The sequence below is a fragment of the Coptis chinensis genome, chromosome 2, assembly GCF_015680905.1.
Source record: "Coptis chinensis isolate HL-2020 chromosome 2, ASM1568090v1, whole genome shotgun sequence".
NCBI lineage: Eukaryota > Viridiplantae > Streptophyta > Magnoliopsida > Ranunculales > Ranunculaceae > Coptis > Coptis chinensis.
The window spans coordinates 82097440-82168552 of record NC_141457.1 but is presented as its reverse complement, the minus strand read 5'-3'; the positions used below and the strand labels follow the sequence as shown (position 1 = coordinate 82168552).

At 38.3% G+C, this 71113-nt stretch overlaps 4 protein-coding genes, 2 long non-coding RNA genes and 1 pseudogene across 10 annotated transcripts; 3 read left to right on the top strand and 4 right to left on the bottom strand.

Moving 5' to 3' along the window:
* Positions 1-12017: 12017 nt before the first annotated feature.
* Positions 12018-14290, top strand: LOC147518274 (F-box protein At3g07870-like). The gene is made up of 4 exons (XM_086593874.1): positions 12018-12099; positions 12404-12903; positions 13114-13185; positions 14285-14290. The coding sequence occupies exons 1-4, from the start codon at positions 12018-12020 to the stop codon at positions 14288-14290; spliced, it is 660 nt and encodes a 219-aa protein (XP_086450000.1).
* Positions 14291-14787: 497 nt separating this feature from the next.
* On the top strand, positions 14788-17341 carry LOC147518273 (uncharacterized). Its single transcript, XR_015211745.1, has 2 exons — positions 14788-15627; positions 17088-17341. It is a non-coding gene; the product is annotated as an uncharacterized LOC147518273 (long non-coding RNA).
* A 668-nt stretch (positions 17342-18009) lies between these two features.
* Positions 18010-25427, bottom strand: LOC147518272 (uncharacterized). Its single transcript, XM_086590166.1, has 2 exons — positions 25267-25427; positions 18010-18684 (listed from the first exon to the last, which is right to left on the bottom strand). Exons 1-2 carry the CDS (start codon positions 25349-25351, stop codon positions 18257-18259), a joined length of 513 nt encoding a protein of 170 aa, XP_086446292.1. The 5' UTR covers positions 25352-25427; the 3' UTR covers positions 18010-18256.
* Positions 25428-25586: 159 nt separating this feature from the next.
* ATSUV3 (ATP-dependent RNA helicase) lies at positions 25587-43446 on the bottom strand. 4 transcript variants are annotated; one of them, XR_015211744.1, is made up of 16 exons: positions 43177-43446; positions 42951-43072; positions 42678-42868; positions 35780-35920; positions 34313-34435; positions 33587-33664; positions 32762-32930; positions 28731-28843; positions 28469-28549; positions 27378-27443; positions 27132-27196; positions 26903-26948; positions 26703-26819; positions 26361-26540; positions 25975-26066; positions 25587-25893 (listed from the first exon to the last, which is right to left on the bottom strand). XR_015211744.1 is itself a non-coding variant. In XM_086590163.1 (15 exons), exons 1-15 carry the CDS (start codon positions 43251-43253, stop codon positions 25785-25787), a joined length of 1590 nt encoding a protein of 529 aa, XP_086446289.1. In that variant the 5' UTR covers positions 43254-43384; the 3' UTR covers positions 25587-25784. The 4 variants fall into 4 exon arrangements, 3 of the variants coding, with proteins under 3 accessions (XP_086446289.1, XP_086446290.1, XP_086446291.1); XM_086590163.1 differs by lacking the exon at positions 26361-26540 and having other exon boundaries at positions 43177-43384; XM_086590164.1 differs by lacking the exons at positions 26361-26540; positions 27378-27443 and having other exon boundaries at positions 43177-43385.
* On the bottom strand, positions 38136-39388 carry LOC147518271 (putative pectin methyltransferase QUA2 pseudogene; annotated as a pseudogene).
* A 1514-nt stretch (positions 43447-44960) lies between the features above and the next one.
* Positions 44961-48723, bottom strand: LOC147518269 (FRIGIDA-like protein). Of its 2 annotated transcripts, none has more exons than XM_086590161.1 (4): positions 48502-48723; positions 46852-47904; positions 46199-46371; positions 44961-45566 (listed from the first exon to the last, which is right to left on the bottom strand). In XM_086590161.1, the coding sequence occupies exons 2-4, from the start codon at positions 47891-47893 to the stop codon at positions 45150-45152; spliced, it is 1632 nt and encodes a 543-aa protein (XP_086446287.1). In that variant the 5' UTR covers positions 47894-47904; positions 48502-48723; the 3' UTR covers positions 44961-45149. The 2 variants fall into 2 exon arrangements, with proteins under 2 accessions (XP_086446287.1, XP_086446288.1); XM_086590162.1 differs by having other exon boundaries at positions 46852-47833; positions 48502-48712.
* Positions 48724-61923: 13200 nt separating this feature from the next.
* Positions 61924-64445, top strand: LOC147518268 (uncharacterized). The gene is made up of 2 exons (XR_015214027.1): positions 61924-62022; positions 64224-64445. It is a non-coding gene; the product is annotated as an uncharacterized LOC147518268 (long non-coding RNA).
* The last annotated feature ends 6668 nt before the right edge of the window (positions 64446-71113 follow it).

Here is a 71113-nt window from a genome sequence, read left to right as displayed (position 1 = left end):
GTAACCTCCTTTTAACAAATATATCTCCTTCAGATATTCAACAACCAAAAGGAGTCGCAGGATTCTCCCAGAATTAGAAAATATATGGACCACCAGTTGTTGCTATAATAATTTAAGAAATTCAACTCTATGAAAAAGAAGTTGAAACTAACCTGAACTAAAGCATCTTTAGGGCCAAAACTGAATCCCCATTTATGGCTATCTATCTTTACTACAGACAACATCTTTATACTATTGGTTGGGAGGTCCCGAGCTTCTCATTTGCGACCTTTCTCCATCAAACAGACCTTAATCCCTGCCATCGACATTCAACGGGCAGCAACAGAACCACCATATCCCGACCCAATAACAACAACATCATACCCTGCAAGTTCATCTCCATGACCAAACATTTCTTGTCTTGCATTTGTTTCTCTTTACATGTTCCAATTAAAGAGAGCATAATGTGGGATTTTTCTTACTTATAATCTGTTTGGGTGCATGAGTTACCACAAATACTATGAACTTGGTATCTTTCGAAAACCTGCAATAGACCCATGGTTTGTGTATCAGCATAATAAAGTAAGAAAACCATTATGGCTCGAAAAAGTACGTGCAATCTTAGCATGCAGAAAATTTCCATCTCCACATCATATCACGGATTGGTTGCATTTGATTGCCAGCCATGCTTTTGAACTTTATAAATCCTAGTCTGACAAAGCTTACTGCCTCATTAGTAAATTAGTAATTAGAAGTCACAAAACTGTGGAAATAAAATATGCATAACAAAATTGCTTTGTAAGGGAGAAGAACGTAAAACTCGACCTCTGAGGCTACGAACAATTCTCACCTTCAAGAAACTAGCAAGAGATTTAGTGTTCGTTGGAAGAAAAAGATAGATAACTATCAAAGGAACACAACTACATGCAATAACTAACTACATGCAATAACTTACCAAACACTTGAATTGCAAACACTATTTTATTTAACTCGGGAACTAAATTAACATACTCCTATGCTTCAAGGGACAACTGAGGTTGCTCTCACACTAAAAGCCTCAACCAAATTATGGGAGCATTTTGACTGCGTAAAAGTCTTGGTCATAGGGGCCATTATGCAATCACGCAGACACCAAGTAACTTTTTTGCAGACTCCATGTACTTACCATGCAATCAAGAAGACTCCCAGAATCTATTTGTGTATAACATCAACTCACGTCTACCAGGTAATGTTTTATTTAGTAAATCCTCTTTTAATTGCAGGCCAAAGAAGAAGCTTCCTTCAGTAGATGGAGCAATTGATTGTGTATGTAACACCCTTATTGTTACAAAGGAAGAAGAAGATAAGATGAAGAAAATGAAGGAGAAAAGGGCGACTTACCCCAGTTGGAAATACTGGAAGCGGTGGCAGCAACGACAGCTGCGGTTTTCTCTGTGCTTATCTCTTCATTTTTATTTTTGTTATTGAAAGGGGTGAGAGATGAACGCGAGAAAGAAGACATTCCCCCCAAAGTCTTAACCCACTTTCATTTGTTTTCATTTTGTTCTTTTATTTTGTTTTTTCAATAGGTAACACTTCTCCATCCGTCACATAATATTGATCAAATGTGACAAAATAAATCAGGTATTTTGCCTATAGAATATGTAACGGTTAGTAACATTTATAACTGACAACAATTGTAACGGATGAAGATGTGTTAGTAATTAATTTTCCTAAATGTTGCAATTTCAGTGTTATGGTGTAGTGGAAGGTGCAACTATAGTCCTTCATCAAATTGGCAATGGTAGAGGCACAAGTTTCTAGAATGAACCGTGGCATCCTTATGGTATTCCGAGAGATAAGTTTCCACAACATTTTTTTATATAACTCTAGGTGCAACCTACAAGCTTAAGTCTCATACTTCATAATAGAAAGCAAATGGGAGTTTCTGCAGAATGTTAAGAATCATTTAGGTGATGTTGTTGATGCAATAGAAGATGAAGTGGAGATAATGGGTAATGAGGACAACATAGTGTGGACTGCAACAATAGATGGAGGATACAGCATGAAGGAAACTTATGAGAGCCTAAGGGGCATAAGGCAAGATTTTTAGTGGCACAAGCTAGTGTGGTTCTCGAATAAAATACCCAGACACTCATTTATAAGCTAGATGGCGGTAAGAGGAGGCTTGAAAACATTGAAGTAACTAAAAGAACAAAAAGTGATTTCTTCTGATGTATGCGTCTTCTGCTGGAGAGTAGTCGAGACAGAGGAGCATCTATTCCACTCTTGCTCGATTCCACAAGCTGTATGGAGCGTGCTACTGCAGAAAATGGGTTTTCATAGAATGAGAGATGCTACTTAGCAACAAGAGATCAAGTGGGTTGAAGCAACTGTTAGGAATATACAACTTAATTATACTTACTCTTTACCAATTACTAAACTATACAAACCTTTTGTCTTGTAAGTGTACTTCTTAGTTAAATCCGAGCCTAGTGTAGATACACTATGTCCTTAAGACATATTTTCCCCCTCATGGTGCTTGAAGTTTGATAGAAAACTGTCTCCCAAGTTAGAACGGATTTCCTTCTATAGAAGGCTAGCACTTTAACTATATAGAATCAGCGAACACAACATACTATTTGACTAAGAACAAAAGGAGAAGATAAAGATCAGAACTCTGTGTGATCTGGTGTGTCTTTCTTTCCAAATTTATCCACTATTTATAGGTGAGTGGTGCCTTTTCGAAACAACATAGTGACTTTTAGGAAAAAGTAAGCAACTCTTTGAAAAGTCACATGTTTCGAAAGGACACACTATTTCAGCATAAAGCACTATTTCGAACCAGTGCCTATTTCGAAAGGTCACACCTTTTTGGCATGATGTACTATTTCGAACCAGTGCACATTTCGAAAGGTCATACATTTTTGGCATAATACACTATTTCGAACCAGTATACCCTTCCGAAAAGGTTTTTCTCACTTTACCTACTGTTTCAAGAGAAATTTATTTCATCTCAAGTGTGGTAACTTAGGAGACAAATTACTCATTCATATCTCAATAGATTTGTATAAATCCATTTTTCTAACAATCCCCTACATGAATAAAAATTTGGCTTCTTCTATTATAAATATCGGATTTATGTTCTTTTACAAATGAAAAGATACTGCATCAGGTCAAATAGCATGGGAGGCCTTGAACTTGCCTTAGTGAAAGACGATTAGATTTAATTGGACGATCAGTAGACTTCAATTAATGTCCTTGAACTGTCAGCTGTTTGTATAAACCTAGACAATCATCTTCATGCAGTACCTTTTTGAATACTGTTGGTTCTCACGTTTGTGTTCATTTTGGCTTTGAACACTTCTTGGTTTCAAAGAGTGCTTTTGAGACATTTGCCTTTAAAATTCTCATAGAAGCGGCCCCACTTCATACTCACATAGGTGATTTCTATAAAGAGTATCCTGCAATACTCCACTTGGATAACATAACTTTCCAAGATATAGTAAATCATTAAAAGCTGGACTTATCCTGGGTCTCGCGACAGATATGCACTGTCTTATATAGGAATGGGTTATAGTATATTATTACTCTCTAGTGCTAACTGAGTCACAAACATAATTCAGTTGGCCCTTTGAACCTAGATCTTGGGATCTCCAATCAACTAGGTTGGTTTTTCCATTATGAGGACTCTTGGTTGATTATCTCAAAGGCTTTAAGCCCATTCCCCTTGATAATCTTTCCACTTGCTCTCTTGTTAAACCTTTTGTAAGCGGATCCGCAATGTTATATTTTGACCTTACATAGTCGATTGAGATAACTCCATTTGAGAGCAATTGTCTAACGGTGTTATGTCTACGATGTATGTGTCGAGACTTCCCATTATACATGCTACTCTATGCTCTACCAATAGCAGATTGGCTGTCACAGTGTATACACACTACTGGCACAGGTTTAGCCCAGTTTGGAATATCCTCTAAGAAATTTCGAAGCCACTCTGCTTCTTCTCCAACCGTGTCCAATGCTATGAATTCTGATTCCATAGTGGACCTCACTATGCACGTTTGTTTTGAGGATTTCCAAGAAATAGCTGCACCTCTAAGTGTAAAGACATATCCACTTGTGGACTTTGAGTCTTTATTAGTGTCAGATATCCAATTAGCATCGTAGTACCCTGCTGGAACGGCTAGATATCTTGTATAGTGCAGACAAAAATTCTGAGTATATTTTAAGTATCCTAAAACTCTCAGTATGGCAGTCCAATGATCTCTGCCAGGATTACTCGTATATCAACTTAGCTTGCTCACAGAGTATGCTATGTCAGGCCTTATACAGTTCATGACATACATTAAACTACCAAGTATACGAGAATACTCTAGTTGAGATATGCTATCTCTAGTATTTTTAGCTAAATGAATATTTACGTCAACTGGTGACCTTTTTGGTGTGATGTTATATTTTTTGAACTTTTCAAGAATCGTCTCAATGTAATGAGATTGTGATAGAACAAGTCCATCCTCTGTCATAGAAATCTTAATTCCTAGGATAACATCAGCGACACTTAAATCTTTCATGTCAAACTTACTAGACAACATTTGTTTGGTAGATTTTATGACATCCATATTACTACCCAAAATTAGCATATCGTCTACATAGAAACAAATAATGACACATCCTTTTTGAGTGCAGACACACTTGTCACACTCATTTATTTTGAAACCATTTGACAACATTGTATTGTCAAATTTCTCATGCCATTGCTTATGTGCTTGCTTTAATCCATATAAGGATTTAGCAAGCTTGCAAACTTTCCTTTCTTGTCCAAGAGCAATAAACCCTTTGGGCCATGTATATTTCTTCATCTAACTCACCATTCAAGAATGCCATCTTTACATCCATTTGATGTATCTCAAATCCATGTATTGATGATATTGTTATTAGCATCCTTATGAAAGTTATTCTTGTAACTGGAGAATAAGTGTCAAAATAATCCAATCCTTCCTTTTGTCTAAAGCCTTTGACCACAAGTCTAGTTTTATACTTGTCAATTGATCCATCAGTCTTAAATTTCTTTGTGAATATCCACTTATATCCCAAAGTCTTGGAACTTTGTGGTAAATCCACCAATTCCCATGTATGATTTTGCATTATGGATTCAATCTCGCTATTTATTGCTTCTTTCCAATAAGTAGCTTCTGGAGATGACATTGCCTTCTTGAATGTTTGAGGATTATTTTCCAACAAGTATGTTAGAAAATTAGGTCCAAAAGATGTTGACATCCTTGACCTTTTGCTACGTCTAGGTTCCTCCTCAATTTCGCTTTATGTAGGATAGCTACTAGTTGTAGAATCTAAAGTTCTCTTTGTTGAACTTACCTCTATACACATGTTATACGGAAACGTATTTTCAAAGAATGAAGCATTCCTTAACTCAATAATCGTATTAACATGTATATCTTGAATCTTTGATTTATGAACCAGAAAATGATATGCACTACTATTGTTTGCATATCCAATTAATACACAATCAATAGTTTTGGGTCCTATCTTCACCTTCTTAGGTTTAGGGACTTCCACTTTAGCAAGACACCCCCACACTTTTAAGAATTCGTAGGAAGTCGATCTGATGACCTTTCCACAATTCGTATGGTGTTTTAAGCGTCTTCTTGTTAGGAATCTTGTTGAGAATGTAATTGGCGGAAAACAAAGATTCCCCCCACAAATTCTGGGGTAAATTAGAACTTAACAACATAACATTCATCACCTCTTTTAGAGTTTGGTTTTTGCGTTCCGCAATACCGTTTGATTGAGGTGAATAAGCCCTAGTTTGATTAATGATTCCATGTTCAGAACAGAAACCTTCAAAAGGTAATTCATATTCACCTCCTTTATCACTCCTTATAGCCTTAATCTTTTTGCTTAGTTGATTTTCAACTTCATTTTTTTTATAGTGTTTGAACACTTCAATTGCCTCATCTTTACTTCTCAACAAGTAAACATAACTATATCTAGTGCTATTGTCAATAAAAGTAATGAAATATTTTTTACCACCTCTAGTTTGCACGTACTTAAAATCACATATATCTATGTGTATTAAGTCTAAATCGAGGTTCAGTACTTCTTTCAATGGAATGAAAGGATGATCTGGTCAACTTGGATTCTACACAAATTTCACATTTATGGTGTGGGTATATTTTTATCATTGGTATATAGTCCAAATTAATTCATCTATGCAAAGTATCCTAATTAACATGTCCTAATCTACCATGCCATACATGTGAAGACTCAATCAAGTAAACAAAATATTCAAATTTATTGGCACTCTTTGACGCAATAGTAAAACAAGACATCCTAAAGAGCCCATCCTAAAGATAGCCCTTACCCACGAATACATCATTCTTAGTTAGTACAAATTTATCAGAAACAAAGACTAACTTAAAGCCATTCTTACTCAGCAGCGACCCAAAAACCAAGTTCTTGCGAATGTCAATAGAGCACCTCATTCAAAGTTAGTTCCTTCCTAAAAGTCAACCTTATCACCACCTTTCCTTTGCCTTCAACCTTGGACGTAGAAGAGTTTCCCATAAAGAGTTGTTCTTCTTTTACCACAGCATGATAAGTGGTGAACATTGACTTGTTGGAGCATATGTGGCGAGTAGCACCAGTATCCATCCACCATTCCCTTTCATTTCCAATTATGAGACATTCAGAAACCACAGCAGATAGGTTCATGTTATTAAGATTGTCAAAAAGTGTGTCCATTGTCACATTTGCTTCAGTCTTTTGCTTCTTGTATTTCTTTGGCTTGTGACATTCACTTGCCTTATGTCCATCCTTCCCACAGTTGTAGCACTTGCCCTTGAACTTAATTAGCAGGCGTACTACTCTCTTCGCCTTGAGATTTGTCTTGGTGCTTCCTCTTTCCCTTAGCACTTGGTCCTTCCACAACATTGGCCTTTTCCACCATAGGATCCTTGCCCTTCTTCTCAGATAGACGGTTATCTTCCTCTATCCTTAGACGGACAATCAGTTCTTCAAGATTCATATCTTTGCATTTATGCTTCAGATAGTTCTTAAAATCCTTCCAAGATAGTGGTAATTTCTCAATCGTAGCAGCCACTTGGAAAGATTCTCCTAGGGTCATTCCTTCAGCAATGACATCATGGAGGATTACTTGAAATTCTTGGACTTGGCTTATGATGGTCTTACTATCCGTCATTTTGAAATAAAGAAATCTACCAACTGTGAATTTCTTCATGCCAGCATCTTCACTCTTGTATTTCTTGTCCAACAAATCCCAAAGTTCCTTAACAGTCTTGAACACACTATACACATTGTATAATGAGTCAACCAACCCCACTAAGGACATAATTTCTACACAAGAAACCAGCATGAAAACAAGCATCCTTGGCCAAAACCTTCTCCTTATTGGTTTCATCAGGGCTTACATCAGGAGCCTTATCCCACAGAAACCTTGCCAAGTTAAGGGTGGTTAGATAGAAGAGCATCTTCTATTGCCAGCGCTTGAAATAAGTTCCAATGAACTTTTCAGGCTTCTCCCTATGAGGAACATAATGGGAAACAACAGTAGGAATAGGAACAACAGGAGTAATTACTGGTGGTGTTGCCATATTCTGAAATACAACTGCACTTTGTTATTCCTTTAAACCAAAACAAAAAAGAAAATAGAAACAAATTATGTTCGGTAAAGAAGAAGAAGAAAAAGAAATCTGCCTTAAGTTGTTAGGAATATACAACTTAATTGTACTTACTCTTTACCAATTACCAAACTATACAAACCTTTTGTTTTGTAAGTGTCTTGTACTTCTTAGTTAAATCTGAGCCTAGTGTAGATACACTATGTCCTTAAGACAGATTTTCTCCCTCACGATGCTTGAAGGTTGATGGGAAACTGTCTCCCAAGATAGAACGGATTTCCTTCTATAGAAAGCTAGCACTTCAATTATATAGAATCAACAAACACAACATAGTATTTGACTAAGAACAGAGGGAGAAGAGAAATATCAGAACTCTGTGTGATCTGGTGTGTCTTTCTCTCCAAATTCATCCACTATTTATAGGTGAGTAGTGTATCTTCGAAACAACACAGTGGCTCTTGGGAAAAAGTAAGCAACTCTTCCAAAAGCCACATGTTTCGAAAGGACACACCATTTTGGCATAAAGCAAATCGCTTTTGAACCGCCCTATTTCGAAGGTCACACTTTTTTCGGTATGATGCATTGTTTGAATCGACCCCAAAGGCATTTTCGAAGGTCGCACCTTTTCGGCATAATGCACTGTTTCGAACCAATGCACCCTTTCGAAAAGGTTTTTCTCACTTTACGTACTGTTTCAAGATAAACCCATTTCATCTCAAGTGGGGTAACTTGGGAGACAAATTACTCATTCATATCCCAATGGATTTGTGCAAATCCATTTTTCTAACAACAGCATCAAGGGGGAAGGGAATCTAGCAAGATGTAATACAACTTGTATGGAATGGGTTTAACTACTGGACATGGAAAGCAAGGAATGATCAAATTTTTGAAAACAAACAAGTATGTGCACAGTATGTGATTGGGGATGTCAGAATAAAGCTAATGGCGGTTGAGATAAAGATGTCGTAAGGACCAGAAGTACAAAGATTCAGTGAAAACTGGAACATTGAGGTAAAGATCAAGCAAAAGGAGCAGAAATTTGTCCGATGGCAGAAGGCAGAACTGGATACTCACAATCTCAACACAGACGGTTCACAAACTCAAAGGGCTGTTATGGGGATCAGTAGCAGTTATATGAGACAATGATGGAGAGGTGATTACGGCTAGCCATGGGAAACACTCAATAGATCTAATTGAGTTGCAGGCAGTAGAGTAGAGGATGGAGATGGCAACACACCATGGGATAAGAAGACTTAAAGTGCAAACTGACTCAAGGAGTGTAATAACATTCTTATCCGACAGGTATCAGCATCCGTGGCAAGCAGAAAGCATGATAAAGAATATTGAGCCCATGAAGGGGCTGTTTGAACATTTTAGTATTTATCATGTATACAAGGAATCAAATAATGTATACAAGGAATCAAATAAGCTGACAGATGCAATAGCATCAAATATCCCCACATCTAGCTATCTAGAATTAGTACCAAGTTCATTTGCAGAAGATATAAAAAAAATTATACATGATGATGTGAGAGGCAAATTGTATGTGAGAGACATGTGAGAATGTAACAAACTTAATCTTTATTTTTAATAAAAAGGGGTAGGGGACCCTTTAAAAACCTCCTTGCTTACCCGACCAAAAAAAAATTTAAAAAAAAAAAAAAAAAAAAAAAAATATATATATATATATATATATATATATATATATATATAAGTAGCTAGCACTTTATAAATCAAATCTACTATCTATATACTAAAGTAGAGACCTCCAATGGAAGATTTTCTCTCTCCTAGGTGACACTCTAATATGAGAGTTAGCCTTTTTTAATAGCCCCTACAATACCATGTAGACTTCTCTCTCAATTAAAACTCTTGACTTCGATCTCTCTCAATTAAAACTCTACAAAAAAGTTCAAAAATAGTCTAGACACTATGTTCTCTGCATTAATTCCAACCAACCCTGAAGTCTGAATAGTACGTCCATCAAACATAGAAGTCATTGATTACATTTTTTTAAGAGGCAATGTTTATGAGCGGGAAACTTTTTGATATATATAAACTTTTACATAGGAGAGTATGCATAAACGTCTATTGGGATCCTCAGAAATATAATTGTTGACCTTAAATCTTCACCACTGGTAATGCATAACCGACGACAAAGAAGAATTCATCAATTATTTGCATTGTTTCAATTATTAGTTTGTTTGTTTACTTAAATTTACACAAAACAAGAGTCAATTAAAGAAATTATATTGTACATTCAAAAATAGTCTAGACACTATGTTCTTTGCATTAATTTTGTTTAACATGTTATTGTTCCACTCAGTCCGACATTACATGAATCACACATTATAAAAGTAATACTTGAGGAGAGAGATCGTGCAGATGAAGCAAATTGTTAGTAATGTTAGTAGTGAGTCACTGGGTTTAGTAGCTTATACTCATAGGAGACTTCCGTGAAATAGCCATATAACTTAAATTTTTTCCATCAAAAAGTGCTAGACCAAAACCACAACTAGAAAAAAAATGGATGCCTTACCTAGACTGCATAGGACACGTAGATTGATAGAGTACGCATTGGAGCATAGAACACATTTGATCTTAATAGTGTTTTAGTACATAAACAATGTTCGAATATTGCGATTTATATACGCATAATACCTAAAAGATCTCGGGTAGGTTGGTGGTGAGTTAAACTCTATATTTGACAATATTTTGACCCTCAAAATAGAAAATAGAATAGATGGTGGTGAGTTGTCCACAAGTGTAGGTTGGTGTGAGCTGCCCACTCAACAACACATAAGGATTATACAACACCCCCAAAATATTGTCACCAAGTACGGTACGGGTTTAAAACGGTGTATTTGAAAAAAACTTAGTTCGTGTTTTAAACGGAATGTCTCGGGAAAAAAACGGAAAAAAAGCGTAAAAAAACGTGGGGCATAAAAAACGGGTTTAAAACGGTAAAACGGGTTTAAAATGTATAATACGTACAATACGTAAAAGAAACGGTAAAAACCGATGATAAAGAATATAATAGATAAAGAATTTGATTTTTTTTATAAGAGTGGAAAAAAGAATTGACACATAAACTAAAAATAAAAATAATACAAATGAAAGAAAATTCAAATACATAAAAGTATCAAATTATCATTACTCATCCAAATACTAAAAGTTTTAGGGGTTGTTTGTTTTTCTGAGCCTATGAATGCTGAATGGCTCATCCTCTGAATGCTAAATGCTGATTGCTGAATTCTAAAAAACATGTTTGTTTTCTGTTAGAATAACCCTGCGGCTCAAGGTTGAATATAAATCATTCGGACAATTTTACTCATACTATCTATTTTAAACACTAACTTGATTTCTTGTTAAACAAAATATATATTATATTTGAGGAGAAGAGATGGATTATCGAAAAAAAATAAATGATAAATAAATTTATTTAAAATATGCTTTCACAAATATATTTTAACGGTTTATTTTCATATTTTGTTTATTTTCAAAATATATATATGTAATTCTATTTTTAACAAAGTGGATATCATTCACCCAAAAAAAATGAAAAAACCTGTGACGCCAACATCAAATTTTGAAGAACCTATTTTGAAACCATAAAAGTCAAGGTAAGAAAGTAGATGGGTTCTTAAGATTGGGTTCTTAAGAAAGGGCAAGAAGGGACTTTTTTGTTTTAAGTATTAGAATTCAGCATTCAGAAGAAATTTTGGTGCTGAATGCTGAATGCTAAAAGTACCACTTAATGCTTAAACTACTTAAAAAAAATAAACAAGTTTTGAGCCTCTGAATACTTAAAACTTAAGTTTAAGAGGCTCTGAATGCTGAATTCAAAAAAAACAAACAACCCCTTAGATTCAGTACCAAAACACGACTCTAAATAAGATTCTACTAATTATCAACCATAATGGCATAATCAAGTTCTACAAATAAGTTAATAACTTTAAAATTTATAATTAATTATTAATAGTCCAAAACAAAATAAAATTGTCTCAATAAATCAATCTAACGCCCACTCTTCAAAAAGGTAAACTCCAAAACTCTTTTTCTTCTTCGTGTTTTCTTTTAGATTAAAAAAAAAAAAAAAGGTTTTAAACAGAAGATTTTCAAAATCTCGAGTTTTAAACGTTTTTTTAAGTTTAAAATGCGTTTAAAACGTTTAAAATGAACCAGACGCCTTGCCAATATCTCGGGTTTTAAACGTTTTTTTAAGTTTTAAACGCGTTTTTAAAAAAAAAAAACGCCGAACTTGTTGGTGACAGCCCCAATATGTAGGATTATAAAGCTCCATTGAAGATAATTCGCCGAGTTGGTAGACCACACTTTTTTCACCAACTACGTACTCTAAAGAGAGTGAGAGAGAGAGAGTAGTAGTTCATATTCTAAATGATGGAACTACCACTAACTGACGAGGGTGGTGGAAACTTGATTTCTTCTTCCGACGGCTGCATTACGAAGAAGAGCGTTCCAAGTGAATTGGTAATTGAGTTACTTTCGTTTCTACCCATTAAATCTGTATGTAAATTCAGGTGCATCAGTAAATCTTGGCTTAAATTATTTACTAATGACCCTTTTTTTGCCAAACTCCACCTCTTACTGGTATTCTAGCAAACGAACATCCTGAAAGAGGAATCAACAAATTTCACTTGGCAGAAACCAGCGATAATTCAAAACTTTTTGAACTGCCATTTTGGCCAGAGAGTCCCAACTATTTTGTTCATGGAATTTGTAATGGAATGGATTGGGAGACATCTATATCTGGAATCCTCTCACAGAGTCTACTATTCATATCAGTAGTCCAGAGTCTACCAATTTTGGGTTTGGTTTAAATCAAGCTACTAATGAATATAAGGTGGTAAGATATGATGGTTATGGAGATAAAAGTGACAATAACAAATTTCGCTCTTTTGTCAGTGTATGCACTTTAAGCAGAGAGCCGTCATGGAGGACTATAGAACCATTTGACCAGTACTATACTATTCTTAAAGATCGTACCGCACCACATGTCAATGGAGCTCTTCATTGGCTTGCATTTAGGATTCCGCTACTGCAATCAAGAGTTATCCTTTCCTTTGACCTGAAAGAGGATATTTTTAAAGAGATACCACATCCACATCTGACCGAGTTGATCTCCAATGATGTTCATTTTGACGCTGTGGAACTGGGTGGATTACTTTGTCTGTTCGGCATTCAACTTAGAGTGGAGCTTCAGATTTGGGTGATGAAACAGCGTGTTTGGCCTTGGACAAAACAATTTAAGATTGGACTACTTGGAGTATGTGGGTCATTTGAGTATTTGCGACCAGTTGGCATTGCAAACAGCGAGAGATTATACTAATAAAATGTTATGCCCACTCTATGGAAAATGGTGTTTTTTATAATTCAAAACATGCCAAAAATGTTGTTTTGTATAATGCAGAAACCGACTCGGTTCGTGATGTTAAGATATTTAACTCTGGTCATTGGCAAGCGTACGCTTATACAGGAAGCCTCATCTCACCCAAATTTATCAGTGGACTCAATCATAACAGGACATAGTGGAAGCTGGACGGCAAAGGTAAGCTAACAAGGCCCTACTGAAATATTCAATTTTTCAGTATGCTCTTTTGCTTTTTCTTGATTGAAATATTGTTAAGTTGTTATGTGTTATAATTTACTTTGGCTAAGTTATAGAGAGAGTGACTCATTCCACAAGCCAAATCACACAACGTAAACACATTAGGTGGACAAACGCATCCAATTAAACAACGGATTATCCAGACATGTGTCGTGTATCCTCTACTACCTAAAAAAATAAATAAAAAGAAAGGATTAAAAAGAGAAGAAGAATAGGAAGAGGAGAAAAGAAGAACACGTTGGCTCGCCATAACTACCTCTATTTTCGGTTGTTTTCGTTCTTGCTTTAAAAAGGTGAGTTAGAATTTATGTTCTTAGTAGAAACATGATATGTTGTGCTTTTGTGTTGTTCATATGATGATAAGTAGAGACTAGATGTTAAAGAGATTTGAATTATGACGATTTATGCGTAGGTTTATGTACTAAGTTATTAGATTAAGTTAACATGCTTTGGCAATTCAAACTGAAATATTCAATTTTTCAGTATGTTCTTTTGCATTTTCATGATTGAAATATTGTTAAGTTGTTATGTGTTATAATTTACTTTGGCTAAGTTATAAAGAGAGTGACTCATTCCACAAGCCAAATCACACAACGTAAACACATTAGGTGCACAAACGCATCCAATTAAACAACGGATTATCCAGACATGTGTCGTGTATCCCTTACATTTGGCAGGTCTGAAACCCATTAAGGCTGATTTGTGTTCTGAAATAACTAAAGAAGCAGTTCAAAATGTGTTTAATATATTACACAACACTCAGTTGATACCAGCTACAAGGAGAAGGGTTGTCTAGGGAGACGTACAGTTTCCCATCCAACCTTGAAACACCGTGAGAGGGAAAATCTATCATAAGGACATAGTGAATCCTCACTAGGCTTGGATTAACATTTTCGTACTTGGTACATTTGAGAGAAAGGTTTGTACAGTTGTGGTAATTGGTAAAGAGTAAGTATATTCAAGTTGTAGTTCCTAACATTATCTAGACGTGTGTCTTACATGTAGCTTACATTTACCAAGTATCTCTTACATTTGGCAGGTGTGAAACCCATTAAGACTGATTTGTGTTCTAAAATAACTAAAGAAGCAGCTCCGTATATGTTTAGTAACACAACACTCAGTTGATACTAGCCACAAGGAGAAGGGTTGTCCTTCAAATTGTTATATTTTTAAAGATTGATATTGCAATTAGGAGGAGTCACCCAGAAGGGTTTTTTTTTTTTTTTTTTTTTTTTTTTTGGCTAACCATTAACATTGGCTTTAAGGTCGGGTGGTGCATTGTTGAACTAGAGACCTGAATTTCAGTAGGGCTTAAATTATTTACTAATGACCCTTTTTTTGCCAAACTTCACCTCACTCATAACTCAAATGAATCCAAACTCCACATTACTAGTTTTCTAGCAAAAGATTATCCTGAAAGGGGGATCAACAAATTTCACTTGGCAGAAACCAGCGATATTTCAAAACTTTTTGAACTGCCATTTTGTCTAGATACTCCTTCCTACTATTTTGTTCATGGAATTTGTAATGGAATGGTATTGCTGCGCTCATTGGACAACCTCTATATCTGGAATCCTCTCACCAGAGACTACATTCATTTCCGTTGTTGTCCACCGGAGTCTACCATTCCTCTTGGTCATAGTATGTGTCTCAATTTTGGGTTTGGTTTAAATCAAGCTACTAATGAATATAAGGTGGTAAGATATGTTGGTTATAGAGATAAAAGTGACAATAACAAATTTCGCTCTTATGTCAGTGTATGCACTTTAACCAGTTTAAGCAGAGAGCCGTCATGGAGGACTATAGAACCATTTGACCAGTACCATACTCGTCTTAAAGATTGTACCCCACCACTTGTCAATGGCGCTCTTCACTGGCTTGCAATTAGGATTCTGCTACCGCAATCAAGAGTTATCCTTTCCTTTGACCTGAAAGAGGAGGTTTTTAAAGAAATACCACATCCACATCCGACCGAGTTGATCTTCAAAGATGTTTATCTTGAGCTTGTGGAACTGGGTGGATTACTTTGTATGTTCGGCATTCAATTTGGAGTGGAGCTTCAGATTTGGGTGATGAAACAGTATGGTGTTAATGGCTCTTGGACAAAACAATTTAAGATTGGACTACTTGGAGTATGTGGGTCACTTGAGTATTTGCGACCAGTTGGTGTTGCAAACAGCGGAGAGATTATACTAATACAAAGTTCTGTAAGCTCTACCAAAAAAATTGTTTTCTATAATGCAGAAACCGACTCGGTTCGTGATGTTAAGATATTTGACTCTGGTCATTGGAAAGTGTTCGCTTATACAGGAAGCCTCATCTCACCCAAATTTATCAGTGGACTCAATCATAACAGGACATAGTGGAAGCTGGACGGCAAAGGTAAGCTAATAAGGCCCTACTGAATATTCAATTTTTCAGTATGTTCTTTTGCATTTTCATGATTGAAATATTGTTAAGTTATGTGTTATAATTTACTTTGGCTAAGTTATAGAGAGATGACTCATTCCACAAGCCAAATCACACAAGGTAAACACATTAGGTGCACAAACGCATCCAATTAAACAACGGATTATCTTGACGTGTGTCGTGTATCCCTTACATTTGGCAGGTCTGAAACCCATTAAGGCTGATTTGTGTTCTGAAATAACTAAAGAAGCAGTTCAAAATGTGTTTAATAACACAACACTCAGTTGATACCAGCTACAAGGAGAAGGGTTGTCTGGGGAGACGTACAGTTTCCCATCCAACCTTGAAACACCGTGAGGGGGAAAATCTGTCTTAAGGAGATAGTGAATCTTCACTAGGCTTGGATTCACATTTTCGTACTTGGTACATTTGAGAGAAAAGTTTGTACAGTTGTGGTAATTGGTAAAGAGTAAGTATATTCAAGTTGTGGTTCCTAACATTATCCAGACGTGTGTCGTATATCCCTTACATTTGGCAGGTGTGAAACCCATTAAGATTGGTTTGCGTTCTAAAATAACTAAAGAAGCAGCTCCGAATGTATATATACCTTCTCGGTGACTCCGAATGAGTAACACAACACTCAGTTGATACTAGCCACAGGGAGAAGGCTTGTCTTTCAGATTGTTATATTTTTAAAGATTGATATTGCAATTAGGAGGAGTCACCGAGAAGTATATATACCTTCTCGGTGACTCCTCCTAATTGCAATATCAATCTCTAAAAATATAACAATCTGAAAGACAAGCCTTCTCCCTGTGGCTAGTATCAACTGAGTGTTGTGTTACTAAACACATTCGGAGCTGCTTCAATATATATATATATATATATTTTGTAAATGGCTAACCATTAACATTGGCTTTAAGGTTGGGTGGTGCATTGTTGAACTAGAGACCTGAATTTCAAAACAAACAGTTTGATACTGGTCTGGGTTTCCTTTCCACTCAACAAGCTTGTCTTCCGTTTTCATTAGGCAGTCAGAAAAAGACAGAAAGGCAGACGATGAGAGATGGGAGAATTTTCGCTTTCTCCAGTAATCTGTACCAGTTTAAATGATCTTATAGATATTAAAGTCGTCTTTTTCTTACTTTTTGTGGATCATCTCTCTACCTATCAATTTGAGGAGTCGCTAGCTAGCAATCGTCAAAATGAAAACATACATTAAGCTACTAAGATCATAAACAGATACGAAGTAAAACTCACATTGTATTTATCATTCTTAATATATTACTAGTTCGTCAATGGAATGTGTGTTAATGTCGCCTATATTGTTATATTAGTCTCTGCTCTCTAGATGTCTCTGAAAAGCTTGTACAATATATTCCATGCTATACATCAGATTGTTTACATATATATTTGTTTTCAACATGTTACAGGTTTGCTCCAAGATGACAGACAAGCCAGCTGGAGGCGCTTTGCATGCCAGTTCAGGGAGCTTGTCTTTTCATTTGGTTTGTGGAGATGAAAGTAGCATAATTTTCCTTTTTATCAGTCGGTTAGCTTCAATAGTCTCTTTCTATTTGGTTTGTAATAAACGCAGCAGATGTTTGTTTTGCCCAAAGCATTTCTTTTTATCTAATTGTCAGTTGGAGAATTATACTTGGTTCTATAGTACACGGATTTTGAAATACTTTTGGATCTATAGTAGGGTTTAGTTATAGACTTGTAGTAGAGAAGGTTACCATTATACTCTAATATGTTAAGGATACACATGTCGATATATTATTCCACGAGCATCCTTAACAGCCTTGATAAATATATCTGTATGGAATTTACAAGTCATCCACAGCGTGTGATACGAGCAAGGGTTGTGACGCGTGGACTGAACCATTCCGGCCTTGCTCAGAAACAGATGTAGTAATTTGGCATTTTACAACCCTCCCAGATGATGTAATCAGTAATTTGGCATTGGAAAATTGACGTTGAAGACTCTAGAATCCGATTACAAAGTGAACCCACTTGGCCGGTAAACTATGGAACCGCTTTTATTTAAATGGATAACATGTACAACAACTGAATTGAGAGCCAAGGACGTATCTGAAGCAATCTCAATCCTGAACTTGAATCCCAAACGAAGAGCCGAAACTGGTTTTCAGATGAAGAATTCAAAACTCTCATGAGTTTGGCCTGTACTAATGAAAGTAATTTACATGGATATGTATTTCTTGAGGGGGAAAAAAAAGGTATCAAGGTGTTACGAATCTTTTTTAAGATAGACGTCAATATATACATAACATCCAAATAGAAGCATTCCAGCCCGAGCCAGTGTTGCACACCGACATGCATAGATAATTGATATAATTGAAAATTATGCATCCCATTTCTAAAGCAATGTTACAAGAAGTGTTGATTGAGAACAGGGGCTTTAAAACAATGAAGAAAACACAAGCTTGGAGTAAAATGCCATGGAATAAGAGAAGAATGGTACAAAGCTTTGCAATCTGCTCAGGATCATGGAGATGATTAATATGACGCGGACGCTTTTAAGATTCTCTCATGCCATAATAAGAATATTTGTCATTTGACGAAGATTCGGTGTGGTAGATCAAGAATCAAAGCCAGAGTAAACACCACTTTCCCTCAAAAGTCTCTTTTCTTCCTCAACATAACTCTTTCCCCTACTGGCCTGACCAAGATCTCTCTTTCTCTTCTCCTTCTGCGAGAAAGAAAGATTCTTCTTCTCTTTCTCCTTCTCCCAGTCTCTCTCCCTCTCCATCTCTCTCTCGCTCCTAGTTTTTACATTCATTAGCTTCTCCCCCTCGGTTAGAGCAGCTCTTGTTCTCTGTCGCTCTTCAAATGATTCATCTGTCTCCTTATCTGTACCACTGTCCTTTCCAGTGGACCATGACCAGTTTGGTTCTTGCTCCACCTTTGGCGGGGGGACCCTCAAGACTGACAGTCCACCTCTGTAGCCATGACGATTCAAAGCTTCGAAATCAATAACAGCGCCCCCCTTTCGTTTTACACCCTTAACTGTATTAATATACAGCAACAAATGTCAATAAATTGGCTATAATGCCTACATGTATAGGCTTTGCAAGCTCATAGAGTCATAGATTTAAAAAGTTCCACTAAATATGTCTTCTTCATCGAGATTAGAATTATAAGATGCTTCAGATTTTATATCAAAATTTTCCTAAATATAATGCCTACATGTAAAGAAACATTTGACAATGTCTTCGGTATTAGTGAGGGAAGAGGAGTGGGTGGTATTAAAAAGGGTTAAGAGACTCAATCTACATCAAGAACATCAAATGTACATACAAAAACAACATATCTCCAAACACAAGTTCATCATCCTTTACCAAATTAACAACACAAAGTAGAGCAAAAGAAGAAATTTAATCCTCCGAAACTTTCTCCAAACAATGGCCGCAACTAAAGGGTGATTTCCCTTTAGGGGCAAGACTGGAAAATTTACGAAAACAACATGGAAACACACAAACAAACACAACCAAATACAACTGAAGATGAGATAGATGAAATAGATCAACAGACACCTTACAAAGATGAGAATGAACAGGTTGAGCTCATGAAGAAAGAAATAGTCAAAAAATTTGGAGAGGGCTCCATAGAAAAGCTCTTGCGGAATAGAATGATGCAGATTCAGAATGACCTGCTACATGATGATGAGCAAGCTGTTAGAACTGAAGAGGTACAGGAAAAGGGGGATGTGGTGGAAGAAACTCCTAAAGCTGCAACCTTTACCCCAACTCTGGAAAATGTGGCAATTGTTGTCCATGAATCTAAGGAAACAGAAAATAACGACACTAAGAAATAGTGGGCTGAGGTACTTGGAAGAACATCAATTGGTAAGAAAACACTCACATTTATAGAGCCAAACATGGAGGATGGAAAGCCAGTTCTACATGTTGAATCCAAAAAGTTCCAACATGTCCACCAGAAGTTTGACAAAATGATTGTGGGCAGCTTTGTTGGGAAGAGGCCTGGCTATATGTTTGTCAAAGAGATGGTAACTAGAACATGGAGATTGAAGAGTCAGTTTACCATGAAAAACTACGGTGAGACAGGATACTCATTCGAGTTCAACAATGATGAGGATAGGAATACGGTGCTAGATAAAGGCTCATTCCATATTGCTAGTCAGTTATTCATTGTGAGACCATGGAAACTATTCTTAGAATCTGAGATTGATGAGCTGAGAACTATACCCATATGGGTAATCATGAAGAAGTATCCTATCGAGATGTGGGATTCAGAGGGATTCAGAGCAGTTGCAAGTGCCATAGGAAACCCTTTGTTTGTTGACAAGTTAACTGAGGATATGGTGAGAACAGACTATGCTAGGGTGTGTGTTGAAGTGAGCACTAAATGCACTTACCCAGAAGGACTTCCAGTGGTGATTGATGGCAAGAGGAAAATCTTCATTCAGTTCGAATACAACTGGAAACCGCCTAAATGCAGGCATTGCGACATTTTTGGCCACTCTGACACAAACTGCCCTAAGGTGGAGACTCAGCAAGGAACAAGGAAGAAGCCTAACAAAGAGAATAAGGGAATAAAAACAGCATGGGTGCAGAAAGAGAGTAATGGTACAGATGTGAATGAAAATAGAGAGAATGAGGTTCAAGAAGTACATACAGTTGCAGAAGAAAGAGGATGGGAAACACCGAGCAAGAAACATACATGTAGGGCTAGGGAGGAAGGGAGCCCTAAAACAGGGTCAGTTGAGGTGAACTCAAATGCACCAGTTGCTGCAGGAGAAGCTAGGAGATCAGATAAGGAAAAAAATGATAAGGAGGATGGCAGCAAGAGGAAATAAAAAGATGATGGAACTAGAAACAGTTCTAGCTCCCAGCTCAAAGAAGGAAAACTTTCTACTGTACCAGGGAACAAGATTACTCTTAACAGTAGTGGTAGCAACAAACCTAGTTCAGCTAGGCATGGTACAGTGGCCCCTAACCCAAAATCTAAATGATAAATGTCGGATGTTGGAATGTTAGAGGATTTAATAAGAGCTTTCAGCAAGCAGAAGTGAGGGAACTTATAAGAAAGAATAACCTGAGTATTATGGGCATAGTAGAGACTAAAGTAAAGGAAGCGAAGCTGAATTTTGTTATAAATAAGGTTTGTCCGGGATGGAAAGTAGCTCACAATTACGCTAATAGTGAGCTAGGAAGGATTTGGGTGTGTTGGGATGGCAAAGTTTGTGTAGTCAGTAATGTACGAGCTGAATTACAATGTATCACTATGGATGTCTGTCTGCTGAATGGTGAGTCCTTTGTTTTGACTGTTGTATATGGGTGTAATGAGATATGGATCAGAAAGGAGCTGTGGGATAGAATCAGCAACTTATCATACGCTATCCAGATCCCATGGTTAGTACTAGGAGATTACAACTCTATCCTTAACTCACAAGAAAGAGTAGGGGGGCCACCAACAAGACCTGTGCATTTCCAGGACCTGCTGAACTGTGTTAACTCACCTGGGTTGGTGAATTTACAGTATAAAGGGGATTTCCTTACTTGGAGCAATAGACAAGAAACAAGGTCATGGAGAAAACTTGATAGAATCATGGTGAATGCAGAGTGGATTAATAAGTACAATGATTATGAAGCAGAATTTATAAGTCCTGGAGCTACATCAGACCACTCTTCAATGGTTGTGTACTCTAGGCAATGAAGCATCGGTCTGCAAGAAATCCTTGATTTTTCAATTTTTGGGTACAAGAGGAAGGATTTATGAATATAGTGAGTGGTGCATGGAACACACCGTTGTTAGGAACCCCATGTATACATTCATGAAGAAACTCAAGCACGCCAAAGCGGCTCTTATTCATTGGAAATGCAGAGACAAGGTGGGTAATGTGGACTCGAGTTACGATTACAAGGAAAGAGTTGGAACAGATTCGGATAAGGCTACGGGAAGAACCACTCAATCAAGAACTCATCGCCAAGGAAAGGGTAACTATAAGAACATATGTGACAAAGAAGCAAAATTCATGGGAATCCACTTACAAGCAAAAGTCCGAGACAGTGTGATAACTCTCTGACAACAACACAACCTACTTCTTCAATTCCATTAAAGCAAGAAGAGGACTTAATAGGATAACCCTGCTCGAGGATGGTAATGCGAAATATGCTTGATGATGTCAATGATATAGGTGAAGAATGTGTTCAGTACTACAAGGAATTATACTGTCCAGATAACTTGGAGGAGCTTGATTTTACAATGTTCATGAACATGCAAGTGCCACAGATCGGGGATCTACAGAGTCAAGAGTTGGTTAAAGATGTTACAAGAGATGAAATCATTGAATGTCTAGCACATATTGACAGTGATAAGGCTCCAGGGGAAGATGGCTTCACCTCTTTATTCTTTAAGACCGCATGGAGAGTGGTAGGGGATGAATTTGTGAAAGCAATCCAGAATTTCTTCAAATCTGGCATGATGTTACAAGAAGTAAATGCTACATGTGTAACATTAGTCCCAAAGGTTAAGAGCCCTACTTCCTTGAGTGACTATAGACCAATTGCATGCTGCACTGTGGTCTATAAGTGCATTACAAAAATCATAACAAGCAGAATGAAGGCTTTTATACCACAGGTGATATCCCCTAATCAATCAGCATTTGTGTTTGGTAGAAGCATTCAGGATAACATCCTTTTGTCACATGAGCTCTTGCACAACTATCACAGAGATTCTGGACCACCAAGATGTGCAGCAAAGATCGACCTAAGGAAGGCATATGACTCTATCGACGATGGGAGGCGATGGAGTTTGCTTTAACCAGAGTGGGAGTTCCTATGAAGTTCATTAGATGGATTCAAACATGTATTCAAACCCCGAGGTATTCTATCATGCTTAATGGATCACCTTTTGGATATTTTAAAGGCAGAAGAGGCATTAGACAAGGAGACCCTATGTTTCCGTACCTGTTCGTCCTTGTTATGGAGCTCTTTCACAGCTGATTATGGAGAAAGTGGATGATGGATCTTTCAAATTGCATTATAAGTGTGACAATCCCATTATCACACACCTTTCCTTTTGCCGCGACCTCATAGCCTTTATGAGCGGGGATATCGACCGCAGAAGAAGCTTGAAGAATACTTTGAACGACTTTAAGATGTGTAATTGGGTTGCAAAGTAAACTTGGACAAGAGTAACATGTTCTATCTTGCAGGATAGATACTACCACATGCAATCGATTCAAAGTGTGATCCAATTCCAAAAGGTACACTTCTGTAAAGTACTTGGGACTCCCATTGATCACAACAAGGCTAACATTTTCTCGATTGTGCACCACTTCTTGAAAAGGTTTCTAACAAGATCTGAGTTGGAAGGGCAAATCTTTATCTTATCTTTGTGACTTCAACTCATAAAGGCGGTTCTCAATAACCTAAGCATCTATTGGCTATCATCCTTTGTTCTTCCGCAAAAAATAGTTGATGATATTGATAGATTGCTCAGAAACTTCCTTTGGAATGGACCTAATGGAGCTACGTCTCATGCATTGCTTGGGTGGGAACAGTTGTGTTATCCATATGAGGAGGGTGGACTGGGCATCAGAAAGTTGAGTATACTCAATCATGCGACCAATCTCAAGCACATATGACATATTGTGAGTGGAAAGGAAACTCTATGGGTGAACTGGGTGAACAAGAAATTGATAAAGAACAGGAACTTCTGGCACTTAAAGGTCCCAAATGACTGCTTGTGGGTTTGGAGGAACATTCTTCATGACCGTAAGCTTGCTTCTCCAATTGCACTTCACCAGATAGGAAATGGAGACAATACCAAGTTCTGGCTAGACCCTTGGCATCCTGTAGGTATCCTTAAGAAATTCTTTCCACAAGCATTAATTTTTTATTCTACATGTAGAATGAATGCAAATGTATCTAACATGCTTGAGAATGGTAGGTGGAATATTCCACATCATATTAGGGTAATTTTACCGGATATTATTATGCAAATGGAAGAGGTTGTTAGCATAGGCGAGGCGAGGATAAAATTATGCAGTCGATTCCCCGGAGGTGAGTTTAAGCTCAAAGACACTTATCATAGCCTGAGGGACTCAAAACAAACCATTAATTGGCATGGTATTGTGTGGTTCTCAAACATTATACCTCGACATTCATTTATCACTTGGTTAGCACTCAATGAGGGTTTGAAGACCTTGAGTAAATTAAGAGAATGGAAGGTGGTCCACTCGAAGTTGTGTGTTCTCTGGGAGGAGGGAAAAGAGAGAAAAACACTTATTTTTCCATTGTACTTACTCACAATTTGTATGGAAGAAACTACTTCAAAGTGCAGGCTATAATAGACAAAGGGAACAAACTTGGTCAAAAGAGGTTGAATGGGTCTTTGGAAAAAGGACTTGGCAAAGGATGTGAACAGGATGCATTGAGGCTCTTATTCAATGGATTTGTATCACGGAGTGGGCAAGAAAGGAACAACAGAATCTTCAAGAACGTTCACACCATGGCTGAACAAACCTCTTTTCTAATTACGAGTGATACAAAAACAAAACTTGCGGCATGTCAATTCAAAATGGATGAAGGACCTAAGAGAAGTCGACTCATGGCATTATGGAACATTGATATAGAGCTGAACATGAAACAGATAAAGAAATGTAAGTGGGAGAGAGGTGAAGAAGGCATAGACAATTTGAACACGATGGTACCTTGCAAGGCACTCAAGGAGGATGGGCTGCTGCCATCAGGGACCATAAGGGGGAAGTCATTGCTGCAGCAAAAGGGAAGACAGAATACAATACCATTGCACTTATCGAACTCTACGGGCTCAAGCAAGGACTCAAATTGGCGAAGAAGCATAACATTAGAAGAATTGCAGCACAGTCAGACTCGAGTAATGTGGTGTCTTTCATGAAGAACAGAGGACACCCATGGCAAGCAAACCACTTAATGGAGGAGATACAAGACTACATAGGACACTTAGACCATTTTACTATTACACATGCCTATAGAGAGGCTAACAAATTAGCAGATGCCTTAGCTGCTAATATTCCTACTATAAGTTTTATTGAGATTGTACCTAGCTCGTTCTCTGAGGATGTTAAGAAAATTGTCTATGAGGATGCTATAGGCAAAGTATATGCAAGAATGTAATTGGTTTTTCTCCTTTAATGCAAAGGGGTAAGGGACCTCTATAACAACCCTGCTTACCTACCAAAAAAAAAAAAAAAAGTTCTTCTCCATCTTCTTATCATGTACAATGTTCCTCAAATCCTTTATTTTCTCCTTCAGATCCCGTGCTAAAGAGATTAAGAAGACTGTTAACATCTTTGAACACATACATACAGTGGAGGCTTCTAAAAATTATAAATATTAGAAGTAGTTAAATGCATTGTTTAGTTACGGAACCAAAGGTACACTTCTATACAACCAACCAACCATGTAAATTTTGTACCTTCAAATATGTAATTAATAAAAACCGGTGTCAGAAAGCAAGAGTACTGAGAAAAGGTCAGCATACAAATGTGAACAACACTACTTTGTATCCAATTCTCATCATCAACAGCTACTTATAATAATAGTAATCATCATATACAAAAAAAAAAGATAGAATGATTACCTTCTGAGTCAGAATCGGAGTCAGAGGAAGAAGAAGAAGATGCAACCACATCATTGCTCTTACTTATTAGCCTGGCTTTCTTCATTCTCTTTTAATTAATTATTAAAACTACATTCAAAGAAGAAAAACTTGACTTCTGAAATAAAGGAATGGGGGCTTTTACCAATATTTGGGCCAGGCTTACCAATATTAGGCCCAAACGTTAGAACTATTAGAAAATTAGACCGTAAGAATCGATTTTGTTATTGGCAAAAAGGTCTAGCAAATTATGTCCAATCCATAGTCTTATTATGGTTTTGAGAGTCGAACCATTGAAATCATTTGCACCAAAAATTTGGAATTCATACGAAATTGGGCCACTTAATCAAAACTAATGAAAATTTACACAAAACTGAGCCACTATAATTAAGCGTATCAGAAAGCAAGAATAAATAACACTGAGAAGCTTCCCAGTTCCCACTCAGGTAAAAAACATGGACACTCTAAGAACACTAAAAAAGGACGACGGTAGTTTATTGTCATCGCCTTGCCTGCTGCTCAAGTACGGATCTTCTCCCTGATCGAGGGGATAGCCTTCTTTTGTTTGGCCTTTGCCATCCAAGTCTTTCCAAGAACTCCTCAATCAACCTAGGATACGAAACATATCAAAAAATAAATCAGGCATAATGAATTTGAAAATAATTAGTAGGTACTTGATTTTTCACTCACAGACTGCACATTGACTTCTGCGAAGCTGCAAGCTCACGGTCAGGGAAAGAGTCTTCCAGTCGATAACTTAGCCAGACATAGAGATCCAAAACCTTCAATTGTAAAACCAAAGGCAATTAACATTTTAGAGCAAGCCCTGTCTTACAACTATGACAATCAATAACCATACTAACATTTTGGGTACTATTCACTTGTATTTTTGCCCTATTTGAACTTTGATTAATAACTAGTTCGCACAAGTTAATGCACGAATCAACAAGTTCATATATTATGTATGTAAATCATGACCACACCATGTTGAACAAATGGTCATGTTATTCAATTTAACATATACGGTTAATAAGGAACCTTAAAACTTCTGTTCTAACTCCCAAGTCCCAAGTCACCTTGATCTAAACTTCCATCTACTCAATTATGCGCTAATAACTGTTTTCGTGAGGGAGCTTCAAGACTTCAGTTCCTACTTAAACAGATTGATTTTGCTCTTTCCAACAACTTCTGGTCCACCTTCGACTCCTTCCCCGAGTGAGAAAGATTGACCCAAGGAGTTCCTCGAGTGAGAAGGCCTGTAAACAAACACCCTAGATATTTGGACAAACCCCAACCAGCTTTTTCCTACCATATGATGATTGATGAGCTGAGTAACTAACTCTGAATTTGTTGAGATCTAGAAGTTTTAGCAATTTTCAAAAGAAATGCTACAGAGATAGAAATAACAGAAATCTTACCTTGTGAATGGATTCAAGCTCCTGAAGTCCTATCTGTGTTTTGGGTACTTGGAGTGTGCCGGGTGTAAATATTTCCCTAAGTCGAACAAGGCCTTTTTTCGCATAGTTTTCAGCAAACTGCTCCGCCATGGCAGCATACTAGTATCAGTTTTTCATTCAGTAACATTACCATTGAGCATTTCAGTAAGAATAAAGTATACCTGTGTAAGACCTTGAGATGAAATGTCATCACTCATATCCACTGGACTGTAGACCACAACAAAGTCAAAGAGTTAAATTTTTTTTTATACTATTCAATTCTGGTAAAGTGATCAAATAGACAGGTGATCTCCTATCTCCAACAAAGAAAGATAACAAACCTAACCGAACATACTATAGCACAAAGTTCTGGAAAACCTTCTAGATACAGTATACAAGAAGGAACAATACCTTATACAGAAAAGATACTTATCATGCAATTGGAGGGGAAGCTCATCAATTACAGCAGCAACTTTCTGTGTATAGATAATGGGAATTTAGTACTTCAATAATAGTGCCAAAAAGATTAACTTAGTAGGAGAACTCTCCGTTTTGAATCAAACTGTAACAAACAGAAAACTAGGAGAGTCGCCTATTTTCATCTTTGTTTAAATGATGCATGGGAACCAACTTAAAAAAGTATAGGAATAGGCATACCAACATTTCTTCGCAATCAGCAATGAAATAATTTGGTGATAGTTTTGCTTTCTCCAGAAAGCGTGCCTACATAGAAATGCAAAGAAGAAAGCATATCTTCAAACACTGACAAACAAGGTTGAAAAGAAACAGGTTTGACACTTTGACCGTTTGACCAATATAAATAGTATGGCGCCATTATAGACGTACACAGTACAATGGGCATGTACAGAAAAACAATCACAAAGAACATCAACTTAAAGGAAAAGAACTTTGCATTTTACTCTTTTAGGAACTTGAGAAATTCTCAACGAATGACAAATTACTATGAGACCAATACGGATGACAAACAGGGAGATGCTACCCTACACGTCCTTCTTGTTTTACACATCAGAGTCCTAGGTGGTTGGCAGCTACCATTTGACACACATTGTTTACTTTGATCAGGGAACAATAACTTGATAATTCAAACGATTCAAAGCATCAGATCTGCAGATTTCTTCCAGATGCAAATAAGGCTTAAGAGGAGTTTTAATTATACAACAAGAGCATTTGACCCTTATAGCTTGATCTCTCCCCCTGGATGAACCATGCGGCCCAAATAAACCAGACTAGAAGAGCTTAAAACAATCTATCTTTATTTTCGGGTTTTTTTTTATTTTTGAAATGAAAGTATAGGTTTTCTTCACCTCTCCAACCATCTCTCGGTTAAGTAACATTTTATTGACCCAAGGCCCCAAGCACTCAGCCCACAAGTAGGGCCAGCTAATATCTGTCATATGGTAAATCCCTGCTGAACTTGTATCCAGAAAAACAAAATAAGGTAGGGAAACTAGCTCCATGTTGTCGTTATGCACAACGATTGTTCTTCATCCTTAATACAAACACGCCATAGTTTTCTTTCCATTTATTCGTAGGGAGTGGCTCCATCCCTCCCCAAATATATATAAAATCATGAAACAAACGCAAAAAATACAGCTTTACAAAACGGACTAAGGTTAATCATAAGGGATATGAAGCAGGAGACACTCCATGTAAGAACAGCTATTAGTCCCCACAGATGGAACATTTCACAAATTTTGCAGTCTAGAGAATATGAAGCTAATACCTACCAGTATAGGATGTAAACCTGTTCTTGGATGCAAACGTGAATACAGAAGCAAGAGATCAAAGGTAGGAAATAATCCAGCGCTCTGCATACAAGTCAAATGTTAGATTATGAAAATATTTCAGTGCACTGAAATAGCAGAACTCCTCTTAAAGTGTTTGCATTAATATGAGGAATAGTTGCCAAAGATGTTCACCGCAAGGTTCTAACTAAAATGACCAGTACACCTACATTAAGACGAAATTCAAAGGGAAAACAGAAACCACCTGCAAAGTAGGGGATGGGGACTTCAGTGAAGAATGAAGAAAAGGTATATCTTCCGCATCTAAGCAGGTCACTTCACCAATAGGAAATTTGGACCCGTATCTACCAGCCCTCCCTACAAAAAAAAAACAAGTACGACATCTGAAGCAACAATAGGAGTCCATATTTGCTAGTCAATACATAGATATATGAGGAGATAGTGTAATCTGACAAATTGAACAAAAAAGTATACACTAAACGAGGCCTTCTAACAAAAACGTGTCACGAAATAACAGATTTACAAAAGAAATAGTGAAAACATAAAATGTGCACCCTCATTTCTTCCAGATTGGGGGGGGGGGGGTGGGTGGGGGTGGGTGGGTGGGTTAGCGGTTAGCTCCAACGGTTACACCCTCCTACAGCGACAAACATCTTTTAACGTAGCTTGCAAAAACTAGGATTGAGAGATGAGGAAGTTGTCGAGTGGTGGCAGTGCATCTGAGAAGTGTGAGTGGAAGGAAGCTTATGTGATAAGGTTGATAAAAGACACAGCACGGCTGGGAAGGGCTGCAGTTTTAAAACAATAGAGAAAAGTTGTAAAATGAAAAGAACTATAACAGTCACTGTGAGAGGAGAGGAGAGTGGAGATCTTTTCATGCTTAAATGAAGTTAGACAAAATATAAGGAAATCTACTCATTAAAAGCATAACCAAAGTTCTAGTTAGAGCATTCCCAATGCAAGTAACAACTTGTTACCTCCACATAGGACTATTTCCCCTCATAGTTACTTTATTGGCGAGAAGCTACTAGGGTTGCCCAATGCAAATGTGACTTTAAAATTCGGACGGAATGTTTTATTCCGTTTGAATGTAAAAAATGAAAAAATATCGAAAAAACACGCCGGACGGAATGAAACATCCCGTTCAGAAGAAAAAAAAAAGTCGAAAAAAATCGCGGGATGGAATAAAACATCCTGTCCGGAAAAAAAATCGAAAAAACACACAAGATGGAATAAAAGGTTCCGTCCGAAGATCACAAGTCGGCAAGTGCTACCCTCATTGTAACTTAGTGAAAAGCTACTCTCATTGTCACCCTTGCATGGTGCCATTGTTTTTGGCTCATAAGGGTGACAAGTTGTTATTTCCCCTCAAAGCTGCTTGCATTAGGAATACTCTTAAAGTTGCATTATAGAGGAGCTTCTTTTTCAACTAAAGTGTTTATCTAACTCCTGGCCTTCAATGACAAATAGAAAATACTCTAATTTCACTCAAAAAGTTTTTTTCCCCTGTCTTGTTAAGAAAAATTGTGTCTTGCCATCGCAAGGCATCATGTATCACTACATACAAGAGAAAATGAAATACATTATGAATCATACTTTACTTGGGGAAAAAAATCCATCTTTGTCTCGAATTCTAAAAATCTAAGTTTTGATGTCTAAAAATGTAGGACCAAGATCACCAAACAAAACCAGAATCCAGAAATTTCTTTACATCTACAGGATTGTACAACAAATGAATAGGACAAATGCAGAAACCAAAGAGTAAACTAAATGAGCTTTCTTAAAGGAAAGAGCAATTATACAATACAATAAAGGCAATTTTTTGGAAACTAAATAATCTAGGTTTCAAGCACTGGCAAATTTTTCAGAAAATGTATTTGAACTGGTAGGACCAAAGAACTAACCAGTTTGACCAGCCTGCTCCACTTTATGACCTAGTTTCAGCCTAAAGTCTCAGCCATGTGGATGAAATATACAAATTTATACGGATCAAAATAATATTAAAATATTGATGTAGATTGTTAGTTCGTTGTTTTGAAGACATAGGCATGCGCCCATGTTTTCTTCTCATATTATAGTCGTGCGTCTATAGCTCAAGTCCAAGCCCAATGGGTCGAGAGTCCACTAGTTAGTTATTCTATTTTGGTTGTTGCCCACGTAACGTGTTACTATTGGTCTATTGTTTTTAGGGTTGTTATAAATAAGGACTTATGGTTAGGGTTTCAATCAATTGTTTAGTTGTGTTTGTGTTTATGAACTATTGAGTGATTATCTATAAATGTGAGACTTTTAGGGTTCTATAAAGTGTAGATTTCGATTAAGTGTTGCTTCTGCCACTTCAATTTACATTATTTGGTATCGGAGCAAGTTGATTTTTGGGAGATTTGTGCAGAAAACACTGTTCACCCTAGTTACTGTTCACCACGAATCGTTCCTAAGGAAAAAAAAATCCAATTTTTATTCTTGTAGATCAAGATATGTGTACAGAGTTAGAGATGAGGAATTCATGGAGAACTCATGGACTCATGTTAGCCCCTAGAGTTTGGATTGCTCGATTAGAAGAGTGGAAATGAGCTTTAATGCAAAACAGGTTGGATCAATTAGAAAAAACGGCTAGTCGATTTAGGGAGGCGTTAGTGGAGCTTTCGCAACCCAAACCCCCCATTGTTGGTGGAGCTTCTATAGCCCAACGTAAAGCACCGGTTGTTGTCAATGACAACAAGGAGAAGGAATGAACTTATAAAATCGTTGTGTCATGTCCTGAGCGCAGTATTCTAAAAAACGCTAGGCGGTAGTCGGGCGGTGGGAGAGCGCCTAGGCCTTTTAGGCAGTGCCTAGACGGGCTAGGCACTAGGCGGTTTTTTTTTCATAATATATCTTATAATATATATAGTAATACACACCTATACTATAAGAAATGAAGAAAATCATTTACCATAACTCAAAAAATAAATACAAACAAAGATACTTATTACAAAAATGCGTAATAGTTGAAGAATATTGACTTCATATAAAAACATACAATTTCTTATAGTAACATATAATTTACATTAGACTTTAGTCTTTTAAACTCATTCAAATCTTAAGCCTACACAGGTCTTTAGTTTTCAATATTTAATTATTCATATAAAAAAAAAAAAAGACTGGACTGCCTAATCGGAGTGCCTAGACCCACCTAATCGGTCAACCGATTTCTTAAACGACTTGGACCTAGGCGAGTTGGTTAGGCACCGCCTAGTGCCTAGAGACCACCTAGGCAGCCGCCTAAACCGATTTTTAGAACAGTGCCTGAGCGTAATCACAAAAGCATAATGTAGGTTCATCTCTTTCTTTTGCAAGTTGCAACAAAGACATCCTACTAGCCAGATCTATGAAGGTCTTACCCATCCAATTCAGCAAGCACAAAGTGGTGATTATATTGATCCTTTTCTATCCAATTTTGAGAAAGATTTTGCTCATAGCCACAAAGCGCTTCAACGCCTACTTCGTGACTTCACTTCTAGTATTCATTGTGTTTCAAGAAAGGAGTACTAGTAGCATTGTGGTCCCATGTTATTCATTTGAGCCGATATTTGGGTAAAATTCAAGGTCGAATTCTTAAGAACCACGAGCGAGTGATGTATACGACTATGAAGAGCTTTTGTATACTGGTAGATTTGATTTTCACAAGCTTGTGGACAAGTTTCTTCAACCTGGAGAAAGTGATGTAGATTGTTAGCTGGTTGTTTTGAAGACATAGGCGTGCGCCCATGTTTTCTTCTCATATTATAGCCATGCGCTTGTATCTTCAACCCAAGCCCAATGGGTCGAGAGTCCACTAGTTTAGTTATTCTATATTGGTTGTTGCTCACGTGGCGTGTTACTATTGTTCTATTGTTTTTAGGGTTGTTATAAATAAGAGTTTATGGTTAGGGTTTCAATTGGTTATTTAGTTGTGTTTGTGTTTATGAATTATTGAGTGATTATCAATAAAGGTAAGACTTTTAGGGTTCTATAAAGTATAGATTTCGATTAAGTGTTTCTTCCGCCACTTCAATCTACATTAAATATAGAGAGGTTTTTCATTATCTTCAACTAACAAAATGCAAAACATATAAAGTTTCAACTTATCAGCGTGTTGTCAACTAAGAATACCATCCATGTAACCCATCCAAAAAATGATCTATCAGATGGATTCTAGATGTTACCTCTGCACTAAAGAATTTTCGACTATGCAGGTATAATACTATAATGACAATATTGACTTTCTATCTTTCATCTGGCTAAATCAAGTACCTGCTATCTGTTTGATCTCTGGTACAGTAAGATCCCGCATTTCTGTGCCATTAAACTTTTTCAATGTTGAAAATATAATTCTGGAGATATTTAGGTTAAGACCCATGCCAATTGCATCACTGGCCACAAGAACATCAAACTCGCTGCTCTCATCATTGAACATAGTAGCCTGTAACCCTAAAGAGCACTTTTTTAGCACTTTAATACAAATTTGTGACTGCAATACAGATGGTTGGAATGCAGTATCCCTAAAAGACTTGATATTCGAACTGTAAAAGCTAACAAAATGATAGTGTAGTGAATTCTAAAGAGCATTTGTGAAACTATAAGACCCTAATCATAAATTGCTTGTTAGCAACAAATTTGGCTCCCCAACAGCAGACATGATGTATAAAGGTGCAAGTCGTGCAGTTGTGCTATATGACTTATGCGTAGTGAAAAGAAATAAGAATAAATTAATTAATTAAAATCTGCAAATGCACTATTTTCTCCGGCATTATTATAGATTGTACAAACAAATAAGTGTGCCTGCACTTTCTACAAGAAGGTGAGTACATGCTACAATGAAGAAATTTAACATTGGTGGGCAGGTGAGATTCCACAGTGATTGTTTAAGTCAGATATTTAGAATAGTTTTCCAATAAACAGTGATTTATATAAATACTAGAGTATTCTTCAGTAATATACCGCTAGCCTAAGTTGATCAGACTTGAACAGAAGTACAGATTTAGTCCGTATTAACATAGAGCTACTATTTGCATATACCAAGTTAAAGTATATATTATGAAACCTTAAGTTTCTTGGAAGAAGAAATTGACTTCATACCTGTCTTGTTCGAGTCTCTGGTGGAAGCGAACCATAGACCACAGAGCAAAGATGCTTTCCCCTCTCTTCGATTTCCCTCTAGTAATATAAGAGATGGTGTAAGAAGTCATACAATGTTCAGTAACTTAGACTAGCAAACAAAAGTATAGATTAAACCACCCTTTGCACTAAAGAATCTAAAAATGTGACACACAACTTTTGTTTTCTTACACATCACTAGCCTCTTCATACTTGTGAGAGGAAATAAGCTTTTGTAAAGGATTCAATTTAATTTAGATGGAATTGCAATCATTCCCTTGCATTAAGAAGTTGTGCATATATACTTGGTGACTTCTTATTTCATCTTCACCAATATATTGATGACCACAGTTGATCGCTAAACCTATTAGAATGTGGTGAATTTATGTGGAGTTGATCTATATGATCAGAAGAAAGAACCCAATCCCAACATGTCTATGTATGCAAACCAAGCGCGGGTCAAGAGTAAGTTAATTCGTTTTAGGTCTCAGGAACTAGACCCTAATAGAAATTGGAAAATCAAGTAAACATGAATATAAATTGGAGGTGGAACGTTTGAGTTATACACTTCAGCCTTATGAAAAAGACTCCTACGTTGTTTCTGAATTCTGATGCTTAACATACCCAAAATCAACAAAGAACCTTCTACTTATAATTTTGTTAAAAGAGCAAATCTATGAAAAATCAACACTAAAGACAGTTTCATACCTTTAGCCTGTATATCTCACGACGTGAAAAGGTCACAATACAATCACCTGTTTTTATGTTAGAGAAGGACCCGAGCGGAACTTTTGATGGAACTAGAGGTAACAACCTTTCATAATATTGAACCTGACAAAAGCAAATGATGGGGACATTATAGACCAACAAACATAAGGTTAAAGATGAAACATACATCAGATATGCTATAGTAGTCGGATGACAAGATGACCTCATGACCATGAACAAGGAAATTATATGAAATAAACCACCCAGAAGTGTCCACCTATCTAATTCCCAAAGATCAATATTTCTCCTAAAACCCAAAGCTCTTAGACGCATAACAACATGAAATTTGTAATTGCAAGTATCATTGTCAAAGAGAATAGAGGTTTGGTAAATTATAAGAAGGAGTTTTCCCACAATGAACCAAAAAGTCTTCTGCTTTTAATCTGTATCTCCAAATTCAATTCCTCAATGAAGAATCCCATTTCATCAGCCTAAATAAATACCTAATGGACAAACTTGGTCCAGCACAGCCTATATAATGATGCTCAGTGCTAGCACCTTATGCTCCTGCTCATGTATCACAAACAGCATGTACTGCAATAATATATTGAAGATCTTGTAATTCAATACTGTATGTTAATGGACCATATGTAACACAATTTGATTTCTGATTTGAGTTACTGGACCAGATACACAACACCTAAAAAGTTGTCATCCTACTGTGGAGGTCTCAAAATAACTCATTGTAGTAAGATGAAGTTTGCAGTTAGAAATGTGAGTAAAGAGCATGGAATAAGTGGTGAACATACATGATGCTATGTGGTTGAGCCAGAAACAACACATACACAATGACAGCATTAGTAGAACGTAATGGTGATATCGCAGCATACGCTGTTCAGGAAGCACGAACGGGGATATGCACTTTCCAAGTGTGTGATTCATAGTTGACTTATTAAGTGGTACAGTTGTTCCCGACCATCCCAAAAAAAAACAACCAAGGTTGATGTAATAATTTATATTTTATTTAATTTAGATGTCCATGTGGGCCATATATTAGAATCCCAGCTAGAGTATTTTAGTGTTTGTAGGGTTCAAGGAGGCAAGGTTATAAATAGGATAGGAGCCTCCTTCTTGAGTTTTTTTGTGTTACTGAGAAGAACAGTCTTGTTACTGCGACATTATTTTTATCGAGAAATTGGGAGTTAATAAATTCTATTATTATTCCGTTGCATATTCCCATCAAAAGTCCCGCTAAATAAAAGGTAAGTTAAAATTATAGTGATCCAGAAACTCTCAACCAATCAAAACTGTAATAAAAATGTCAAAAAAAATTATGTGCAAGAGTTGACAAACAGCAAAAGCACAATATATGGAGTTATGGTTAGAATATTTGGCTTTCTCAACAACCTGATATACAAAACTCAATCAACACTCCATGGGATGTGACTATTGTAGAAAAAATATTACCTGGATGGAATCATCAGTTACTCCCAGAATCTCCTGAATAAGGGGGACAACAGCTGGATCTCCACAAAGATGAAGTTCATCAGCAGGAATGCCTAATAATGCACGTGTAAACGAGAATCCCCTTGTCCTACATCCCACCATCTTAAAAATGAAAATACAAGGATAAGATTAATAAGAACAGATGTAATGACGATTGAAGAAATAATATCATGTTTGTTTGCTTACAAGAAAGGCAGAGAAGATGGGGGGCCAGTGAAAAAACACAAACTTAACAACACCAAGAACAGGAGTACAAAATATGATTTATGAGCTACTACTTTTATAGAACTTCACTCGATGGAAATCAGAAAGGAACTAGAGCTAATATGCTTGAAAAGTAATGCATAAAATGGCATAAATACACGACCATGTGGACATGATAGATCTGAAAAGTACAATATATATACAACGGATCTGTGTTGTGCTGGTACTTCAAAATGGAAACCGTACCCAAGTCAAACACTCCATATTTTAACTGAAAATGTCGTGTCCCTGGCGTGTCTCAACCGTATCCGTGCAACACAGCAACGGATCCACTTTTACTTCTAATTCTAGTTACGCGTTGAAAACCTGATCAGGCCAATTACCGGGACAATTTTCTTGTTCATAAATGTGTCTCTGACTATAAAGCATGCATGCACTCTTTAACCCATGTTATCTTTCCCAGCAGACCAGTTCACTTGTACAAGGTCTTTGATCTTTTTCGCATTTTATTTAGGCAGAAGTATCCTTTTATTCATTCTGTCCTTCTTGCCAACCAGCTAGTATTAGAGAGAACTATATCTAGGATTTTGACTATGATCTACAGATCTTTTTTCTAAAAATTCCTAACCAAAAGCTTGAGCTGAGAGGTTAGATCACTGTTCTAAAAATCGGCCTAGGTGGTCTCTAGGCGGTGCCCAACTCACTCGCCTAGGCCCAAATCAGTTCCAAAAGCGGGCTAGGCGGACTAATCATCCTCTAGGCAGTCAAGGTGGCCGATTATAAATTATGTGCTACTATATGATAAGAAAGATGATGTGTTTTTATATGAAGTCGCTCTTCGGTCATCCTATTCAACTTGAGCAGATCACTTGTCATCTTTTTCAACTTACGCCTTTTTGTAATTAATGCTTTTGTTTGTGTTTATTTTTTGAATTATGGCAAATGTTTAATTTCTTCATTTCTTGTAGTATGGCATATATATTTGGAAAAAAAAAAAAAAAAAAAAAAAAAAAAAAAAAAAACCCGCCTAGCGCCTAGGGGGCGTCTAGGCACTGCCTAGAAGGCCCAAGCTCTAGGCGCTCTCCCACCGCCTAGCGTTCTTTAGAACATTGGGTTAAATAGGCTTGGAGTCCGGTGTTCTCATGCCATGTAAAGGAGGAAGAACAATAGGCTTTTAAACCTCAAGGCTGGACCAGTGGGACGCCTTAATGATAAAAAATGAAACAAGTAAATTATCCACCGAAAGGGAAGAAGTGTAGGCATGCAGTAAAAATTAAGTAAGGGGTTGTTTGTTTTTTTATTTTTAAGCATTCAGCACCGCTGAAAACTAGTTTTTAGCATTCAGCGAAAGGTAAGTTGTTTCTTTTTATTGGAGTCTTCAGCATTCAAAGGTACCAAACCGACTTCAGCATTCCGCGTTTCTTTTCTCACTGAACGCTAAAGAAAGAGTCGCTCAAGTTAAGTTTCCACCTCTACCCTCTACCCTTCCATAACTTGATAACCCTTCCATAACTCATCTTCTCCTACTTTTGGTTGCTGCACTATAATAACTAGGTACGTAAATACCGATTTCTCTACTCTATTTATCTTTGATCCATTCTTAATTAATATGTGTTCTGTGTACCGTTTATATAAGATACTATGTAGTCATCAGTGATAGGTGTAAGCTTGTTAGTTTTAATGAAGAAATTTGTTTCATTCCATAGATTATCTTGTGTTGGTTTGGATCAGTTTTCTTTGTTTTGTATTCTACTATTGTGCATAATTGAACTATTTAGTGTAGGGAAAAAGATTGCTAAACGTCGGAAAAAGATTGCTAAACGTCGGTCTCTTATTTGTCCTATTTAGTGTAGGGAAGCATCAATTTTTTTTGCATGCTGATTATCTCTGTGTTTGGTGGTGTACTAGTCTGAGAAAATCATGTTGCAATATTTGAGTTCCAGAGTTGATGTTTTGTGCCTAGGGATAATTGTAGAATTTTTCAGTAATACACAACGAACATTTATGCTTTGATCGACTTAATCCTTAGATAACCTAAGTCAAGTTTAATCCACGGCGGAACTTTTGGAGAACATATTAGTAAGGCAAAAATCAATGGCTATTGTACCTTAGCTGCTCAGCCTTCCTCAAGAACCCAAGTCTATTTTACTTGTGTCTTGAAGAGTGATTTTTGACATATGAGGAGTCTCTCTTCATTGTTACTCCCAATCTTCACCACTCACGCATCCCATTTCAACCTGGTTGCGAGAGCTCTAGCTGTTTCAATAAGTGGAGCTGTATCGTGCAGTATCACCCAACCCTCAGGCCGTAGAAGCTTATCTATCTCTGTGAATAAATCAAGTGTTGTACACCTCTTTGGTTGGTTGGTTTCAAGCGACAGGAGTCCATCTGCGTGCACCATATCGTAGGTTCTAGGGTATGTTGGGAATGCTTCACACCAATCATGCAATACACCTAAAAATCCCCTGTCAAGGATTAGTGGAAGGTAGTTTTGAGAACTTGTAGGAACCACATTCATGACCCACACGGATTTCCCTGCTTCCAATAAAGCAGAGTTCAGACCACCAAAACAAGCATTCATATCCAGCACATTTCTGAGCATGTTGTAAGGTGGGGAAGGATCCTCATCACCAGGTCTCTTTGGATGATCTGAGAATAGAAGGGGCGAGAGTAGATACCAATAATTACGGATCGACTGCTGAATTCCAGTTTAGTGCATCCTCGGCAAAGTCCTCTGGTAGTACACTGTGAATTTCAAGTTCAGTTGAGCTTGGCTTGAGTCTAGAAGGCCAGTATGCCTAGACTTTGAACTGTATGCAGTACTTGTGCTAATCCCAAGAGATTTTGAATCTCAAAGCTTTCTAGTCTGCAAGTTTAAAGCATCTTCTTTTTTTAAGTCCTTTTCCAGTTTTTCCATTCTCAAATTGTTTTGGTGTTAGTGTGTTACACATTGCAGTGGTTTAGACTTTAGATACAATCCAACATGGTTAATAGGGTCCTTCAATTATGGTTGGTTCTAATTTAACCTTTTGTCCTATGTGTGCAACTCCAATAATTTAATATAGAATCTTCTTCTTAACGGAGAATACTGACCTTTAAGGATCACTGAAATGTCAAGAGAAAACTAAAAAGAGATGATGAAGAGTGAGGTGAATAAGAATGTCCTCTTAGGTAGACTTTCCAAAATGCAAAACTGCTCAGGTCCAACTATTTTCCTCCACGGCTCCACTTCCTTTTACATTAGAGAACTTTACCACAAATTTCACTTATATCATTTTCTCATACTGTAGGATTTTTTCCAGCAATTTTTCGTACTTCTTCTTGTACTTGCTTCATCGCATCCGGGTGATTGACAAGTTCAGCCATTATGCATATATACAATTCACCATATATACTTTTTCACAATATTTGTTTTTATTCAAAATTGCATTCGTCTATGCTTCTATGTATTTTTTATTTTATTAGTGCATTGCTTTAAATTTATTTAAATGGCTAATGAGTGACATTAGGCATGGGTCCCCGGAAGGAACAATTAACTCCAAGAGTTAAGAAAGAGAAAAAAGCAACTCAGGAAGTGGTTGAGAAATCTGCTCCAAGTCCTAGGTTAAAGACCGATGATATGTGGAAAAAATGTTTCATCGAAATGTGTTTGGACGAGATTAATAGTAGAGGCTTTAGTGGAACTTCATTAAAATTAGAGTCATGGACTAAGATTATTGAAAAAATGAGCAAGAATTACAATGTCCTATACACACAAAGGCAACTCAAGAACCAATGAGATTACCTTAGAAAGCAATATGCAGCATGGAGGTTACTATCAAAACGGACGGGATACGGAGTCGATTTTGTTGGAGGTGTCTTTGAATTCCCGGATGAAGTTTGGGATGACTTAATTGAGGTAGAAACTCACATTTTTTTGTTCATACAAGTTATATAAGCGTATACATATTATTTTAGTTGTTTAATTTGATTTCTTTATTTTTTGCTATAAACAGAAATACCCGTTGACGGGTCAATTTAGGCATGCTCCGTTGGCGAATAGGGAGTTGTTAGAATCCTTGTTTGAGCCCACCCTAGCTTCTGGCGATGAAATGTTTAATCATAAGCATCCAATTCCAATGACGAATCCCCCCAATGATCATGTTGCAAAGGTTCAGAATATTGAAAGTGATGGAGATGAGGATAACCAGATTCATGGAGCTGATTACTTCCCTAATGTCACAATCTATGAGGACTATGATCCCTACACATCACAGGATGTACCCATGGATGACACACAATATAATCCTTCTCATGATATTTTATCTGATAATGAAAAATCTCCTACATATGCACAGAATACTCCAGCAGATGGACCACCTAACCAACGATAGGTTCCGACTACGTCACGAGTAAAGAGTGATGCAAGTAGCTCGCAGCAAAAACGTAAGAGAGATTCGCTTGAGCCAGCAGATCCTCTTGTTAAGAGTATTGGGGAGCTTGTGGAGATGGTGAAGACTGAAACCATGGGAGACAAGAAGCTTGTGGATGAAAGTGATGTGCAGGTGCAAGAGTTATATGTTTTGGGTTTGCTGGATGATTCTCTTTATCTTAACTCCTTAGAAGCTCTTTCCCTCCACTCTTCTCATAACAAGAAGCTTCTGAATCTTCAAGAAAATAGGCTTAAGATCCAATTTCTGAAAAATATTACTTCTAGGATGACATAATTTTTGCAAATAATGTGCGTTAATTACTTGGATGACTATCGTATTTACATTTTGTTGACTTGGATTACTGTCATATTATGGTTATTATGATTCAACATTTATGAGAATTTTTGTTGACTTTGATTGCGTATGGTTGCTTTAAACTTGTTACTTTGAGGTTAACATTTGGTTTTGTTTTGTTTTGTTTTTTTAAACTTTAATTCAAGGAAAATGACACCACGACAATGGTTACTAGTGTATTTAATCATAATATTCACATGGCTTTTGACAAAACATAAACGTATAAGGCAGAAGATATACATATCCGCGCTTATTGGGAAAATGTACGTACAAGAGCTTCTACATGGAGCTTCTACACATATGTTTAACATGCTAAGGTTGAAGAAGTTTGCCTTCATTATGCTATGTGATCACTTTTGGCAAAGGGAGTGGCTTCATGATAGTAAACATATTAATGTAGAGGAAAAAATGGCTATGTTTTTAATGACTATTGGTCATAATAAGCGAAATCGATCAATAGTGGATCGATTTCAACATTCAACACAAACCATTAGTAAGTGTTTTCATGAGGTGCTAGTGGCAATGCTCTATTTATCAAAGGAGATGATAATTGATCCACCATTTGACGGGATTATTCATAAAGGTGGATCTCGTTACCAACGCCGTTTTAAGAGAGGGTCATTTAAAGGAGTAGTTGGAGCTTTGGATGGTGCACTAGTAGATGCATACATTCTACTTGATAAGCAAATTCCTTTTCGAGGAAGAGGAGGTAAGGATTGTTTCCAAAATGTTTTTGGTGTGTGTGATTTTGATATGAAATTTACTTATGCGATGGCTGGATGGGAAGGGATTGCACATGATACTCGTGTATTAAACGAGACATTAAGATGGCCTGAAAAAACGGATTTCCATTGCCTCCTGAAGGTGCATATTAAAACAACCTCATCGATCAAATATATATTTTTGGTTTACATACTTATTTATGTGTTTCATTATTGTAGGTATGTATTACTTGTGTGATGCTGCATACACACATACTAGGGGCTTTACGTGTCCTTATAGGAATGCTAGGTATTGGTTGGCAGATTTTAAGTGCGGTGATCGTCCTAAAAATAAAGAGGAGAAGTTTAATCATACACATTCTTCACTAAGAAATATAATTGAGAGAACATTTGGTGTCTTGAAAGCAAGATTCAAGATATTGAAGAAGATGGCTCCATATAGTTTTCGCACACAAGTTCAAATTGTTGTAGCATGCATGGCGATACACAATTTTCTCCGTTGCGTGGCCATTGATGATGATGATCGATTGTTCAAGCGATATGAAAAAGAAAATATGACTATTCCAGTGAGGTCTTCAATTAACTCTGACAGACCAGAAGCACCATCAAGTATAAATCACACATTTGGACCCGAGGCACATGAGTACATGATCAACTTGCGTGATCAAATTGCGGAACAATTGTTTAGTAGACATATATGATCAAGTTTACAAGAGCCGCACTTTGGAGTTACTTGTAATGTCATTTAACTTGGTATTCAGATTTTATGGATGACCTTATAGTTATTGAACTATTATTTATATTTATATTTTTAGTATTTTTTTTTTTTTTTATCTCATATTACTATACGAGTCTTTTAGGCGTCAAAATGTTGAATAAACAAAGGAAATTCTGTCAAATCCATTTTTAACTCTTTTGTTTTACAAGTAATCGAGTTAGTGTTTAAAATAGATTGCAAGGGTAAAAATGTTTAAATGATTTATATTCAGCATTCAGAATGAGGTCATTCTGACAGAAAACAAACATGTTTTTCTGAGTTCAGCATTCATAATTCAGCATTCAGAAGGTGGGCCATTCAGCATTCAAAATTCAGAGGCTCAAAAAAACAAACGACCCCTTAGATAGAAATAGTTAGAAGAAGAATTCCTAAATAACTAACAGACATACCTGAATCTCATCAATAACAGCACATTGAAAGCGTGAGGAGACATCAGCCATTTCAACGGTAACAGCTTTGTGTTTTGCACCTTCAACTTCCTCTTTCTCTTGTCCAGTGATCAAATCACAAGGGACCTTTGCCTTGTTTAATCTCTCAGCAACTTCCCAAGCAAGCAGTCTTAAAGGACCACAATAAATCCCTGAAAAAGAAGAAAAGTTTAATCCAACTTGTACATAACTCTGTGAATACCTCGATAGAGAAAAATATGAAAGCTCAAGTACCTGTGGAGCTCGACTCTAGTCGCTTTAAGGCATGGTAAGTTTTACCACTGTTTGTGGGACCGACATGTAAATAAACATTGCGGGGCTGTTTCCGAGCATTTGGATACCATGTATGGGGACGTCTGTGAGTAAAAAAAAACAAAACGAAAAATCCATCCTGGTCTATTTAGCTTACAATGCCAATACACATTTATATACAATTGTTACTGACTAGTAATAATCTTACGTTAAATCCGTAAAATCAAAATTCCGATGACCTCCAGAGCTACTAAACCGCCTTAATCCGTGGCGAAAAAACTTCATTGTATCTGCCCAATACTACAATGAGGAAACTATATATATATATAAGTAGTGGTGTGAAGTGAAGAACGAGTTGTGAGGAGGAATGAGAGTAATAAGTGAATAAAGTTTGAGGTGAAGAGAAACAAAAGGCTATTTCCCTTGTTTTATTTTATTAGTGCTTCCATTTAGACATTTTCACTCTTTTGACTAGTCTAATCACGTAAATTAATTTTGGAGAAATACGTAGGGATGTCCATTCTGCCCGAAACCCGAAACCCGCCCAAAACCCGAAAAAAAAACCCGCACCGAACCCTGCCCAAGCCCGACAAAACCCAAACCCGAACCCAGACCGAAATACATAGGGTCGGGTTTGGTCACACTATCTAAACCCGGACCGACCCGAACCCGACCCGATAATTTGGCCCTAAACCCGTTAAAAGGGTTAAAAAGCCCGAAACCATATCCAGACCGAACCCGAACCCAAAACCCAGTTATATAGGGTAAAAATGTCCGACCAAAACCCGAACCCGAACCCGAACCAGACCATAATTCCCAACAACTATATTTTCATTTATTATCTATTTATCTTCAACAAACTTTTAGTCTTTTGCTCATTACTATTTACTTTTGGTCTTCAAGACAAATTACCTTTGACCGCATTCTTACTACTCTTTTCTCTATTCCCTCCAACAACTCCCCAAGAAACAAAAACAACCCAATCATATGCGTTCATGATGAAGAGATTGGTGGGTTTGATGGTCTTCTTAAGTTTGCATTCACTTCGGAAAATTTGCGGCGAGACCTTCTCAAATATCTCTTTCTAAATGTCACCAAGGCCGAAAGAAATCAAAAAGCCGGATTCACACCACCACAAGAACCGAAACTCCCAAAAGCCATCAATCTTATTGTCAAATCAACAGTCGATTCACACCACCACAAGAAGTCGAAACTCCCAAAAACCATCAATCTTATTGAGTTATTGTCTTTGGAATTGCTTTTCTTTTTGGTCTACTTTTTCTTCTTTTTTCTTTTCAAAAAATGCAATCTCATTAATTTTGAATCTTTGACGATTTGTTGGGTGGGCTTTACGATGTTAAAGTTAAACGGATCAAATCCAATAAAAAGAAGATGGTTTTGATTAATTAGATGAAAAAAGAGGTTTTTTTTTGAGATCTTGAGATCTAATAACTGAAAATGACGTTCCTGATGAAGAGATTTAATATTCTTTTATTTCATATATTTCGGGTTTTACCATACCCGAAACCCGAACCCGAACCCGACGGGTACCCGAAATATAGGGTTAGGGTAGGATTTGGTCACATGTATCTAACAAATACCCGAACCCGAACCCGACCCGCAAAGAATAGGGCCGGGCCCGGGTAACCCGATACCCGTTCAAAACCCGAAAAATCGGGTTCGGGCCGGGTAGGGTACCCGTTTGGACATCCCTAGAAATACGTAACAAAATTTTAAGTCCCCAGCAGAAATATCAAGGAGTAGAAAACGGAAGTGAAAGATACGAACGTTCTACTCTCCCACCGTGACTAATACGTTGCAGCATGCAACCTCATTGCCCCAACAAATTCATCTATAGATGCTCTCAAGATCTAGGAAACAAACATGGTTTACGCTTGATCCTGGATTCCATTTGTAGTATTACCTTAAAGTCGATGTTAAAAAGGGGAGCTGAGATTCAACAGCCCATGACATAGGGTGAAGGGAATCATATCAGTAACATCTGCGCGTACATTACAGAAAGGTGGGAACCACTTAATATTATCCTACATACAATAAAACATCATTTCCTTTTTATCCAAATCCTCTGTCCTTACATAGTAGTAAACCATCCAAACGCCAGAAACAAGGTTAATACTGATAGTTAAAAAGGGGTTGAGAATCACCAAAGTACCTATCCACCTAGTGTAGATATGCAGGTTGATATGCATACCCATTTCCAAAGTAGCTGCCATGACTAGGTGAGAGACTGTAGGTCACAGAACCCAGCAGCTGCGAAGCATGGTTACTGGTGGGCCCAGGATACACATAGGATCTGTTATCGTACATATAGGGAGGATACCTATCAGGCCCTGTACTGTAGAAGCTTTTGTCAGGACTGTTGGCGACACGAGGTCCATAACTGCCACCATTAGCACGAGGCCTTTTAGATTGAGGCTTGGCAGCTTCAGCAACCCTTTTCTTATCAGCTTTGGCCTTCTCTAGCTGGAAGACTCTCTTCTGCAGGGGTTCCACTTGGTAATGCTCCTCCAGCTTGTGCTCTTCAATGCATTTGATGATGACTTTAATAGCAGTAAGCTCTCTGTCATTTACCTCATTCTGAAATGCAGAAAACTTAACTAGTTTCAGTTACATTAGCATAGAAACAATTTGTCACAAGGCCGGCTCCACAATAACTACATCAGTTTATCCAGAAACTATTTAGAAGCAAAAGCCTGCCCCATTTAATCCTCAAGATTAGATTACGCCAAAACCTGAGTCAGTACCTAAAAGTTACTGTGCATGGCAATCAAGCGCAGTATCTAGCACAAGTTGATGAAAACCAAAATACATAATGGAACGACTACCTTTTTCTATGGGGTAGTATAATTTCTCAAGTTACAAAAGTCTATGCTGCGTAGAATATGGAAAAAGCATAAAAAAGGAATAATGACATATCTATGAACCAAGTAATCATCGATGCTTAGAAAAAAAAAGAACTTGGGCTATCAAAAAGCTGATAATACAATCCAATACACGGGAGCACTAAATCAATATAAACTCGACGCTTAGTGCGACGCATTTAAAAATGATAAGACCTTCCTCTGATCAAATTATATCTTGGAGAGTTCATATCCAAGGACCTTATTCATTAGGTGCGGGATTCTTGATATAATTCAATAGAGGAAGAGGTGTTATGCTTTAAGAAAGGGAAGCTATCACAATATAAGACCCTAAAATGAGAAGCACACCTGGGCAGTTGGAGATGCATTTCCAGACTTGACTGGCGACGAAGATTTCCTTGCATCCTTCAAATAGGACTTCAGCAAAGGCACAGGTGAGAATTTCTCAATCAACTCAAATGCATAGGCCAGATTAACTGCATCTATCTGTCTCCCACTGTTCACCAGCACCTCAATCACACCTGAGTACCCATAGAAAGAGGTTGTCAGCAAAGTGTGTGCCACCAACTGAAGGATAAAACTGCATAAATCCTGGTAGTTTTTATATCCTTCTATATTTTGTGTGAGAATTTTTTTAATCGGTATACATATTAATTTAACTGGATCAGCTGGGCTGAGAGCCTGACCAATGTGATCATGTATCTGATACTTTACCAGGAACAGATAATGACCAAGACTTACTGCCAGGGTTTAGAAAATATTTTTACACGTCAAAAGGCTAAATGACATGTTAGTAGGGACCCAAACCCACTTTCAAAAGTCCTACTTTTTTCAATCATCAGGGACACAAACAGGACCAAAGGCTGATATGACATGAAAATGTAGACGATGTTGATGTTAATTTAGGGAGGTTAAGCGGGTCATTATTTGCACAATGAATTGGGTTAACAGTTGTCACATAGCCATTATCTCAAAGAGACATTTCAAAGAGAATGACTAACCAGGCATTTTGTCTGCTACTCCAAGAGAGCGACAAAGATCAGCTGTTTGACGGCGACGGGAAACAGTTGGTATTAGCTTGTATATGTCTTCCTGATCGAACTCGGAAACAATACCAAAGGTGACCAGAAGCTGAAGGAATGCATGAGCCTCTAAAGAATTTCCACTACTAGCATCAATGTCAAGCTCATCCAACTTTGGTTTCCACTCTTCAGCAACAGCCATAGCTTGCTTCTTGATGTCATCTGAGATTAGAACAGAAGCAGAAGCCACCTCAGGCTCGGCTAGCAATTGACCTAGACATTCCATCAACATGATACAGGTTCTTCGGAGACCCAACAGATTTGAATCTTTCTTCCCATCTGGTGTTGGCAAGCGGTAGAAATCCTTCAAGGAGTCCAAAACTAAACGAGCTGGGTCAGCTGCAGCTGTTAGTGCAAGTGGAATCTCCTCCCGGATGACTGCGAGATTTTTGCGGTTGTCGGAGATGAATTTATGAAGTCCGTTTGAGTCCACTTCTCCACATAATTTTATCAGCTCGGGACGAGGTTTGACCCCAAAATTTGCATTCTTGAAGGGACCTTTCACCTCTTCAGAGACGATTACTACACTGCTGTCATCAGGTGGTTTCTCCTCCACCATCACATCGGATCCTACGTGAATCTCAGGTTCAATAATAGGCTCCACAGATGATGCATCACACTTCTTGAGAATATCCCCAATGGAAAAAAGAGCAGCATCTCTCTTCTCTTGTAGCCTATCCAACGAAGCTTCTTCCTTAGCTACAACAGCAGCTTCTCGCTTCTCCAGCAACTCTCGAGCCTCGCAAGCCTTGTTCTCAAACTCTTTTTCCTGGTCTTCCAACTCATCAAATCTCCTCTTCAAGGACCTCTCGAGCCCATGAAAGTGCTCCTCCAGTTCTTTCCATTTCATATTCAGGGTTACGGCTCGGTGGTTCTCAAGTTCAGAAAATGCTTGTTGAAGCTGTTGTAATTTAGATGCCGTAGAATCTATGAGTGTCGCAACTGAATGTGTATCTTCCATAGTATACAACCCTAAAATAAAGAACGAATAACTAAAACAACCAATGTCGTGAAAGGAAAAATATAACACAATCGATTTACCAGATGAATTTTAATTGGGCCATGCAAAATTATATCAAGTTAGTAAGAAACTGAAATTCCGACACTAGAAGTTGATACATAAAATATTTGACTTCCCAAAACTAATGCAGTATCAACATCAGAACCTAAAGATGACTAAGTGTTTGTAATTAGGGGACACCAACAACAATTAAATAACAAATTAACTACCAGATTTAAATGACAGGTTCTTCAAGTTACACCAGGTGACATCTGATCCCCATTTAGGTACGGCCTAATTTTGATAACCAAAAGCAGCAATTACCCCCAAAATGAACCAAATCTAACAAACCCCATAACTTAAAAAGGTCTAAAATTAGTAAAGACTCAAACTTTACCAAAATCCAAACCAACCCCAAGTATACAAACAACCCCAAGACTCAATTTCCACCAATTCTACCTCAATTAACTAAATTTCAGCTGAAAATACAAAAAATAAAACAAGCCCATGTACAGAAAGTGAACAAATAAAGATAATAATGAATTAGAAGTGTGTGGAGAAAGACTTACAGAGTGTTTAAAGGTGGCGGCTGTAGTGGCGGTTAAGAAATGAAGAGAAGAGAAATGAGGTGTAAACTAGGTGGAGGAGAAACACCCGACAAGAACATGATGAAAAAAGGGAAGATAAAATGGGTGGGTGGCTGTGCTTCTTTTTTATACTACGTCGTTCAAAAGGTAAAGTAGTTTCTCTGACATTTTGCACATGATTTCAGTTCTAAGTAACTTACTAATGTCGTTAGTTTACTGTGTTTAGGACTTTAACCTGTGCACACTGTTGCAATGTTTGAAATTTCAAAAATTTCGGATATATATATATAGGAGCTGGTTCCGTTTACAACATTTTTTATACCATAGTTTATACCACACCCCTTTACAAGATGAATTAAGTGCTAATAATTTGTGGATATGATCTACTAACCATAGATAACATCTCCACAAAAATTCATCTCATTTGGAAATCTCTAACCTAGCTAAAAATTGTTGTAAATTTTGAATTGTTTTTAACGGTTCAGATTTTTCGATTTTGTAATCATTTTTTGACATAATTAAACGTTATCAAATGAGGTAAAATTTTATAAAGATGATCTTCATGGTTAGTTGAACACATCCACAAAAAATTAGGTTACAATTAACATTGTACATAAAGTTGTGGAGCATGATATAAACTATGGTATAAAAAGTGTGGTAAACGGAATCTGCTCGATATATATATATATATATATATATATATATATATATATATATATATATATATATATATAATGAAAGTAAACTGCATTACATGGCATACTATGACACTGGAAAGGGATACTAAAATGTGGGTTAGATTTTGATATTTATTGCTTGCTTTCATATTATAGCTATTATAGGTCATATAGCGGGCCTTGGAGTCCCTTGGATGGGCTTTTAAAGAGAGTGGAGAAGGAGAATTAGACATTTTTGAAAGGTGATCTTGGACACACCTACAAAAACACTCTCCGTACCCCAATTTTAAAATAAATAAATAAAATTATTTTATTCCTAAATTATCTTTGTTTTTGGGTGATCTTGGACATACCCATTGTAAATTGGACAACAACCTGATAATTTGTATGGTAGGAAATAGCTGCACTTTTCTTGGGACAAGAGTTGCCTACGAATCAAGTTTCTTAGGGTAAACTTGAATCAAGCCTTACATAGTCCATCTCTCTCTATTTATAGATGTTTGAGCTGACATTCCATATTTGCTCTGGACTGTTATGAAGTATAGATCCACCTTGTGTGCTATCTTGATGATTCGTCATTACTCTGCTGTTACAAAGTTAATGTCCCCTTGATTATGGCGTTGATTGAGCTCCAAGATTGCGCTAGTTGATTTGCTTCCATAAATGGTTGTAACTGATGTTGTGGACGACATGGGTGTTGGGTCGTGGATACGATCTAATGGCGTGGGACAAGCTGAAGGAGGACGACCTGGTATATGGACACGTGTACTGTAGTGTGGAACGGAGGGTACTTACACAACCCCCTTTATTTTTTATCCGTTCTTTGGACAGCTGTTGTGTGAAAAAAGGACGGTTTTTAAAAATAAAATTTGAAAACACGTGTCTGACAGCTGTTTATTTTGAATTTAGGTTTCAAAAAATATGTGGGAATAGTTGGGTTTGAAACATGGGCCCAAATCACGACGATTTTGTGGGATAGTCATGATTGTGCTTGCTTGGGAAACTAAAACTGTTTGTTTTCTTTCAAGGTTTGTGTGTTTGAAGGGTTTTGTTTTGGGCGTCTTCTCATTTTCACTCTATCTTCAGAAGTCAGAAGCGAAGAAAAAGAAAAACAAGCAGAGAGAAAGAACTAACCACAAGTTTACGATTTTCTTTTTCAGGTTCGTTCTTTGACTCTAAAAAAAGTTTGATCTTTTGTTTATTTCTACATCCGTAATGTCTGCTACTAGTGATAGCTTGAGTGGTGAAGTTGAAATTGATGAATGGAGAGAGAGAACAGTAAGTGATGAAGAGGAAGATGTTGAAGTTAAAGCTCGTAGTGGTGATGAGGCTTCGTCGTCTCCACTGTTGGAGATGAGGGCTGAAGATGCGAGGAGGCCTAGGTCGGAGGATTGTTATGCTTCTCTAAGGGGGGAGTTTGGTTGGGTGAAGGCCGACCTGGCCATGTACGACCTGAGTGGGGAGAGAAATATATTTCATAGTGACTACGTTCCTTGGGGTGGAGGAGTAGTTGTTTGTTATGGACAGTTGAAGGCTGGGATGAGGTTGTCTTTCTCCCGTCTTACTATGGAGGTGCTGAATTATTTGGGAAAAGCCCCTTGTCAGTTCGTAAGGAACAGTTGGAGGATTTTCCATGTGTTGGATTTGTTGAATGATAGGGGTTATAACATCTGCTTATCAGATGTGTTGGAGCATTTTGTTGTGAGGAGGTCGGGTGCTATGAACTTCAGTTTTCAGGTCGGTAAGGGGAAATCTCATGTTATCGTGGGGGTGAGTAAGGAGGATTGGGGGCATAAGCCGTTGTTGGTTGTGGGTAGATATTGTCCTCCTCGTTGGGAGTTGGCAAATTGTGTTGTACAGTTTGCTGGTAAGTCATTGGTTGTAGGTCGTAATGTGTGTGGTATATTATGATTTGGACGTTCTGACTTATCTGTTTTGTTTTTGCAGAGGTTTCTATTCGTGGTCATACCAAGACTGGTGCTATAGAAAAGTTTGCTTGTTTGAGATTGGAGGAGAAACAAACTTTGTTGGGGGAGGTTGCTCATTATTTTAAGAGGTGTGGAGGAGAGAAAATTAACCGTAAGAAGTTGGAGCAAAAGAAGAGGGCTCGCAAGGTTGTCGTTGTTCTCTTTGATTCTAGCTCGGATCCTGCCATGGAGAGGGAGAGCCAAAAGAAGGCACCTGTTTCTGGAATGAGAAAGGCTGGAGGGGCTAGTGATAGCCATTCTGGGGCAGTTAGGACGGCTGGCGGGGCTGCTGAAAGCCGTTCTGCATCTAGACGCTCTGAGGTGGGTGATGTGGATCGTTTGGCATCCCAACGTTCCTAGCTGGGGGATGGAGGACGTTTTGCATCCAACCGCTTCTCCTCTGGTGATGCGGATCGTTCTGTATCCAACTGCTTCTCCTCTGGTGATGCGGATCGTTCTGCATCCAACCGTTCTGAAGCGGGTGCTGGAAGTATTGGTGGTCTTGTTGTTGATAATGCTGGTGGAAGTGTTGGTGGAGATGGTGATGCTCCCACTTCGTTCCGGAGGCCTAATCTGAGAGGCGCTCCGAAGTGGTTGAGACAGAGGGGGCTAAGAGGTCCCCTGAGTCTGAGGAACAGCCTAGTACTGTAAAAGGTCGTCCTTCTTCAGGTCGGGCACTATTGAAGAAAATGAACTTGAGTGAGTTGGCTGTTGATGCTGGGGTAGCTGAAGCCCATGGTAAGAAGAAGGTTGGTGATGGTGAGCCTGCTACTCAGCAGTGCAAGGGGTTAGGGAGTGTGGCTCCACGTGACAAGAGTGAAGATGACGTTTTGAGTAGGCTTGTCATGTATGATGATCCTGCGAGTGGGTTAAGGAAGTTTGTGAAGAATGGGGACTGTAGTTTCAAGTCTACATTGGTTGCTGGAGAGCATTATTCTTGAAGAAGATAGGTGTAAGCTGGATGGTAAGAGTCTGGAGGTAAACCTGAAGGAGATGGATCGGTCGATGTGCTTTGTGAGTGTTTTTTTGTTCTGATTTTGTTCTCTTTGGGCTTTGTCTATATTGGTCCGATCTAATCTTAATTTGTTATTTGTCAGGTTCTAGCCATTTACAGGGAGTTGAGGGAGATGGCAGCTATCTTTAATCTGTAATCTTAATTTGTTATTTGTCAGGTTCTGGCCATGTACAGGAAGTTGAAGGAGATGGCAGCTATCTCCGATCTGTACAAGAAGGAGTTGGATGCCGCCAAGGAGGCCTATGGCAAGCTGGTGGCCGAGCAACAGGTGGAGAGGGCTGAGGTCGTAGGGTTGAGGACTCAGGTGCAAGAGCTTGGTGGGAAAGTGGCTCCGTTGCAACCCTCTCTTGACTCTTCTAGGCTGGAGGTTCAACAGTAGGTTGCTGAGTGCAAGAAGGCGCAGGCCGTTGCTGAACGAGCTAAGTCTGAATATAACAACTTGGTGGATTTGGTGGAGGGTGGTGATACTTACGTTATGGTGGACGATTTTTTGGAGCTAGATCGTAAGTATCAGCTCCTTAAGATGTCAGTTGAACGTGGGGCTGCAATAGTGTCAACTGAAGATACTGATGCAGATGCTAGTAAACGATATGATATGCCATCCGATCTAGGTGCTGCTCCAGCTACCTTTCTTGAAGATGTCGTCAAAGATGTGTTGAATGGTTGTGATGATTCAGTGATTAGTTCTGGTGCTGTAAATGGCTCTGAGTTGGAGCCCTTGAACGTAGATCAAGCTTCGCATGTTGTGTAATTGGAGCTTCTCTGGTTTGAGCTTTATATGCAGGTTTCTTTGAACAATATTCAAACATTTGTGCTTTTGCTACTAATAGACAATATTTTTTATAATGGGGATACTGAGGTCGTTTTTCTAGGATGTCCTAGGGGCCTCCAGTATCTAACCAAATTTGTATTTAAGTAAAAATATTTAAATTACTTACTTGTTGAGATTGTGTTTGAGGCTTGCATGCCTGTTATTGCTTTTGTTGTCTTTGTTTGTTGTTTGACGACCTGTGTTGTATAGCGGTAACATTGATGAACTGCTGAACTTGGGTAGGTCGTCTGATTGTAACAGGTCATAGAGCTTTTGTGTATGACCTGGTAGATTTGCATAGTTAACACCTAGGTTTTGCCATGTTTAGGTGTGTGTAAGTCGTTCCTTTTGGGGGAACCTCTTATAATTAACCTTTGAATGGCCATTATAGTTGAGTCTAACTTAAACCATTTCGAGGTCGTAAGTTGACTTGGGGTCCCCTGGATTGTATTTGTCTGATAATTGGCCTTTGAGTGGCAATTACAGTTGAATCATACTTAACCCTGGCATTGGTGTTAAGTTGATTTGGGGTCATTTTGGGGGACCTTGGTTTGAATTGATTGATAATTAACCACTGTGTGGTTGTTGTATTTGAGTCGTTCTTGGCTCCTTATTTGATGTACGACCTGATATTATGATGTCCTAGGTCGGTTTACGTAGTGCAAGGTGCATGGTACTCATGTAATGCAAAAAATGACATCTGTACTCGAAATGTTGATGAAATTTTATTCATATCGACCTATATATCAGGAGAAACAACTTATTGATAAAATCTCTTTAGGAGAGCTGTATTCCAAGGTCGGGGAAGCATTTCACCGAGCTGAGTTTTGATCCAGTACGCTCTGTTTCCAACAGCTTTGTCAACTATGTATGGTCCCTCCCAAGTTGGGTCAAGTTTGGCTGGTGCTAAAGTCTTTTGAGGACTAGATCGCCAGCTTGGAAAGATCTTGGGACGACCTTCCTATTGTATGATCGTTGGATTGTCTGGTGGTACCGAGCTAGGGATATTGCAGCTGTTTCTCTTCGCTATTCTAGGAGATCGACTTCTTTGGCTAAGATGTTGTCATTGTCTCTCGATTTGACAATGTCTAAGCGTGTGGTTGTTATTGTGAGCTCTGATGGTATTACTGCTTCTGTTCCGAAGCAAAGTGTGAAAGGAGACTCGTTGGTACTAACTCTGGCTGTTGTTCTGGATGCGCATAGAATGATCTCGAGCTGCTCTGGCCATTGGCTTTTCTTGCTCTCCAATTTATTTTGGAGATTTTCTTTGATGGCTTTGTTTGTGACCTCTGCTTAGCCATTGCTTTGTGCATATCTAAGTGTAGAAAATGCTTGAGTGATGCGCCATTTTTGTAGAAAAGCTTTGACTTGTGTGCTAGCAAATTGGGTTACGTTGTCCATGACAAGGGTGTTGGGTAGACCAAATCTTGTGATAATATTAGTCCATATGAAGTTGATGACGTTGACTTCCTTGACTTGGACTAGTGGGATTGCTTCAACCCACTTGGTAAAGTAATCTGTAGCAGCTAGGACGTATTTGAGCCTTGTTTTCTCTTGTGGGATGAATGGTCCCATGATGTCTAGCCCCCACATGTGGAAAGGTCATGGGCTGGCAATATTGATCAATTCTCTTGCTGGACTTAAGTGGTTATGGCCAAATATTTGACATTGGTGGCATTTAAGAACGTACTATTTTGCCTCGATATGCATACCTGGCCAATAATACCCTTGGGCTATTGTTTTATGTGCCAGAGATCTTGCTCCTATATGGTTGCCATATTCACCTTTGTGGATTTTGTCGAAAATGAGTTGGCCTTCGCGTGGAGTTATGCACCTTAGGTGGGGTCCTCTTGCGGATTTGCGGAACAATCGTCCATTGATTATTGTGTATCTTGGGGCTCGAAATTATATTGCACGAGCATTCCTTGCTTCTGCCGAGAGCTCACCCTGTAAAATGTACTTCAGGAATGGGCCTATCCAAGATTGAGTGATTTCTTCTTTGGATGAGGGCTGAAAGTCAGTGAGGCTGTTGACACTTTCTTTCTGGTATGCGGGTCTTTTCAGGATGTCAATGTAGACTGTGCTTGGGCAAACCTCTTATGTCTTTGAGGCTAAAAAAGCTAGATTGTTTGCATGTCTATTATCTTCCCTGGGAATGTGCTCCAATGAGAACGTTTTGAACGATCTGATGAGGTTACTGACGACATGAGCGTACTTTGCAAGGTTTGCTCCATTCGTGACATATTCTTTGGTGATCTGCTTGACAATTAGCTGGGAGTCGCTGTAAGTTTTAAGCTTTGGGACTTGTAGCTGCTGTGCCATGCGGAGGCCTGTGATCAATGCTTCGTACTCCGCTTTGTTATTAGACGTTGTAAAATCAATCTTGATTGATTTTTGTAGCTGGGTGCCTTCTGGTGAAGTTAACATAGCCCCCAGTCCACTGCCATTGTTGTTGCACGCTCCATCTACGTAGAGGTGCCATGTGTCTGGGGTGGCTGGTTGATGGAGTGAAGTGATTGGCACGGGTTCCCAGTTGATGTCTTTGACGGAGAAGTCCGCAAGGAAATCAGCAACGACTTGTCCTTTGCGAGACGTTCTGGGAATGAACTCTATGTGGTGCTCTCCGAGCTCTTCAGCCCACTTGGCCATTCGAGCGGTTTTGTTGTTGGAACTTAATACTTGCTTGATGGGTACATTGGTGATGACCTTAATGCTGTGAGATTGGAAGTATAGTCGGAACTTCCGAGCTGAGTAAAATAAAAAAAAGCATCATTTTCCCCATCGGAGAATAATGTTTTTCTGAATCTGCCAACGTCTTGCTGGTGAAGTAGACTGGCTTTTTGACTCCTTCGTGTTCGCGAAAAAGAACTGAGCTGATTTCAAAGTCGGTTGTTGCAAGGTAAAGCCCTAGTGTTTCTCCTTCCTCTGGTTTGGACAGGACTAGCAGTGTTAATAAGTAAGCTTTCAGGTCGGTGAAGGCTTTGTGGCATTCGTCTGTCCATGTGAATGTTGCCCTTTTTTTGAGTGTTTGCAGGAATGTTCTACATTTTTCAGATGCTCGTGAGATGAATCTGTTGAGTGCTGAAACCATGCCTGATAACTTGTGAATTTGTTGCTTTGTAGTTGGTGCTGGCATTTCAAGGAGAGCTCGTATTTGTTCTGGATTTGCTTCAATGCGCCTTTGTGAAACGAGGTAACCTAAGAATTTTCCTTAGGCTACTCCGAATACGCATTTTGCTCGGTTGAGCTTCATTTTGTTTTGGCGAAGTCGTTCAAAGGCTTCTTGCAGGTGGGAGATGTGATCGCCCGCCTTTTCGCTTTTGACCACCATGTCGTCTATGTAGACCTCCATAGTGTCTCCTAGCAAGTCTTTGAATATTTTGGTGACCAGTCTTTGGTAGGTCGCACCGGCGTTTTTCAAGCCGAATGGTAGGACGTTGTAACAGAACGTTCCTTGCTCGGTTACGATGGATGTCTTTTCCTATTCTTCTTCTGCAATTGGTATTTGGTTGTATCCACTGTATGCGTCCATAAATGATAAAAGCTCATGGCCGCACATTTGATCTACCAGTATGTCGATCCTTTGTAAGGGGAAGCTGTCCTTTGGGCAGTGCTTGTTGACGTTGGTGAAGTCTATACAAAGTCGTACCTGACCGTTCTTCTTTGGAACAACTACAATGTTGGCTAGCCAAGTCGGGTACTCGACTTCTCTAATGAATCCAACATTCTTGAGCTTTTCTATCTTTTCATTGATGGCTTTTTGAAATTTGAGTGCTAGTTTCCTAGGTCGTTGTTTGATAGGCTTGACAGTTGGATCTACATTTAACTTGTGGCAAGTGACCTGAGGGTCGATTCCTGACATATCGATATATGACCACGCAAAAACATCTTTATTAAGAGATAGAAATTGGACAAGTTGCTCCTTGAGCTTAGGATCCAAATCAGCCCCTACATAAACAAACTTTGGGTTATCATCTGTGCCCAGATTAACTTTTTCTCCTGGTTCTATTTGAGCTTGTTTCCCCTTGAGCTTGTCTACTAGAGGGCTGGATTCTTGAGGATCTTGCTTCTTTGGGACGTCTTTGTGTTCGACGACTTGAGGGTTAGGTAAGGTCGTTGTGCTGACGTGATTGCATTGGTGAGCTTCTAGTTGGTTGCTTCTGAGCTCCATGATGCCTCGGGGACCGGGAAATCGCAAGACCTGGTGTAGGGTTGATGGAATTACTTGGATCTTGTGAATCCATTGGCGTCCTAGGATGGCAGTGTAGGACGACTTGACATCGATAACACTGAAGCGTGTTGAAGTTTTGACCATGTCTTCCTTTTTACCAATAGAGACTGGTAGGATAACGTCTCCGATGGCATCTATGCGATCTTCGTTGATCCCATAGAGTGGTGCATTTGACTCTATCATCACCGAGTCTGGCAGGTGCATGTTCTTGTAAGCTTGATAGAAAAGTATGTCACACGAGTTACCTGGATCGATGAGGACTCTTTGGACTGTCCACCCGTTGATTTTGACGTGCACTACCAGGGCATCATTATGGGGTAGGCACACCTTGTCTAGATCCTCTTCGGTGAATGAAATTGTTGTTGTTGTTTGAGGGTTGGTGGGATTGATCACTTTAGTTTTGTGTGAGAGGTGGTAGATGTCTTGAAGCACTCTTACTCTTCTACGCTTCTCCCGACCTGAGGCTTCGTCGTTTGAGGTGTCTGTAATCATGTTGATTACTTTCTCCTCATCGTGGTCGGAGGAGTGCTATCTCTTGTTGTGTCTCGACCAACCTAGAGATTTAGATCGTTAAGTCGCTCTGCTCACCTTACGTTGTTGGCGTCGTCGTTAGTTCTTTGTGGCTCCTGTACGTGGCGTTTGGCATCCAGCTTGTGTATAACACCCCGTGTTTTTTTATACATATTTTTCTATTTAATTAATTAATTTAATTGTTTATTTTAAAAATTCGTCGGATTGGACTCGGGATACGTGGGCTTGGTTTTGGGCCCGAAATCGGTGTTGGGCTTAGGTTTCGGACCCAGTATATAAACACATTATTCTAGAGAATAGGGTTTTGGGAAGAGAATAAAATATAGAAATGGAGGCGAGAAAAGAAGCCGGTTTCTTTGGAGAGGTGGAGCACGACGATTCGGGCTAGGAAAATTCGTCGAGCTGTTAGTTAAGGTGAGTAGCTATTTTTGCTATTTCACCGAAGTTATAGTTTTCGTGTATCGGTGTATAGATTTCTGTTTTTATACTGCTCATTATCTGGATTTATTCTGCGTCGTGTTCGTCGTGTTGTTAAAACTTAAAACTCTAGAATTAGATATTGAACTGTCGGAACTGTTGGGACTCGGAAGTCGTCAATGGTGGCGTCGCGAGTCCAACAACAAGGAATCGTCCAGTATTTTCATTTGAACACTTATGATTATATTTACTGTGATACTGTAGAGTATGGATATATTGTTTGTAACTGTTATTTGGTGTTTTTGGTTGGTTGATGTCGGGGGTTTAGAATCGGTGATTGGGTTGGAAAGATTGAAATTTGGAAAAAGCTTGAACAGTGTGCTAATGATGGGGCGTTTATAAAGTTTTGAAGTCTTGTGGTCACGCATTTTATATGTCGTGATTTTTTTTGATGATAATGAACATGTGTTATTAGCCGATTGCCAAATCATTGTTTGATTGGATTGAATAGACTTTCTATTACAAGGGGTTTTGTGGTTCTTTACGCTTGGTGAGTGCGAAGGATTTGGTGGGTGGTTGGAAGTGTTTTGTTGTTAGGAGAGGATCTATATAGGTGGTGTGGGGTCTTGGGGAATGATTGGTGGTGGTGGAATCGTGGTATGAGCGGTGAAGCTCGGGCGACCATTAATGGCGTCGATCGAGATTTTTCAAAGATAACGAAATTGAGAATTTAAGGTATCGGCAGGTTGGGTTTTTCTAAGGAGTGAAACCGTGTGTTTTAAATTTGAGATAGGTTGGTGGGTTGTGGTGGTCACCGGTGGAAGTTTTGGTGAGGAAGGAGATGAATATATTGCCTTAGATTTGGGCTTGGGCCAAATCGGGGGGCTTATATGTTTTACTTTTGGATTTTCAAATTTTGATTTAAGTTAGACTTTGGGCCTTTGACTTTGGGCTTTTTGGGTTTGGGGTTGGTTGACTGCTGTTGACCCTTGGCGTGTCGACTTTGACTTTGACCAGAGTTGACTTTTGACTAGGGTTGACTTTGACCGATTGACCCAAAAATTTGACTTTTTCCTAAAATTATGATTCGTCTATTAGGATAAGTCTATGACTATTAACATGCTTGGCTTTAGGCTAAGACCTCTATATATACGTGTGTATGTGTATTAACTACTATGTGATTTTGCAGTATTTTATGATATGCAACGTTATGACACTAAGACATCCCTGAAATTAATACGCGTAAAAAAAAAATACATGAATCAAGATACTACTTCGCTTCTGAAATAATACATGCAATCAAGTTCAATAATCGTAAACAAAAAATTACCCCCTCTTTTAGAACTCTCCGCCTAAAATTTTTATAATTGAGTTTTATATTTGTTGATGTCATATGTTAGGTGGGCATTTATTGAATGTGTCATAAATGGCCCGTTAAGCTTATCTATGGGTATTCATTGAATGTGCCATGAATGACCAGATTGTTTGGACTACCCTGAGAGGAACTAAGGTATTAAGCCATGCTTGGGTTAGTTGTATTCCTTGAGTGTAATGCGAATGTAGGATTGGGTATTCCTTGAATGTGGCGAGGAATGACCAAGGGGGCATTCATTGAATGTGTCATGAATGGCCCGTTAGTGATATGATAGGTATTCCTTGAATGTGGCGGAATGACCTAAGGTACATAGTTTGTGAAATATGTGTATAAGAAAAGAAATTGATTAATTAATAAGAGAAATTAAGTTGATTGTGCGAGTGTGTTTTGGGTTTACTTACGAATACCTATAGGATATCGACAAATGTTAGAAGTTCTAATTTTCTTTTGCGGGGAGGGTAGACTTAATAATATTTTGTCGCGAGGACGCCCTACCCTTATCTGTGGCCGGACATCGGTAAGTGTAATTCAATTATTTAGATATTAAAAGGAGTTATTAGAATGAGTTAATAAAACGCGTGAGTTAATATAATGAAAGTCTTGCTTGGGAAGAAGCTATGCCGGTTTGAAATGACGGAACTACCTATCTTCCAAGCCGTGAATGATTAAATTATGGGATAATATAAAGTGATTGTTTGAATAATTAAAGTATGATAATATTTATATGTGTTTAGTCTACTCATACCAAAGAATTCAATTTGTCACCCATGTTTGCTTTGTTTTGGCAACGTGGGTGTGTTCTTAGGAACATAGGTGGAAGCGGAACCGCCCGCTGGCGTGTTTTGGATTCTTGTGCCGGCGCATCGGAGTTTAGTTGATTAGGTCCGATCTTTTGGAAAGATGTAATAACGTAGGTTACATTTGCATATGACATGAGAATCTGATGTTGGAAACCTGCTTTTGTAAAGTTTGTTTGATATTTTATTGGGATGGAAGAAAGTTTTTAATAAAGTGATAGTTGAGGAATTTGGAGATTTTGTTGTTAAGTTGATCCCGCACAGGATGTGGGTTTTAGGTTTTGACATGTGTTGTATCCCCGTCATAGCCCGGTTTTAGACAATTGAATATAGTGATGTTTGAGATATTTATATTTCAAATATTCATTTTTTTTGTTTAGAAAATCGGTTTGTGACATTTTGGCATCGAGCTTAGGTTAGCCTAGATAGTGAAGGTCTAGGTGATCCTCGATTTAATAGTGAATGGGTAGTAGGAGTGTTTCTTTGTGGTATTTGGTTTGGCTTGTTGTTTTGTGTGTACTTTTATAGTGGAATGTTGGGATATGATTAGGAAAATAAAATGCTTGTTTTAACGGTTAATTTCTTATGGAATTTATAATCGAAATTTTTGCATGTTATAGTGTTGTTTTCCTAACGGAGTTTTATATTTTTAAGTAAGTATTGACTAAAGAAGAAATGGTTATTTTAAAATTTTATATTTGAGTAAATTTGGAATTTACCCAAGGAATAAGGAAAACCCTTTTGATAAAGGTTGGATTTGAAAGTTTTTTTTTTATATATTGTCCAAGTTATGTATATCGTTGGTGTTTGATCCAATATACATAACATCTCTCTGTATGCATCGTTGGAGTTTGATCCAGTGTGTACATGTACATCGTTGGAGTGTGATCCAGTGTGCATACCACACATCGTTGGTGTTTGATCCTATGTGATGGTAGAGAGTTAGTATGCATCGTTGGTGTGTGAACCAGTGTATACTTGCATATCGTTGGTGTGTGAGCCAGTATGCATGCCTCACATTGTCGGTGTTTGATCCTATGTGATGGTGGACATAGTGTAAGCCGTTGATAATATGAATCTGTTGAATTGTGAAATAATGAGTTTACGTAAGTGTTGGCAATTGAAGAAATTAATTACGTTTATTCTTTTGAGTTGTATATGCTAGCGTATACACGTATTTCTTGGGTTCAATACGTATATAGACACTTTCAAAGTATGTGATTTGAATATTAGTGTGTCTATCTATATGATATTGTATATGTGTATTCCTTTTAAGGTGTGTATACTTGCGTATACACGTATGTCTTATTTTACTTGTTTGACGTACTGTTTGTTTGGTTAATCTACACTCTACCTTGAATCTCGGGACGAGATCCTTTTAAGGTGTGTATATTATAACACCCCGTGTTTTTTTATACATATTTTTCTATTTAATTAATTAATTTAATTGTTTATTTTAAAAATTCGTCGGATTGGACTCGGGATACGTGGGCTTGGTTTTGGGCCCGAGTCGGTGTTGGGCTTGGGTTTCGGACCCAAGTATATAAACACATTATTCTAGAGAATAGGGTTTTTGGGAAGAGAATAAAATATAGAAATGGAGGCAGAGAAAGAAGCTGGTTTGCTGGAGAGGTGGAGCACGACGATTCGGGCTAGGAAAATTCGTCGAGCTGTTAGTTAAGGTGAGTAGCTATTTTTGCTATTTCACCGAAGTTATAGTTTTCGTGTATCGGTGTATAGATTTCTGTTTTATATCGCTCATTATCCGATTTATTCTCAAGTCGTGTTAAATTAGTGTTGTTAAAACTTAAAACTCTAGAATTAGATATTGAATCGTTTGAACCGGCTGGGACTCGAGTCGCCAATGGTGGCGTCCTTGAGTCCAACAACAAGGAATCGCCCAAAGATTTTCATTTGAACACTTATGATTATATTTACTTGTGATAATTGTAGAGTATGGATATATTGTTTGTAAATCGCTTATTTGGTGTTTTGGTTGGTTGATGTCGGGGGTTTAGAATCGGTGATTGGGTTGGGTCATTGAAGGGGGAAAAAGCTTGAACAGTGCTAATGGTGGCCGGCGTTTATAAAGTTTTGAAGTCTGTGTCTCACGATTTTATATGTCGTGATTTTTCTTTGTGATGATAATGAACATGTGTTATTAGCCGCCAAATCATTGTTTGATTGGATTCGAATAGACTTTCTATTACAAGGGTTTTGTATTCTTACCGCTTAGTCGCTGGTCCGAAGGATTTGGTGGGTGGTTGGAAGTGTTTTGTTGTTAGGAGAGGATCTATATAGGTGGTGGGGGTGGGGTGCCGGGGAATGATTGGTGGTGGTGGAATCGTGGTATGAGCGGTGAAGCTCGGAGCGACCATTAATGGCGTCGATCGAGATTTTTTCAATTAACTAAATTGAGAATTTAAGGTATCGGCAGGTTGGGTTTTTTCTAAGGAGTGAAACCGTGTGTTTTAAATTTGAGATAGGTTGGTGGGTTGTGGTGGTCACCGGGTGGAAGTTTTGGTGAGGAAGGAGATGAATATGCCTTCCGATTTGGGCTTGGGGCCAAATCGGGGTGGCTTATATGTTTTTTACTTTTGGATTTTCAAATTTTGATTTAAGTTAGACTTTGGGCCTTTGACTTTGGGCTTTTGGGTTTGGGGTTGGTTGACTCACTGTTGACCCTTGGCGAGTCGACTTTGACTTTGACCAGAGTTGACTTTTGACTAGGGTTGACTTTGACCAGTTGACCCAAAATTTGACTTTTTCCTAAAATTATGATTCGGTCTATTAGGATAAGTCTATGACTATTAACATGCTTGGCTTTAGGCTAAGACCTCTATATATACGTGTGTATGTGTATTAACTACTATGTGATTTTGCAGTATTTTATGATATGCAACGTTATGACACTAAGACATCCCTGAAATTAATAACGCGTAAATAAAAAATACATGAATCAAGATACTACTTCGCTTCTCTGAAAATAATACATGCAATCAAGTTCAATAATCGTAAAACAAAATTACCCCCTCTTTTAGAACTCTCCACGCCTAAAATTTTATAATTGAGTTTTATGACTGTTGATGTCATATGTTAGGTGGGCATTTATTGAATGTGTCATAAATGGCCCGTTAGCGTTATCTATGGGTATTCATTGAATGTGCCATGAATGACCAGATTGTTTGGACTACCCTAGAGAGGAACTAAGGTATTCGCCTTGCGGGTTAGTTGTATTCCTTGAGTGTACGGGAATGTAGGATTGGGTATTCCTTGAATGTGGCAGGAATGACCCAGGGTCATTCATTGAATGTGTCATGAATGGCCCGTTAGTGATATGATAGGTATTCCTTGAATGTGGCGGGAATGACCTAAGGTACATAGTTTGTGAAATATGTGTATAAGAAAAGAAATTGATTAATTAATAAGAGAAATTAAGTTGATTGTGCGAGTGTGTTTGGGTTTACTTCTGAATACCTATAGGATATCGACAAATGTTAGAAGTTCTAATTTTCTTTTGCAGGAGGGTAGGACTTAATAATATTTTGTGCAGGGACGCGGTCCTACCCTTATACAGCGGCGGACATCGGTAAGTGTAATTCAATTATTTAGATATTAAAAGGAGTTATTAGAATGAGTTAATAAAACGTGAGTTAATATAATGAAAGTCTTGCTTGGGAAGAAGCTATGCCGGTTGAAATGACGAAACTACCTATCTTCCAAGCTGTGAATGATTAAATTATGGGATAATATAAAGTGATTGTTTGAATAATTAAAGTATGATAATGTTTATATGTGTTTAGTCTACTCATACCAGCAAATTCAATTTGTTGACCCATGTTTGCTTTGTTTTGGCAACGTGGGTGTGTTCTTGGGAACATAGGTGGAAGGCAGTGGAACCGCGGCGTGTGATTTGGATTCTTGTCTGGAGCAGTCTGGGAGTTTAGTTGATTAGGTCTGATCTTTTGGAAAGATGTAATAACGTAGGTTACATTTGCATATGACATGAGAATACGATGTTGGAAACTGTTTTGTAAAATTTGTTTGATATTTTATTGGGATGGAAGAAAGTTTTTAATAAAGTGATAGTTGAGGAATTTGGAGATTTTGTTGTTAAGTTGATCCTGTTGTGATGTGGGTTTTAGGTTTTGACATGTGTTGTATCCCCCGTCATAGCCTGGTTTTAGACAATTGAATATAGTGATGTTTGAGATATTTATATTTCAAATATTCATTTTTTTTAATTGTTTAGAAAATCGGGCTGTGACATTGTGCCTTAGGTCACTTTCTGGCAGGAACTCTTTCAATTTTCCTTCCTCCACTAAGTCTTGGAGGTAGTGTTTGAGGCTCCAGCATTCATTGGTGTCATGATGATGGAGCTTGTGAAAATGGCAGTATGGACGTTCTGTTATCACTTTGTTGATGTTGGGCTTAAAGTATGGTGCTGTATATATCTTCTTCAAGATTTGGTTGGGTGTCCTAGAGAAGTTGGAGAATTCCTTTTTTGTGTAAGAGGGCTTGTTGGAGCTGGAGCCCTTGTTGTAATTGTTGGTGTTGTTATTGTTGCTATTGTTGGCTTGAATAGTGGTTGTTTTCTTTGGGTCCTCGCTTGTCGCTTACTGCGAGGACTTCTTTTCCTTTGTGCTAAGCGAGCCATTCTTCGTACTTGATGTACTTGTCAATTCGATGGTACAGGTCGTCTAAGCATTCTGGTTTGTTGCGCATCAGAGATCCTGCTAGGTCGGAGTCTTCCAGGAGAGCGTTCGTGAAAACTGAAATTGCAAAATTGTCCTTTAGGTCTGGCTCCATTGAGAGGAGTTCCTTTTTGAAACGTCCTAGGAAGGTGCGGATCATCTCGCCATGTGCTTGCTTGAGCTGAAATAGGGAGTCCAGGTCGGCTTACTTCTTCCTGTTGTGGACGAACTCTGATGCGAACGACTCAGCTAGCTTGTCGAAATTGCTGATTAAATCAAGAGTGAGCGTGTAAAACCATTTCAAAGCCCCGTCCTTTAGGCTGGCTAGAAAGACTTTGCACTTCAAGTAGTCGTACTCTGTAACACTGTATAAGGTGAGGATCTGGATGAAACAAGCTACGTGCTGGCCTGGACACGAGTTGTCGTCATACAGTGGGAATTTTGGTTGGATGAACTCTGATGGAGACTACTTGTCTCTAATTTCAGATGTGAATGGTGACGCCTTGTACGTCTGGAGGATCTTCTGAGCGATCTGGAGCGCGCTGGCCTTGTCATTCGACTTCTCCAATCTTTGTTCGAAGTCTTCTAACCTTTTGTCTGTGGTGGTGGTGAGGATTGTGACGGCATTGTTCTCCACTATGTCTGGAGTGCCGTTGTTGTTGTTGGAGGTGGCTTGTTCGCGCATCGTCTGGTTTTCCTTGTTGAAGTGTTATGAATGACTCCTATATCGTTTTCATCTTATCTGCTAATGCTTGTAGCTGTGCTTCCATGGTGGTTTGTTGTGACCAGCTTCGTGGGCTTGAGAAAATGGTATGTGTATTTTCTCAAGAGAACGAACCGGTAGACGGCGCCAATGTAGATGTTTGTTGTTTACTGGACAACGACCTGATGATTTGTGTGGTAAGGAATGGTTGCACTCTTCTTGGGACAAGAGTTGCCTACGTATCAAGTTTCTTGGGGTAAACTTGAATCAAGCCTTACGTAGTTCATATCTCTCTATTTATAGATGTTTGAGCTGACCTTCCATATTTGCTCTGGACTGTTAAGAAGTGTAGATCCATCTTGTGTGCTATCTTGATGATTCGCCACTACTCTGCTGTTGCAAAGTTAATGTCTCATTGATTGTGGTGTTAATTGAGCTCCAAGATTGCGCTAGTTGATTTGCTTCCATAAATGGCTGTAACTGATGTTGTGGACGACCTAGGTGTTGAGTCGTGGGTATGATCTGATGGCGTGGAACGAGCTGAAGGAGGACAACCTGGTATGTGGACACGTGTACTGTAGTGTGGAACGGAGGGTACTTACACCCATAAAAACACTCCCGTACCCATAACTAACATAAGTTTTTGTCATACCCCAATAATTGCCTAAATCCAATAATATCTCCCAAGGGCAGGGGGCAAAAGAATTAAAAAATAAAATAAAAAAATAACGACACATCTATTTGGTACCGTTTTTTAGTAAAAGTTTCTTTCGCATTCTTCGATCTTCACCCTCTCGCTGTATCTTCTACAAAAAAAAAAAAAAAAAAAAAAAAAAAAAACCTTACGAGCCTTGCCTTGCAAACACAGATTGATTTAGTCCCATGCTTATTAAACTTGAACTTGATTTTAAATTACGAAGTCATCTCTTTCAGTGTTTCTAACCTTTGTCTTGCAGCAACTCTATAATGAATTTGGAATTGGGTCTGTTGAGCCTTAATTGGTTGTCTGTTTGGCTTTCACCACCATAGTTGTTTGATGAAATGCCGCATTGAGCGACGGTTAAGCTCTGCAAGCTTTTCGTAGAAAAGGGAGCTGCTGGAGTCCATATTGAATATCAATCTTGGAAAGGTCCTGGTTTCTGTTAGTGAACACACTCGACAATGGCACGTATTGCTCAAAAGTAAGGGATGGAGGCCAACAAATAATTGTTATGTTGAACTTGAAGACTCAGTGAAACACAAGAATTCCGAACCAATAATAAAGACAATATCAAGGAGGTATGTTATTTATGTAATCACTAATACAACAATTGAGATAATTTGCTTTATTAGTAATGAAAAATTCATTACTGTATTTAATTGTATCCAATAGAAACTGACTTTTGACCAGTCCAATCTTATCGTCACAGTAGTTCTTGCAAAGTTAGTATTCTGTTAAAATTTTCATTGACATGCTTTTTGTAACTTTCTTTCTTAGGCAAGTCCATTGGCATTTTGTAGTCTCTGTCTGTCTTTTCTATAGGGATTTGGGTTTGCATAAGCTGGTCTTTGAGGAAGATGGCTTACCTGATGGAACTGAACTAGCGTACTATGTCTGTGGGAAGGCTGTGACATTAAATTTGACCTAGTGTCTTCCCTTTTATCATATCTTTTATATTAGATTGTTAAATGTTATGCTTTAATGGCCAGAAATTGCTTGAAGGTTATAAAAAGGGGTTTGGAATATATTGTTTTTGCTGCAATAGCGAGGTACCCTTAATATCTTCTGAAATTTTTAACATCCTGAATTACTGTATTAGGAATACTAATCTACTTTGTGTAATTAGCAGATCGGCCCTTCCCAATTTGAAGCTCATGTTGGTTGGGCTACACGTCGCAAACCGTAAGTTATTTTTTGAATCACGCGACATGTACTGTTGATGTTGTTCATGTATTTTGATTTCTCCTTGCAATCCTTTACTAGTTACTTGAACATATACTCAACCCATGAGTTCTCCCCTTGCAAGCAGCAGCTCTTTAACATCAACTTGCTTAAAATCTTTGTGAAGTTCCCTCAAATTCCAGCAATCAACCTTGATCATTTAAGTAGATGGGGGGTGTCTAAGGAGGCTGGTATTAGTCCCTTCTTTTATGTTGCTTCAAACCTTTTCACTTCTTGATTATATTCCTTGATGCATTGGCTGTGTTTTGTCTTTCTGTGCTCTTTTACCCTCTTCTTGCTGTTATGCTGCTATAATCAAATGTTTGCATGTCTTTGTTTTCCCCGTGCTGTGATAGGACCCCCCATCTATGCTAAGATGTTTTTGTAGTTATGATGTAAACGACTTTGGATGGTTTTTATTTACTTCATCAAAATAAATGTTTGTTTCCCTATGTTTGCTATCAGTGGATCCATAAGCTCAAAATGGAAAGAGCGCTCACTAGTTGAGAGGTTGATGGTTCGAATCCATCTGGGTCTAATATCATGATACAAGAAAAGTGTCTTTTATCTTTTGAGATGTTATCCACTTCTCTTTTTGTCAACTATTTGTTCTCTCATGTCAGTTCATGATGTTATCCCACCATATGAAGGTGGCCTAACAAATACAGGTTTAGAAACAGACGCTATGCATATGGCAGAGGGCAGAAATGGGAAGTACAATCTAAACACAGATGGACCAAGGGATGTTAGGGGGGTTGGAAAATTGTCTTAATAGAAAACACAGCTGTAAAAATAGAAATAGAAGTGAAGAAAATGTGCCACATGCAGAAGAAGAAGATAGGAACAGATACAACAAGAGTACTAGAAGCCGTAGCACTGCAGAGGAAACCAAGTCGCAAGAGAAAACTAATGCAACTGCAGAGAGATGCAACATGGAGATAACAAATGCAAGCATTTATTCATGAGTAGTGATGAGTCTGAAGGGATTATAGAAGAAACCAATAACGGCATGCCACCAAGAAAATATGGAGACAACAAAAAATTTCAAGGAATGCAAAGGTTAGTAGCGCGCAGCAGCGAAGAAGGGCCTAAATCTGGTCTCTTTATCCACACTCACCTCCATCTCCATAACATGTTGGAATATGAGGGGTTTCAACAAAGCTTTTAAGCAAGTTGAAGTTAAAGACATGAACAGGAAGCATGCGACCAGTGTCATGGGGCTGGTTGCAAAAAGAGTTAAATAAATTTTTTCTTAACAAAGAGAGGTCAGCACCCGTAACAAGCAGAAAGGTTGAAAAGGAGTTTGAGCATATAGAGCACCATAGTTCAGTATATATGCCATTTAATATCCACAAACAAAGGCAGTTTTGGATCTCGGAGATTATCCTTCTTGTTATTTCCTATATAATGTACTATCCAATATGACAAAAACACTTATCTTATAATGAAATAAGCACAAAGTAATTCTTGAGAAACTGATGGTTCATCCACAGAAAACAATTAGTAAGTTAAAAAGACAGTTAAAAAATACACTAGTGTCAATAATGGTAACTATTTTATTTTTCTAGCTATCCAACAACTAAAACTAATATGGATAAACATATTGTAGGTTCTACATATTGATCGGAACCGATCCAGCCCACCTACCCAATTTTCCTTTTAGAATAGTTTCCCACACTGCTGTTTCTGGCCATCTAACAGATTGCCAATCTCGCCAAACCGAAGGTAGTGGAGCAATATCCTTGATCACAACTGGCACAAAATGTACTTTGTTTATGTGGCAAATTGCGATTATCCAGAACATTTCTTATGGACCTGTCCTCAACGGAAAGTACGTGACACCTAATTGTCACGACGCTATGGTGACAAAAACAGAATTAAAAACACTGGAAACTAAGGAACCCATGTCTGGGAGATCAAACCATTCTTTCTCATTCATTGTAGAAGACTTGGTACACTCTAAGTTTCTTTTGTGGTTTTCAAACCCGTCATTACCGTACAACTCTGTATAGTAATCTGCATACTGCATCAACTCTTCCAGTATAAGACCCCTTACTATCTGCCATGCTAAATCATCTGTATATCCTAACAGTGTAGCTATGGATCTATAACCACAATTCCCATCCGGGATTACCTCAACCAAATCTTTAATCATATTGCAGATCAAAGGATTAAAGTCATGTAAAATATTTCCTCACTTATGCTCGATTTTCATATTTTTTAGAATTATCTCTGACCTAGTATTTTTTTTTCCTGCTTCTCTTCATTTTCTCTTTAGCCTTGTTAATGAGTGTTACAACCCAATCCCTATTACTGTCACTATTCACTAGCTCTTAAGCACTATTCCCCATCTCACTCTCTATTGGTCGCTCTCTTCTCTTTTCTTAGGTCTTCCCTGGCATCTTAATGAATCCGTATCCCCCTTTTCCTCTCTTCCTCTTTCTCTTTATATCTGTTTCTCCCTCCATCCAGGCCCTCCATCTCACGGTCTCCTTCTCTCCACGTGTAGGGTTTCCGTACCGCAACCATGTGCCTTAGCTCTGATCCTGTACGCCGTGGCTAAATGTCCTAAACTACCTCAGGCGCATCCACCCGCTGATGTCCATGGTCACTAATCCTACCACTACAGATGCCTCCTCTCGAGTCCGCGATCTTCTAGCGATCGGGGAGTCGAGAGTCCAGCTCATTCTATCTCTCTGCCATGACCTTCCACCTCCCTCGCATCGCTGGATTCATGTGCACCCCATGTGCTCACTGCCTGCATCCCTTCGATTTCTGTGTCTCCACGCGTCACCCCCTGGCTGGTCCTTTTTGGTGTCTCCTCGATTTCAGCTCCCCTCAAATTACGGTTTTGCCCTTCCCTCTTATAAAAGCCCGCTCGATTCTTCCTTCTCTCTCATTTTGCCTTCTACTTTCTTCTGGGTTTATTTTCTCCACCACTCCCTCATCTTCCCTTTTTAGTTACTCCGATCCAGCGTGCGTTCCTCACCTGGGTTTTCCTTCTGCTCCAGCTTCTGTAACTACCACACTCTCCTTTCCATAGGTTGGTCTTCTTCCCTCTCTACTTCCTTTATCTTTTATACTGTGCATTACTCTTTTAAAGTACAATTCTCTATTTCTTCCTTCTGTGAAATCTTTTGCCAATGTCGGACTCCAGATCCGATGCCTCCTCCTCCTCCCCTTCTCACTGTGTTGCCTCTCCCCCTCCTTTTGATCCTACCGAGGCTCCATCCACCTCCGGGCAACCCTTTGCCCTTCCGCCGCCTCCACCACGTAGCCGTAGACCTAATCTAGAGGCGGTCAAGGCTACCTACGGCATACCTGCTGATGTCACCTTAGAACACGTGCCTGACCTAACTTACTTTTCCCATTTAGTCCCTTACAAGCCGGGGTGTCTCGTGGCCACGGTAGGGCAAATCGTTCTTTGGACTCGCTTTTACCCCTCACCCGCCTTG

Excerpts from the sequence above, each read along its gene's own strand:
- LOC147518274 (XM_086593874.1), top strand. The coding sequence starts at position 12,018 with ATGGAACTACCACTAACTGACGAGGGTGGTGGAAACTTGATTTCTTCT. Across the intron at positions 12,100-12,403 it reads TACGAAGAAGAGCGTTCCAA|AGTCTACTATTCATATCAGT; the intron begins GTGAATTGGTAA and ends ATCCTCTCACAG. Across the intron at positions 12,904-13,113 it reads TTAAGATTGGACTACTTGGA|GAAGCCTCATCTCACCCAAA; the intron begins GTATGTGGGTCA and ends ACGCTTATACAG.
- LOC147518272 (XM_086590166.1), bottom strand. The coding sequence starts at position 25,351 with ATGAAGAAAGCCAGGCTAATAAGTAAGAGCAATGATGTGGTTGCATCT. Across the intron at positions 18,685-25,266 it reads CTCCGATTCTGACTCAGAAG|TTAAGGGTGTAAAACGAAAG; the intron begins GTAATCATTCTA and ends ATATTAATACAG.
- ATSUV3 (XM_086590163.1), bottom strand. The coding sequence starts at position 43,253 with ATGAAGTTTTTTCGCCACGGATTAAGGCGGTTTAGTAGCTCTGGAGGT. Across the intron at positions 43,073-43,176 it reads TTTGATTTTACGGATTTAAC|ACGTCCCCATACATGGTATC; the intron begins GTAAGATTATTA and ends TTTTACTCACAG. Across the intron at positions 42,869-42,950 it reads ACTAGAGTCGAGCTCCACAG|GGATTTATTGTGGTCCTTTA; the intron begins GTACTTGAGCTT and ends CTTCTTTTTCAG.
- LOC147518269 (XM_086590161.1), bottom strand. The coding sequence starts at position 47,893 with ATGGAAGATACACATTCAGTTGCGACACTCATAGATTCTACGGCATCT. Across the intron at positions 46,372-46,851 it reads AGTAGCAGACAAAATGCCTG|GTGTGATTGAGGTGCTGGTG; the intron begins GTTAGTCATTCT and ends ATGGGTACTCAG. Across the intron at positions 45,567-46,198 it reads ATGCATCTCCAACTGCCCAG|AATGAGGTAAATGACAGAGA; the intron begins GTGTGCTTCTCA and ends TCTGCATTTCAG.